General features: G+C 43.3%; 1 long non-coding RNA gene across 1 annotated transcript; it reads right to left on the reverse strand.

Moving 5' to 3' along the window:
* Positions 1 to 28,898: 28,898 nt before the first annotated feature.
* On the reverse strand, positions 28,899 to 32,019 carry LOC128328475 (uncharacterized). Its single transcript, XR_008309237.1, has 3 exons — positions 31,654 to 32,019; positions 31,134 to 31,352; positions 28,899 to 29,179 (listed from the first exon to the last, which is right to left on the reverse strand). It is a non-coding gene; the product is annotated as an uncharacterized LOC128328475 (long non-coding RNA).
* Between the last annotated feature and the right edge of the window lie 40,070 nt (positions 32,020 to 72,089).

Below are 72,089 nucleotides of genomic sequence, written 5' to 3' on the forward strand. Positions count from 1 at the left end.
CTAAAGGGTCAAAATTGTGCAGCCCTGTTCAAGGAAAAACATGAAACAATACTGCTTTTTTCCCCCCCAAATGACCAGTTTTGGGGTCTGCCTAATTCTCCCTTCTGTGTGGATCCATAGTAATACTGTTCCTGCTATGATGATGCAGTTTTAAATTGCAAATGTGATAGGCATTTCTTGAATACATAATATGTGCCCACTGTAATAATGTGTCCTTTTAAAAATGGTAATACATCCTTTGGGCCAAATAGCCATCCTGCTGAAGTCAATGAGAACTGCAATCATCTTCTGTGGAATTAGAATATGTCCCCTAGAGCCAGATTTTTAGATTAGCTCAGCTTCTGTACAAGCACTAAACAAAGTGCTAGATTCTACATGGTTTATTCAGCAATAACTGTGTGCACTACAGTGGCTATAAACTAAGCTGTTGTTTTGGAATGACCTTCTATGAGTTTGATTTTGAGAGCTTGTTGTTTAGTGCTGTAGCAGCTCTGGTGTGAAAGAAGAGCAGACTCTCACAAGGCAAGAATATCTGCCTCAGTTGCTGTAGGAATTTGAGGAGTTGACATTAGAATTCTATTCATGTGGTGGCTCTTACATTGTAAAAAGGCTACTAAAATCCTCATTGGTTTTGTGGGATCCACTGTTTGTTCTAGAAAGTGTTACATTACTTTCACCAGGCAACCACTTTATCTCTATGATGTAATGTATGGAAACATGTTAACTGCTTGTGCAGCATTAAAATCCCAGTGCAACCATGCACAACCTATGCATTTATGGAAACTGTTTATGCAGCCATATAAATACATCTATGATGCCTTACAGTTGCAAGTGAAATAATCACACACACAACCATCTGGGGTGTGTAACTTACTGTAAGTAAGCAATGGCAGGTAGGGGTGTGCATGGACTGTTTGGTGAGGTTCAGTCCAAATTCAATTCAAATTTGGACCAAACTGTGCCAGAGTGAACCAATTAAGTCAAACCAATTGGCTGGGCCGGTCAGTAAGATGAACCAGCGCAACGTGGTTTGAAGTGGTTCACGATCAGACTGCTCAAACTGGCTCGGTTCGCAGAGGTCCGGTTTGCAAGCGAACTGGTTCTGCACATCCCTAATGGCAGGCCTTGGGCAAGTTGCAAGATAAGTCACAGCTGAATGGTCCAATTTTGGACCAGGAAAATGCAGATTAAAAAGTCCAGAGACAGCAGATGTGGTCAGAAGAGCTGGTGGATTCTGACTGGTGGTCAGAAGCAAAGCAAGGCAGTATTTCTATTTAAGACATGTTGCCCAAATCTAAAATAAGCAATTCATTCCAGAAATCAAACTTGGAGCATTAATAATTCCACAGGTCATCTGGGCTGAAGGGTCACAATATCACTTCAAATCTGGTTCCTAAGTTTGAACAACTTATATTACAAGTTATCCTATCTCATAGGATAACTGGAAGAATTGATTAGTAAGGAATTATTGTTAACTGACTTGGAGTCTCAAGGAATCTCATATTGAAAGGGAAAGTCATCTAAAATCACTTCCTAGGCATAGCAGAACTTTTTCTAGTGGTAAGAAACTGCTAATATCATCTCTTGCATTCATAGTATTGCAATAATAAAACTTTTCTACCTTTTACATAGCTTTTAAGCAAATGAAGAAATCTAGTGTTTGCTGGGAGAATTGGATATATTCACAGAAGCCTTGCACCATCACAGTAATACCCATGAAATGTCAAGAACTATTGTTTTCTTGAAATAGTTTTCAAGTTCATGAGAGTAATGATCACAACCACTCTGATTCTTTGTAAAAAGAAAAAAGATATACTGAAATCCATTATCTATATATTTAATTCTCTAAGGCATACCTGTGGCGAATCCCATGTGTGGCAGCTCTCGCGAGAGTTCACGAGCAGCTCCCAGATAGCCATGGGTACACCACTGCTGGCTGTGGGCAGCGAGGGAAAGCACTGCTGCTGGGTGGCAAAGGAAAGCACTGCCGCTGGGCTGCCGGGCAGTGAGGGAAAGCGCCCGCTGGGTCGGCCGAGGAGGGAAAGCACTGGCCAGGCCTGCAGGCGGGGAAGAAAAGTGCCAGGTGCCAGCAGGTGGGGAGGGAAGGAAAGCAGACTAGGAGGGGGAGAATGGACTGGGGCTGAAGGGAGGGAGGAGAGTCAGGGAGGACTAGGGGTGCAGATGCTCTGCACCAGGTCAGCTAGTTTTAGTTAGTTAGTTAGTTATTATATTGTACATCACACCAAACTTTCTTCTCTGGGAGTCATTGGCAAAGGTGACACAAATACAAGACTCAATAATGTCAGGCAGTGATTTGTACTCATCACAATATTTGCACAACACATTCTGGTCAATACGTTTTGAAATTACATTTCCTAGTTTTTGAAGTTACATTTCCTAATTACATTAGCAAGTCTGGGGTGCCAAATTCACAAGCAGTTTTGCTGCATTGCTATGTAAATGAATACCAACTTCGTTCAAAGCTGGAGACAGGAATTGTTTTCATTCTCAATTTCTCCTTTAAGCCCAAGGTATACATATATTATTAAATGCAGCAGAGCCACTGAAAGCTTAATTATATATGGAGGCTGTTCTCACATACAGCCTAACCCAGGCTAGGGAAGCCCAGCCTGGGTTAGGCTGCACGTGAGAACCGCCGGGATCGTGCCCAATTCCGGTGAGGCAGCGCTGCCTAGCACAGCTTTTAAATCTGGTTATTAACCGGGGTTAAGGAAGCAAGTGCATCCTTTACCTGGGCTCCAGGATTGTGTCTCCTTAGGCTGCACACCCGTCTCCTGAGGGAATGCCCCAGTGCACCATGCCCGGCACATGGTGCATAGTGGGATACTCAGAGGCCGGGATGATGAGCTCGATCCAAGGTAGCATTCTCAGAAATGCTACCTGTTCCACGCACAGGTACAGTGAGACAGGCAGAGCTGAGGGGTTTCAATATGTGAATGAGACATTGGTGTTGGAAGGAGGGGTTTAGATTTGTTAGGCACTGGGATACATTTTGGGGAAAGCAAGGCCTGGACAAAAGGGACGGGCTGCACTTCAACCAAGATGGAACCAGACTGCTGGCACTTAAAATCAAAAAGGTTGCAGAGGAGCTTTTAAAATGATGCCTGGGGAACAGCCGATGGGAGCTGGGCAGTATCCCGTTCGGCAAAAGCCATCCTTTAAAGTGTGAGGGTGCAAAGGATTCAGATAAAACAGAAGGTTACAGAGCAGAACCGCATAAAGAGCAGACAGGAGCCTGTGCCAGCTGGTCAAAGAGTCAAAAGAAAGATAGCACACATCAGGTGAGAGATTCGGTGTATAGGTGCTTATATGCCAATGCCAGAAGCCTCCAAGCCAAAATGGGTGAGCTGGAGTGCTTGGTTCCTAACACAGAAATAGATATAGTGGGCATAAAAGAAACATGGTGGAACAGTGAGAACCAGTGGGACACTGTTATCCCTGGGTATAAACTCGACAGAAAGGACAGGGAGGGGTGCATTGGAGGTGGGGAAGCACTGCATGTTAAAGAAGGGATAGAATCCAACAAGCTAGAAAACCTAGGAGGACTGGAGTCCTCCACAGAAACCCTGTGCGTGACAATACAAGGCCTGAAAGGGAACGTGCTACTGGGGCCGTGCTATCGTCCTCATGATCAAAACGCTGACACTGACTGGGAGTTGCAGCAGGAAATCAGGGAGGCATCAAGGAGAGGCAGGGCTGTAATAATGGGTGACTTCAATTATCCACACATAGACTGGGTAAATAGACAGTCAGGTAATGACAAAGAGGTCAGATTACTAGATATGCTAAATGACTGTGCCCTAGAACAGTCGGTCTTGGAACCAACCAGAGAGAAGGTGACCTTGGACTTAATTCTGAGCGGCACCCAGGACCTGGTGCATGATGTCAGTGTCATCGACCCTTTAGGGAACAGTGACCACAGTGCCATCAAATTCAGCATACGTGTGGGAGAGAATCACCAAGGAAGTATAACACAGACATTTTGAATTTCAGAAGAGGAAACTTCTCTGAAATGAGGAGTATAGTGAAAAGAAAGCTGAAAGGGAAAATCAGGAGAGTCACTTCGCTCCAGAGTGCATGGAGTTTAATCAAAACCACAATACTAGAAGCCCAGTTAGATTGTATACCCAAAAAGAGGAAAGGTACCACTAAGTCCAGGAAGATGCCAGCATGGCTAACAGGTACTGTCAAGGAAGCCATAAAAGGGAAGAAGACTTCCTTACAAAATTGGAAGGCCTGTCCAAATGAAGAGAACAGAAAGGAACACAAATTCTGGCAAAAGAAATGCAAGGTGACAATAAGGGAGGCAAAAAGAGAGTTTGAGGAACATTTAGCTAAAAGCATCAAGGGGAATAACAAAAACTTCTTTAAATACATCAGAAGCAGGGAGCCTGCCAGGGAGGCAGTTGAACCATTAAACAATGAGAGAGTGAAAGGGATTATTAAGGCGGATATGGAGGTTGCAGATAAGCTAAATGACTTCTTTGCATCTGTCTTCACAGCAGAGGATACTGAGCACATACCTATTCCCGAACCAGGCTTTTCGGGGATGGAGGCTAAAGAACTGAGTCAGATAGAAGTAACGAGAGATGAGGAAAAACTGAAAACTAACAAATCGCTAGGTTCAGATGGCATCCATCCAAGAGTCCTCAAAGAATTCAAATGTGAAATTGCCAGCCTCCTTGCTAAAATATATAACTTATCCCTGAAATTGGCTCTTTACTGGAGGACTGGAAAGTAGCAAATGTAACACCGATTTTCAAAAAGGGATCATGGGGCAATCCAGGAAATTACAGGCCGGTTAGCTTAATGTCCATTCCAGGCAAATTGATGGAAAATATCCTCAAGGATAAAATTGTAAAGCACATAGAAGAACAGGCCCTCCTAGGAGTGAACCAGGATGGCTTCCGCAAAGGTAAATCTTGCCTCACCAACCTTTTGGAGTTCTTTGAGAGTGTCAACAAGTGTGTGGATCAAGGTGATCCAGTTGACATAGTATGCCTGGACTTCCAAAAAGCTTTTGACAAAGTTCCTCATCAAAGACTCCTGAGGAAACTTAGCAGTCATGGGATAAAGCGACAAGTACATGTGTGGCTTGCTAACTGGTTGAAAGACAGGAAACAGAGGGTAGTTATAAATGGAGAGTTTTTACAATGCAGAGGGGATCCCCCAGGGATCGGTACTGGGACAGGTGCTTTTTAATTTAACCATAAATGATCTAGAAGTTGGGGTAAGCAGCGAGGTGGCCAAATTTGGAGATGATACTAAACTCTTTAGGGTAGTGAAATCCAAAACGGATTGTGAGGAGCTCCAAAAGGATCTCTCCAAACTGGGTGTATAGGTGACAAAGTGGCAAATGCGGTTCAGTGTTGGCAAGTGTAAAGTGATGCACATTGGGATGAAAAACCTCAACTTCAAGTATATGCTGATGGGATCTGAGTTGTCGGTGACTGACCAGGACAGGGATCTTGGGGTTGTGGTGGACAGTTTGTTGAAAGTGTCAACTCAATGTGAGGCAGCTGTGAAAAAGGACAATTCCATGCTAGGGATCATTAGAAAGGGAATTAAAAATAAAACGGCTAATATTATAATGCCCTCATACAAAACTATGGTGCGGCCACACCTGGAGTACTGCGTACAATTCTGGTAAGTACATCTAAAAAAGGACATTGTAGAACTGGAAAAGCTGCAGAAGAGGGCAACCAAGATGATCAGGGGCCTAGAGCACCTTTCTTATGAGGCAAGGCTACAACACCTGGGGCTATTTAGTTTAGAAAAAAGATGACTGTGGGGAGACATGATAGAGGTCTATAAAATCATGCATGGTGTGGAGAAAGTGGATAGAGAGAAATTCTTCTCCCTCACCCATAACACTAGAACCAGGGGTCATTCCATGAAATTGATTGCCAGGAAATCTAGGACCAACAAACGGAAGTACTTTTTCACACAACGCATAATCAACTTGTGGAATTCTCTGCCATGAGATGTGATGACAGCCAACAGCCTGGATTGCTTTAAGAGGGGTTTGGATAACTTCATGGAGGAGAGGTCTATCATCGGCTACTAGTCAGAAGGCTACAGGCCACCTCCAGCCTCAAAGGCAGGATGCCTCTGAGTACCAGTTGCTGGGGAATAACAACAGGAGAGAGGGCATGCTCTTAACTCCTGCCTGTGGCTTCCAGTGGCACCTGGTGGGCCACTGTGAGAAACAGGATGCTGGACTGGATGTGCCTTGTGCCTGATCCAGCAAGGCTGTTCTTATGTTCTTATGTATGTTCTTATGATCATTTGGGAGTGTGGTCCACACTCCCAGCACACCTTTACTGATCATCTGTGGGGGAGGTCGGGTTTGCACAGCCTTCCTCCCACCCACCTGCCTGGTAGGTCGTGTGAATAGCTCCATTATCTTTATAATGTTTTCCTTCACAGGCCATTACGAGGTAACTGGCCACTATTTTCCATACTCAGCTCACCTCTGGATTAGCTTATTGTAATGTGCTTTACAGGAGGCTGCCCTTAATGCTGTTTGGAAGCCACAGCTTCCATTATACTAATTTTGTTCAAGTTGCAATGGCTTCCTGCTTGCTTCTGGGCCCAGATCGAAGTGCTGGTGCCCTAAATAGTTTAACACTTGGGTTTTGTCTTGAATATATTCTGTGGTAATCATCAAGAACCCTGTTCCAGCTGCCCCATTTATCAGAATTATGATGAGTATCCTTTACAAGAAGGGCCTTACTCATTGGTAGTGGTGCCAGTTAAGGCCACACAGCTCCCACCCTATATACATCTCAGTTTCAAGCCAGCTTGTTAAAGAAAGCTTTTGTAATTGGTGTATTGGTGCTGCTTTTAAAGATATTTTTTTAAAAAATTGATGCTGAACATGGTTCATTGGCTTATGTTTTATGATATTTTGGGTTGTGTGTGGCCATGTCTACGCCCGGTTTGCTGCTTTCAGATGAAGACCGAGCCTTCACTTATATCACACTGCCAAGTTCTGCATGGCCATGTGTAGGATCCTCTGGGTCGTGACTGCCAGGCCATTGCCTTGCTTCAGCTCTGCATAGTTTTAAACTGCTATTTTATCTTTTTTAGTGTTCCTAAAAAACTGTCACGCCCCTGGTCTCAGATAGTGAGGAGGAAGGGGATACTGACAGCCCTCCAGCCGACGAAGTGGTACCTGGCGGGCAGAGCCCGGCTGTCAGTTCCCAAGAAATAGCCGAAGTAGGTCCAGCTGCTGTTCTAGAACAAACACAGCAGTCTGAGGCAGCAGAGTCAGGGACTGAGGAATCAGGTGATGAGTTAAACTGGCAACCCCCGATGACTCCACAACAGAAGAGAGTCACAAGATGGCACCAACAGCTGGAAACCATCAGGAGAAGTAGGCGACTCTTTCAGAAAGCTGATAATCCCTGAATCCCTGCCAGCTGAGAGTTATCAGCTCAGACTATCAATCACGTCTGCAGCCTGCAGTCAGGCGCTGGAAGACACACATCTTGCGTGGAGCATTTACCAGCCCCTAACCTGAACCAGAGAGATTCCTAGCTGTGTGTTAGCCTCTGCAACATAGACTGGTTTCTGACTGAACACTGTCTCTTGCCGTGCCCTGCTCTGCTTCTGGCTCTGAAGACTCGACAACTTCTCTGCTTTGTCCCTTTCTGGACAGACTCCCACACCGGTTGGCTTGGTTGCTGGCAAAAACACTGGGGTGGGGTGGGGCAGAACTAACTATCCTCTCCCTTGATATCAGTGCTTAGAGTCCAGGGGGCTGATTCAATGGCAGGCATGCACTATCTTCCTTTTCTGAGTAGCTCCAGCAAAGGCTTGATTGGCACCTCCCCCTGCATTCACCAAGCCTGTATATTATGTTGCCTGGATGGGAGATGAAACGGGATGTGTGTGGGGGCGGGGGGCGGGGTGTCATCATTATTCTGTTTATCGGTAGCTTCACATCTAAATAAACGGCATTTCTGCAGGAGGCACTAATGATCTTCCAGGCAGAAATGGTTGGCTGAGTTGCTTGAACTCTGCTCCAAATGTTTCAGGACCACACAACAATTAGAGCATAACAGTCTGTGTGAGAGAGCTGCATTTTGTCAATGCACCATTGCTGGGGGGAAATCAATACTGTAACCGATGTTGTTTTTCAAGAGTAGAAAGAAGTCATTTGGCTGTTATATCTAGGAGGTCAAATGACCACACAGGGTATCAACAATAAGAAAAAGAGAACAGGAACAACTTTGAAAAGGTTTTTGTTCCACTTTCCATAACTGATTTGCACAATTATAGTCACAGGAAAATCCACATGAGCCTCTGCTTCATGTCCTTTCCATTGTTGATTTAATCAACTGTTAACCACCACCCCCACCACTACTATTTATTCAGATTCTATGTAATGCTACTATTTTTCATTACATCTGATCTCTTGCCCCCATAAAAATAACGTTTCTCAAAATACTTCTGAATTACTGAAGGACTGCCTCTGTCAGTGACCATGATCTAGTAAATCCCTTTACCCGTTGGCTACACTATAGACTGCTTCAGAGACTTAGTGGGTAAAGGTAAGGCAAAGTGTGCCGTCAAGTCAATTTCGACTCCTGGTACCCACAGAGCCCTGTGGTTCTCTTTGGTAGAATACAGGAGGGGTTTATCATTGCCTCATCCTGTGCAGTAAGAGATGATGCCTTTCAGCATCTTCCTATATCACTGCTGCACCATATAGTACCAGCAGCAACCTTCTGCTTGTTAGTCAAGCATTTCCCCACTGCGACAGGGTGGAAATATGTATGAGGGGATGCCTCATTAGCTTCTTGTGACATTTGTATGTTGCGTGAATTCTACAGTGAGGGCTAACCTGGGCAGGGATGTGGGAATGATACAAAGAGGCGGCAATAAGATTCTAATGCAAATTACGAAACATTCATTGAATGACAATCAACATATACATTCTCTTTGGGGGAATCAATAGAATAGGTACCTAAATGTATTGCTAGCAAACCAAATTGTTAATGCAGGGCATTTCCATGAACGGAGTAATTATAGAGTTTTAAAAGACACACCTCCAAGCCAGTGTTAAACTAGCTATTTAATGTGGCAACACTATGTAGGGATGGTTCCTGAGACAGGTGGAGTGTTGGTTGACACAAGGAACAGGCAGGTTAGAGAAGGAGGGAATAATCAAACTACATTAATTAGGGGTGTGCAATTTGGGAATTCGGTGATTCGGTTTGGGACCCGAACCGAATCACCCCTGTTCTGTTTTGTGCCCGAATATGGGCCACCCGAATCACCCTTGATTCGGTTCGGATTCGGATGTAATCTGAATCTGAATCGATTCGGGGGGTAAAAAAGGAGCCCAGGGACAAACTTTTGGGGTGGGGTGGTAGTGCCCAATGGGTGGAGTCTACCACCCCAATTTCAGGGGAATTGGGCAGAGGCCTGATTTTTGGGGAATTTTTGAAATTTTAGTGACTTTGGGGCAGTTCGGGGGCATAGCATGGGATCTGGGCAAAAGGAGTGGTGTGGGATGGTAGTGCCTAATGGGTACAGGCTACCACCCCAATTTAAGGGGGATTGGGCAAAGGGCTGATTTTTGGTGAATTTCTGAAGTTTTCATGTCTTTGGGGCAGATTGGGGCAGAAAGTGGGGACTGGGGCAGAATAGTGGGGTGGGGTGGTAGTGAAAAAAACTTCTGAGGTGTGAATTCTCATTCTATCATAGCAAATGAGATTTTTTTCAATTAGACAACTCTCATGACCCCACTTTCACTTTTTCACACTCTCAATTACTATGAATATGAGGAAGTAATCAATTTAGCACACTTCACCTTATGAAGACAAACCTCAGAATTCACCAAAATTCACCCCTCTGCCCAATCACTCTGAAATTGGGGACGGGTGGTAGCCTCCACCCATTAGGCACTATCTACCAGCCCACCCCACTCCTTTGGGGCAGATCCACTTTCTGCCCCCAATCTGCCCCAAAGACACCAAAACTTCAAATATTCCCCAAAAATCAGGCATCTGCCCAATCCCCCTGAAATTGGGGTGGTAGCCTCCACCCATTAGGTACTACCACCCCACCCACTATTCTGCCCCAGTCCCCACTTTCTGCCCCAATCTGCCCCAAAGACATGAAAACTTCAGAAATTCACCAAAAATCAGCCCTTTGCCCAATCCCCCTTAAATTGGGGTGGTAGCCTGCACCCATTAGGCACTACCACCCCACCCCACTCCTTTTGCCCAGATCCCATGCTATGCCCCCGAACTGCCCCAAAGTCACTAAAACTTCAAAAAATCCCCCCAAATCAACCATGAACCGAATCACTCGAATTTTTTGTGCCCGAAATTCGGGTGATTCGGCTCGGGCCCGAAAAATATCAGGAGACATCGGGGGTGATTCGGTTCGGTCCCAAATCACCCGAAATTGCTTGTTTTGGGCACAGATCGTTCTGTGCCCGAAATCTTTTGCACATCCCTAACATTAATGCACGCAGTGGCATTTCAGGTGAATCAGGTGGCTTAACTCAGCAGAAGCAGGTCCATAGCCAGGGGGTGTCCCCCCACTTTCCCTCCACCCCACCACCCCCAAGCCAGGCCAACCTGTTTTAAATGCTGTGCATGCTGCTCAAGTTCTCCCCCCTCCCAGTCAGATTTGGCAGGTGGCAGCTGCACGCGTGTGCTCCAGCAGCCCGATCAGAGGCTCTCTCACACTCGTGGGGAGCCCTGCTCTTCCCCCACAGGCCCAATCAGCAGGCACTGCAACGACTCCAGTGGTGGCACAAGGTCAGCCAGCCAATCAGCAAGCAGCAAGCAGCTAGCCTCCTGTCACCGCAAGGGCAAACCGGACGATGACAATGGTGGGTGAGTCAGCATCTATTCTGGAGTTTGTTGGAAATGTAATACCCATGTGGGGACATTCTATCATATGTGGTGGACTTGCGGTAAAGCACAACAATTGGCTTTTAGAAAGCTTGTAAAGCCATCATGGCTTTTAGAAAGCTTGTAAAGACTTGGCTTTTTACCCAGGCTTTTACATAATCGTTTTTACTGCTGCTTCTGGGTGTTTTTATTTGTTGTATTGTTTTATGCCTGTTTTTATATGTTTTTATACTCTTAGCATGTTGTTTTTATTGTGTTTTTATTGTATGTTTTTAACTTTTGTAAACCGCCTTGGGGCTATATTTTAACGAAAGGCGGTATAAAAATGCAAAAATAAAATAAATAAATAAATAAACAATTGTGGAAGAAAATCCACTCTAAGATGCAAGACATTTTAAAGATACACTTTCCTTACTTACCTGAACTCTTTCTGTTAAATATGACTAAACCTTCTATACATACTAAACATACAGAGTTGTCGTTATACATAATTACTGCAGCCAGGATTCTTTATTCAGATAATTGGAGATTACAAGTGGTCCCAACCTTGTATGAATGGCTATTAGAGTTAAGGGAATAGGCCTCTATGGCTAAGATTACAGCTTATCTAAGGAACAATTCAGATGAGTTATTTGCTCTAACATGAGAACCTTTTATAAATTTTAATACCGAATCGGGTCAACATCCACACCCAAGATTTGGTTTTTCTTGAGTATGAGTTTGATTAGTCCATTGTTTTTTGTTCTCTGCAATATCTGATGTGAGGGGGAGAGTTGGGGGAGAGTTGGCAAGGGAGCGAAGTTGAATCTTGGATTGTAACTTATAATTTGTGTCTTTAAACTATAAGTTACCCCTGCTAACTTTGCAAAGAGGCACCTTTTAATATAGCAATTATCTTTATTTAGCAGGGGGAGAGTAACTGGCTCTATCCACCCCCAGCACAGGACCTCCAGTGACTGTTGCTGGTGTCTATATTGTGTTTCTTTTTAGATTGTGGGCCCTTTGGGGCCAGGGATCCATCTTATTTGTTTATTATTTCTCTGTGTAAACCGCCCTGAGCCATTTTTGGAAGGGCAGTATAGAAATTGAATAAAATAAATAAAAATATTAAATATATTGTTATTTAATATGAGAAGAAAAGAACATGATTGCATTATCATCTCTTGAACTTCCAAAAGTTACATATAACAGTCTGGGATACCACTGTCATCCTTTGCCAATGCTCCCCCTCACACCAGATATTACAGAAAGATATAAGTAATGTATTAATTAACCCTCAGTACTAAAAAATCCCCAAATCTTGGGTGTAGAAGTTGTCCCTGTGCTAAATCGTAAAAAAGGTTCCCAGTTTAACACAAAATGTTTCATCTGTATTCCATAAATAAGCAGTGATCTTACCCATTGAAGCATATTCCCATAGTTTTAGTAGCCATCATCCAGGGTCAGGATTGCCTGTGATCTCCAATTGGCAGCATAGAGAATCCTGGCAGCAGTAATCATGTATAAAGACAATTAGGTGTGTTTCGTAGGTATATAAGGTTTAGTCATATTTAACAAAAAAAGAATAGGGATACTTTATATTTAAAATTTGTTGCATCTTAGAATGAATTTTCTTCCAAAATTGTTGTACTTTGCCACAAGTCCACCACATATGATAGAATGTCCCCGCATGATTCTTACATTTCCAACAATCCCCAGAATAATTACTGTCCATCTTTCTAAACATCATGGGAGTAATGTACCAACGAAAGTACGTTTTGTACCAATTTTCTCTTAAGGTACTATTTGCTCTAAATGTAATATTAACTTTCCATTGATGTTCCCATTGTTGGATATCTATTGTCCTGTTTAAATTTTGCATCCACTTAATCATGCAGTCTTTTATCTGTTCTGTTTCTGAGTCATATTTCAACAGCAACATTTTATATCAATCCCAATAAATGATCAACATTTTAAGTTATTAGTACTTCAAATTCAATTAAATCTCTAAGTTTACCACCTTGTCTTTGTATTTATTTCTGCACTATAGAACTAATTTGTAAATATTGAAACCATTAAGGTTCCTCAGGCCATTCCAAAGTTAGAGTTCAGGTAAGTAAGGAAAGTGTATATTTAAAATGTCTTGCATCTTATAGTGGATTTTCTTCCAGAATTGTTGTGCTTTACTGCAAGTCCACCACATATGATAGAATGTCCCCACATGGGTCTTACATTTCCAACAAACTCCAGAATAATTACTGTCCATCTTTGCAATCTTCGTGGAAGTAATGTACCAATGGAGATACATTTTGTACCAGTTTTCCCTTAAGGTACTATTTGTTGTAAATTTAGTATTGATTTTCCATTGATATTCCCATTGTTGTATATCAGTTGTCCGGTTTAAATTTTGCATCCATTTTATCCTGAAGTCTTTTGTTTGTTCTGTCTCTGAGTCATATTTCAGGAGTAACTTGTAAATCAGTCCCAGTAGATGACATGCATTTTTAGTTATTAGCACTTCAAATTCTATTAAGTCTCTAAGTTTACCACCTTGTCTTTGTATTTCTTTGTGCACTATAGAACTAATTTGTAAGTATAGGAACTATGAAGGTTCCTCAGACCATTCTTGAATAATAATTTTTTAAAGTTTTTAAAAGCCTTTTAAAAAGTTGTAAGAGATGAAGAGGCTCTTATTTCAGCAGGAAATGTGTTCCAAAGCCTCAAGGCAGCAATGGAGAAGGCCCATCCCTGAGTAGCCACCAGACGAGCTGGTGGCAACTGCAGACAAACCTCTCCAGATGATCTCAATGGGCAGTGTGGCTCATAGAGAAGAAGGCGTTCTCTTATGTCTAGGAGATGCACTGCTTTAGTCTGCTAATCATATAAACTGACTCTCGGAAGTGCCTTTTTCTGGACTGAGGCCAATTTCACTGAAGCAATGCAACCCTATGGTCACATTACATGAGCTATTACGTGAACAAAATGACAGAATGCACACACAACAATGTATTTGTTTACCTAGCTTGTTGGAATCAGATCACAGACATTTTTGGTACCAGTCGTCTTCTTCTCCCCCCTCCCCCAACCCTGAACCCAACCAGGTTTGTTTTATACAAGAAATTAAATTAGTAGGTAATGGGCAAATTCAAATTCAAATAAATTAATTTACTCAAATGAAGCATGTAATTCCCCTCTGGGAGATGTGGCAACACAACATAGAGGTTACAAAACACATCATGGTTTTGACTGAATTTCTGTACACTCCTGTTAAGATGGAGTTAACTATAATATAGGAAAATTGAGTGAACATCAGTGCATCCAACTGTCTAATATGTGAATTGGTCTTCATTTCCTGGACCAAAGCAAATGACGTTCAGAGAGAGCATTAATCGGAAAGCCCACACATATATGTATGGTTCTGCTTCCTATCTAGCTTGCACATATTGGAGGGGGTTTCAATATGAGTGTTAAAAAAACCTTCTAGGGTGTTTTTTATATCAAAGGCCAATATGACTGTTCCTAGAACAGTCTGTGCTAGTTTTGAGCACAGAAAGAAGCATATGCACTGAGGCTGGTGTGAACAGCCTCCAGGGAGGCTGGAGATGTAGGGGCCCTCCTTTATTTTATTTTTTTGCCTTTCATTGTCTTTTATTTATATGTATTTAAATATTGGAGAATGACTGTCAGTAAACACTGATTCGGTTCAGTGGGGTTCTTTGCCTACTGCTTTGGTTAAAGGTGAATGATATATCCATAGGCATGAAAGGAGATGGGTGTTGTATTTTATGTATATGTATTTAAATATTGAAGAATGACTCTCAGTAAACACTGCTTCAGTTCAGTGGGGTTCTAGTAATGTTCCATGGGGTTGGCTTCCCCCATTCATTAGTGTAATCTTTGTCCTGACATGGAAGAGGGAGACTGTAAGTACAGAATGTACAACGGCATGGTTGATGCTTGGGGGGGTGGGGGTGGCCTTGACTCTTTGGCTGTTGCCATATAGCCTGTCCCACCCACCCACACCCACTTTTGTGATTCCGCCCGCCCAAGAATTTTAGGCTAGCTACGGGCCTGGGCAGCAGCTGCATTCAGTGTAAAAAAGCACAGGAGGATGGATGTGAGAGTTTTAGGCTCCTGGTTTCACTACAATTAAATGATTAGAAAAGGAAACCCTGTTCTAAAGTGGGTGATTGAAGGAACGAGCTATATCTACCTGCCTTGCAGCTTTGCCTTGTGTTGAAGTGAAGAGATGGGAGATCTGGACTGGTCAAGGGAAACTCTGAGCAGCTAGATTCTGGGCTTGTGAGGAATGAAGAGGCCCAAAAGTTAGTTATTTCAGCACAGAGATTCTCAAGCTTGGGAATCTAGGACTCTAGGACTCATCCACAGAATGTGTACTATATCTGGGCTTTCAGTGGGGTGGTGTCAAAGAAACAAGAATTAGAGCAATGTCAATTCCCAGGAACAGCAAAATAAATCTAAATGGGGGCTAGTAGGCAAGGCTAACCAATGACTGAAGATGGTGGAATCATGCACACTGAACTGGGGTTTACCACAAATGCTGAATGCTCAACAATTGCTGAACAAACACTAGGTTTGGAGAAGAGGGTTATACCCTAAGGACTACACTCTTGTATAACTGAGCTGCACACCTTCCACCTTCTAGAATCTTAATCTAGCTATCTTATTGTTTCTGATGAAGTCTGGCTGCTAAGTTCAGGATTTGAATAAGCGGAGTTGCCTAAGGGCAGAGCTCACTATGGATGTGAGGCCCAGCCTTTGGGATTGACTTCATCACGGGGCTCTGGTCCGCCCTGTGCATTTTAATCAGTTAGTGGGGAAATGGTCTTTTACATTGGGATGAGGAAATTGCTCTGTGGAGGTATTTTGTTACCTTTAATTTTTCTTGGGAGGCTTCTTAGAGTATGCATACCAAGCTTGTTTGTGGCTGTTCTATCATTTCCCCAAGCCATCTGATTTACTCAGAGACCTGTTCAGCCTGTTTGTTATTGTTATTAAACATGGAGAAAGGGGGCCTGGTGCTGAACCTTCTCACACCTTCCATTGTCAAGTGTCTTTTCCTGTTTGGTCTCTGGTGATGCTAATCTGGACTTGAAAAGTTTTGGTACTGCCTGGAAGCCCATAAGCATATCGTTTGGGCTGAAAAGAGGAGTTACACTTAACAAATTGTTGTAATGTAAAATTGCAGTAGAGAAACATGAAGTGATGTAGCCTACGAAAAGGTTTATCACCAAGTTCTGCAGAAGGCATCTTTTGGGTCTTAAAGATGTTCAGAAGATAAAATGTTATTGTATAATGTATACTAATTTTATTACAGGTAGACCTCATTATCCATGGAGTTCCATTTTCGAGATTACTGTGCGTAACGAAACCACAGATAATGAAGCATTGAAGTCAATGGGATCAGGGGTTTACATCCCCAGACTTCAAAAAAATGCAGCAAAAAACTGAGAAAACAGACCACATAAAGTGCCCTACCATGCTCCACGGGCCTTCCTCTGTCAAGTGATGCCCCCCTCAAGCCCCAAAGCCCTCAAAGATCTGAAAAAAATAAATTGTGGGAGTTCTTTTAAGCAAATGAGCCACAAAATGCCTCTTCTCCACAAAATGGTGGCCGGAAATGACCTCCAAGGTCCTTTCCACCTACCCCTGACCTGCAGATATGTGAGCTTAACCCTTCCCCCCACTTTTCCACATATGCTGAGGTTGGGTGTCTATTACCTGACCACAGATACATGAATCCATGGTTTTCCTGTACTAACAATCAAAATATCTTATACTTCTGATTTGTCAGAATAGCATGAATAGAATATCAAAGCAACTGAAACATCTCACTTGGAGTCCTAATAAGGCAAGGTTGCCTAACGTGGAAACCTCATGGAAACTGTAAGCCCAATTTTGCAAATCTCTACTAGGAAGAAATTCCTCAATTATCATGCTCTAAGCAGTTTGATAGTGAAAACAGCAGGACAAAGTTACACGTTACTTAACTAGGACACAACAATCTTGAGTCAATAAATTCAGGCTTCAGTGATAACATGGAAGAGATCTGGGTCCCATGTGCCGAGAGGCTGGTAGAGGAGCCTGGATTGTGCATACATCAGAATGCAAGCTCATAAGCTCCATGCACCCATGACCACTGAATGTCTGAAGATCAGGAGTGGGGCCTGTGGGTCTCAATTCCTGTCTCCCTCCACAGATCATTTGCACTCAGAGAAGTCCAAATGATCTTTTTAAAAGTGGAGTAACAGTGGAGTAATCTGAGCTAGTGGCAAAGAGAACAACAAAACCAAATCTTGCTGGGAATTTTAAGTATGCTCATGTGAACAGAGGCATTTCCCCCTCTTGGTATAACTGTGGATTCCTTGGAGATAATGGGACAAGCCTTTCTGTCCCTTCCTCACCATCTGAGAGTGGATCCATTCTGGAAGCATACAGAATCCTTTGCCTCAGTTCCTTCCTTCTGGTCTTTGGCTAGGCACGAAGTGTACTAGATGCACTGCAACAAACTGGACATTAGCCAAAAGGATGTTCCTTTCCAGAACCCCATGGCCCTTCCATTATCCCATGCTCTTTGAAAGAGTAACCTGAATGCCAGAGCTCTGAAGAGGAAACAGCATCTGGCTATCTCTATCACAAACAGGGCAACAACAACATTCAGGGCACAACATGTACCTGACTGAGAGTGGAAAGAGAAAAATTCTCAGTGGTTTCCTGAAGCACAGATCCCCTTCCAGACAGGGGAAGGGAGAGAGGGGTTCAAAAGATACCTTTTCATGTATCCAGTGCTGTCAGCTGTGTATATAGGAGGCAATTGCTTATGCAAATAGTCTTTTCCCTTTTTCTTTTGTGTAGACCTTTCCAAACATTTGGCCCTCAAGAGCCCTCGAGGTTAATGGGTAGCAGTATTTCAGAGGTTTCCCATCTCTGTTCCTGAAAGTATAAATAATGCATTACTTGAACCCTGCAATCTCTGTCTGTGCTGATTCTTTAATTACAGTCCGATACCCAACGCAATTCCAAGCCAGACCACTCGTTGGCAAGTGCTTTCAATGGGGCTGTCATAAGTTCAATTTCCAAGCAAGAGAAAATGCTGGGAAACCATTTATTTTGTTCACTGAAAAAAAATCCCCCAGGGTTTAATTAAAGAGTGGTAATTAGATGTACTATATGTTTGTGTCTTGTGTCGTTTGTGTCTTGAATTCTGATCACAGCAATATACTTTTTCCTGGGGTTTTTGATCTCTCCTTTTTTCTCTTCTCAGCAAGATTACCCAATTTACCCAAGGAGAAAAAAGGCCCCTTTGCAGTAATTTAGTGAGCTTAATAGAAGATTTCCAAAGAGACTGTGGAAGTAGGATTGTCTGGTAGTCAAATCAGGAAAAGAGGAATGTGGGACACCTATTGACTAATTTGATGACCTAAGAACATTAAATCGTTACTTTTGATTCAGTTTGATTCTGTGTAAAGATTATGATTCTCAGAAAGCGTAGTCCAGAAACTTGTCATCTAACAGCAGAGACAGAAAGATGAGACAGAACAGTAATCGTACTTGTACTTCCATTCTTTGAAGTGGTTCACATAAAATAGGGCTATTCGTATGACTGCATGGGCAGGTGGGCAGGCAGGAGAGAAGGCTAGGCCAACTCACCTAATCCCTCCCAGACGAGTGACTGAATGTTGCTGGGTGTGCAGAACGTGCTCCCATACGATCTGTGCTCTGCCACACAGTGTGGAGCTCAAGAGGTTAGACCCACACATCTCAGCCTCCAGATATCCCACAATGCACCACACGATGTGTGTGGTGCATTGGGGGACTCCCCCAGGAGACGGACACTCTAGGCACCCGTTAAGGGTGAGCTCATGCCTTTAACCCAGGCTAAAAGCTCGGTTAAAAAGCTGGTCTAGGTGGCACTGCCCCACCAGGATCAGGCCCTATCCCAGCAGTTATCACATGCAGCCTAACCCAGGCTGGGCTTCCCTAGCCTGGGCTAGGCTGCACGTGAGAACAGCCTCATTATCTCAGCATTCCTTCTAACAGCCCTGTAAGATGGATCAATATTATTATCCCCATCTTCCAGATGGGGTAAGGGGCCTAAGAGAATGGTGACTTGCCAGGCTACCTAGAAAGATAATGATAATGGTAAGATTTGACCTAGGGACTTCCTGGCCTGTGTAGCTCAGTTACAGAGCATATATTTTGTATGCAGGATCCCAGGTTCAGTCCATAGCATTTTCAGGTCAGGATGCAATAGACTCCTGTGTGAAACCCTGGTAGCCACAGTCAATAGTAGACCAGTCCATAGTAGACCTGTGGTACTCGAGATGTTGCTGAACTACAACTCCCATCATCCCCAGCTATAATGTATTGTGGCTAAGGATTATGGGAGTTGTAGTTCAGCAGCATCTCAAGTACCACAGGTTGGGAACCCCTGGTGTAGACAATGCTCATAATGAAATAACTTCATATGCTAGCAAAACCAGATTAGCACAAATTGAAATCTAACTATACAGCTAACACTCTGGTGCTGCATATGCCAGACCTGCATCAGTGGTTGAGTTTTTAAGTTGTACAATGTCATCCATGAAGGCAGGCATTAGCCAGAATAGTTCCATTCATTTCAATGAAGCCTGCACACAAAGATCATGCTCAACTCAATAGTCTATTTAATTGTGAACTGCTTAGAAGAGCAGCAGTTGATAAAGTCTGGAAACCAAGTCCTTTGGTTGGTTTCCCTCAAGGGCTGAGGGAGCTGGCTATGCTTAGCCTGGGTGGAGCCAGCTGCCAGTCCAGCCAGATCCATCTTGCCACCCTCCCCAACAGTAGAGATGTGCAAATTGATTTGGATACAAATCGATTTGTACCCAAATCTAGCTGATTCGGGTGATTCGGAGACAAAACAAATCACCCCTGTGGTCCATTGGCTAGGTTCAGGTACAAATCAAATTGCGGCTGATTCCATTTGAATTGATTCGGGTTTCCCATCTGTCCTATTAATTTCTCCAGATTCCCAGCTTTCATTTTTTTTAAAAAAGCTAAGCTCTGGCCCTTATAGAAGTGGAGTTATGGAGCAAAATGTGTGGTCACTATTTTTCAAGTGTTCAGATTCTTTGGTGTATAATAACTTTCACTCAATGAATCCTTATGAGGATTCATTACACACCTTCATTTCTTCTATTCATTTTGACTGTCTTTTCAACAGCGCCAACTGTCAACTGCCATGTGCCAACTACACCCCACTCCCACCTGAAAGGCAGTGGGGTAATACTCAATTTAAGTTAAGTGCCTAATGGGTAGAGGCTACCACCCAAATTGCAGAGGAATTGGGCAAAGGGCTGATTTTTGGTGAATTGTTGAAGGTTTAGTGTCTTTGAGGCATATTTGGGGCATAAAGCAAGATCTGGGGTGGAAGAGTGGGGTGAGCTGGTAGTACCTAACGGGTAGAGACTACCACCCAAATTGCAAAGGGATTGGGCTACGGGCTGATTTTTGGTGAATTGTTGAAGTTTACACATCTTTAAGGTTTTTCCCCATAAGGTATAATGCAGGTGTATTGCTTCACGTCGGGGGGAAAGGGGTGGCCTAGAGCAGTGTGGGGTTGGTGGTAGTGCACAAGGAAGCTACTAGAATTTTTTCAAAGGATTTGGAGAGAGGGCTGATTTTTGGTGCTTTGTTGTAGTTTATGCATCTTTAAAGTTTTTCTCCAGAGGGAATCATGTAGGTTTCAGCAGCCCCATAACTGCACTTGGGGGGCACTGGGGTGGTCCAGAGTGAGTGGTGGTGTAGTGAACACAGGGCAACAACCACCCCCATGGGTTTCTAACCCATGGGGTTCAGGGTTCTGTTGTTTCTGAGGTATTCTGAGTCTAGATTTTCTGGTAACAAATGAGATTTTCAGTACAAATCATGAATCCACTCTCATTTCCTACCATAGAATCTACACTCAGACCACCTCAGAAACAACACAACCCTGTACCCCATGGGTTAGCAACCCATGGGAGTGGCTGGCACCCTATGTTCACTACACCACCACTCGCTCTGGGCCATCCTAGCGCCCCCCAAGTGCACTTATGGGGCTGCTGAAACCTCCATTATACCTTATGGGGGGGAAACCTTAAAGATGCATAAATTTCAACAATTCACCAAAAATCAGCCCTTTGCCCAATCCCTCTGCAATTTGGGTGGTAGCCTCCACCCATTAGGCACTCCCATCCCACCCACTCTTCCACCCCAGATCTTGCTTTATGGCCCTTTAGCAGAGACAGGCTGCTGCATGTACAGGAACAGGAACTTTGCATTCTGTGTAGCACTGCTCTGCTGCTTTTTTGGATATTATGTTTCACATCTACTTCTGTATGTTCTACACACATTTTTCCGCATATGCCCAGCAGCACTCATGCAGCAGAGGCTCTGGTGTCTTCTGCTGGTGTGTGAGAACACTGTCACAGAGAGTTTGGTTTAGTTTTCCTTTAATGTCGAATTGCATGTTTGATTTGTCTTGCAACCATCCATCAGAGTCCTTGGTGTGGTGTGTGGGGGGGGGGCAGGCAGGCAGGCAGGCAGGCAGATTTTTGTTTTTTGTTTTGCTAAGAAGATACATGCTAATATGAGAGAATTGATTTCATTGATTAATTGATTCTGTTATGAAAATGATGAATATGATATAGGATGCGGATGCTGATTATTTGATTTCTTTGTTTGCATGCATTTTGTTTTGTAATGTGCCTTTGCACTTGTTTCTTTAATGTTTGTATGCGACTTTGCTTTCCTCCATGAAGGACTGTGACTGGACATACACACATGCACCTACCCCCAACCCCCCAGCCATGGTCAAGGATGAGCTTGATGCTGGTGCCCTCACAAGTGTCAGCCTGACTGTCATGCAGAGGACATAGAATTCTGAGGCCATGGCAAAAATTAACTCTAACCCTTTTGCAGAGCACTCACACACAGGTATACGTCCCCCCGGCCATAATCACTAGTTCAGCAGTATATGCAATTCAAATGCCTTGGTTCGTTGTTGTGCCTGTGCCTATATTTTGGTAACCTCATGGATGGGCACAGGACAGTTTTGTGTGTGTGGACTTCTTTGCAATGAAGATTGGGTCATATTCTGACTTCTTGTTGCTTGTTGATGAAATCCTTGGGGGAAGAAGGGCATTTGATGTTGGCCATAGTATTTTTATTATTATTATTATTTATATCTTGTTTACACAGTTAGACAGGTGTTATTGACTGGTTTGTTTTATCCAGACATCGAGTCCTTCCCAAGGACCTGGGATGGCTGAATTTTATTGTCAATGTTGTTGCTGTTGTTATAGATATCGTCACAGAATATAGGCTGTTCCCAGTAAAGCTGCTTTTTGTAATTGGCTGATGGTGATTTCTGTGGCCCCTATGGTGTTGAGGTGCTCTTCAAGGTCTTTTGGAACTGTACCCAGGGCGCCAATTACCACTGGGATTATTTTGGTCTTTTTCTGCCACAGCCTTTCAATTTCAATTTGTAGATCTTTGTATTTTGTAATTTTTTTCTATTTCTTTTTCTTCTATTCTGCTATCCCCTGGTATTGCTATGTCGATTATTTTGACTTGTTTTTCTTTCTTCTCAACTACAGTTATATCTGGTGTATTGTGTGGCAGATGTTTGTCTGTTTGTAGTCAGAAGTCCCATATTATTTTTACATCTCATTTTCTTCAACTTTTTCAATTTTATGGTCCCACCAATTTTTGGCTACAGGTAGCTTGCATTTTTTGCAGATGTTCCAGTGTATCATCCCTGCTACCTTGTCATGCCTTTGTTTGTAGTCAGTCTGTGTGATCTTTTTACAACAGCTGATTAGGTGGTCCACGGTTTCATCTGCTTCTTTACAAAGGCGGCACTTGCTGTTTGTTGTTGACTTTTCGACTTTTGCTCTTATTGCATTTGTTCTTAGTGCCTGTTCTTGTGCAGCCAGTATTAAACCCTCTGTTTCTTTCTTCAAGTTGCCATTCTTAAGCCACTGCCAGGTCTTGGTGATGTCTGATTTTCCACTTATATTGTGAAAATATTGACCATGCAGGGGCTTATTTCTCCATTTTTCTGCTCGGTTCTTGACTTGTTCTTTCTTGTAGGCCTGCTTTCTTTCATTGGTGTTGAATAGTTCTGTGTTATTTACCATTTGAAATGCATCTTCTTCACTGTCCTTGATATATTCTTCAAGGCCTCTTTTCTCCTCCTCTACTGTTTGATGGACTTGCAGCATTCCTCTTCCACCTGAGCTGCGAGGGAGGTATAAGCTATCGACATCACTGCGTGGGTGCAGAGCATGATTGATGGTCATGATTTTCCTGGTCTTACGATCTAGTGTCTCTAGCTCTGCCTGGGTCCAGTCTATTATTCCTGCAGTGTATCTGATAACAGGTATAGCCCAGGTGTTTATGGCTTGCATGGTGTTCCCGCCATTGAGTTTGGACTTTAGGATTTTTCTAACTCTCCTAATGTATTCACTTCCAATTTTTCTTTTAACTTCAGTGTGTGCGATGTTATCAGTCTGGAGAATGCCTAAGTATTTGTAATGTTCTTTCTCTTCCAGGTTCTTGATCTTGCTTCCATTGGGCAGTTCTATTCCTTCTGTTTTTCTTATTTTTCCTCTGTTCATTATTAATGCAGCACACTTGTCTAGTCCAAACTCCATTGCTATATCGCTACTGAATATACGGACAGTGTTTAGCAGTGATTCAATTTCTGACTGGGACTTTCCATACAACTTCAGATCGTCCATGTGCAGCAGATGGTTTATTTTACTTGATGTTTTAGATGTTTGGTATCCGAGGCCTGTTTTGTTTAGTATTTGTGAAAGTAGAGTCATGGCGATTACAAACAACAGAGGGGATAGTGAGTCCCCTTGGAAGATTCCTCTTCTAATGTTAACCTGTCCAAGTGTCTCGCCATTGATTGTTAACTGTGTACTCCACATGCTCATTGCTTTTTTATTAAATATCTGAATGTTTTTGCTGACACCAGTTGTTTCTAAACATTTTAGTATCCATGTGTGAGGCAATGAATTGAAGGCTTTCTTGTAGTCAATCCATGCAACACTTAGATTGGTTTTTCTTCTCTTGCAATTTTCTAAAATCATTTTGTCAATCAGCAGCTGGTCTTTTGTGCCTCTGGTGTTCAGTCAATTTCCTTTCTATTCAACTGGAAGCTGTTTGTTAGTTAATAAGTGTTGCATCACTTCATCTGCTATTACTCCAGTTAATAATTTAAACATGGTTGGCAGGCAGTTTATCAGTCTATAATTACTTGGAACTGCACTTTTTGCTGGTCTTTCATGATGAGATGAGTTTTCCCAGTTGTTAGCCATTGTTCAGTATCACCTTCTTGCAAAATGTGATTGAACTGTTTGGATAGTTGTTTATGAAGGCTTGTTAGGTGTTTAAGCCAAAATCCATGCAGTTCATCGTCACCTGGAGCAGTCCAATTTTTAATTTTCTTTGCTCTTCCACTTATTAATTCTGGTGTTATTATTAGATCTTGCATTTGTTGGTTACATTTTTTGGGCTCTTCCATCTGGCCTGCTTTTTTATTATAATCTATTGGATTGTCCCATAATTTCCCCCAGAATTGCACTGTTTCTTCTTTATTTGGTGTTTCTAGGTTTCTTGCAGTTTCTCCTTCTATGCTTTGGTTGAAATGTCTCAGATTTGACTGGAATTGGCGATTCTGCCTGTGTTGTGTAGTTCTGGCTTCATATCTGCTAATCTTCTTTGACACTGCTGTTATTTGCTGCTTTATTATTTCCAGGACTTCTCTAATTTTCCTTGAATCTAGGTGGTGTTTTTGGATCAGATACTGTTTGGTGTTTTCATTCTTCAGCTTCTTGTCTTTCATATCTTTCAATTTACTAGCATCTGATCTAAGCCTGGAGACTTAATTTTCTAATCTAATCTTCCGTTTAGGTGATGTACTCCTTTCTTTTTTTACAGGTCCACTGATCTTGTATCTGAGCTCTTGTGTTATTGTTGCTGCACTGTACATTGGTTGGTTTGTTTCTTGCAAATTATTGGTTGTTATTTCTGCAAGTGCAGCATTGACATCTTTTAATGCCTGAGCAAGTTGTTTTTTGGCAACTGTTTTTAGAGCTGGAAGTTGAACCCTGGTGGTTGTTTGGTTCATGTGTTTAGTTATTAATTATTATTATTATTATTATTTTGCTTTAGTTCTTGTTGCTTTTCTGTTAAATGGCATTTGGGTTTTTGAGGTGAAGGCAAAGGGGAGGTTGCCTGGTTTTGATTTTGAAACAGTTCAGCAACAGTGGCATCCTCGATTTCCAACACCTCCTCCACCTGCGCCTGAGCAACTTCTTCAGTTGGTGGTAATTCTTCCATATCTTGAGCCTGTGTTGCTCTTTGCAGTTCTTCCAGCTCAACTCCTGTGAATACTTTATTTCTTATTATGAATCTTCTCTGGTCTGCTAGCCTTTGTTCTGTTATTTCTGTATCTGGATGCTTCTCTTTCCAAATTTGGTACATTCTTTTTAAATAACCTCTTCTAGTTGGACTAGACTTGTAATAGCAGATCATTATTTCCTTGTTGGCATTTTTCGTATATTTTTTTCGGTTAAGCGACATTTCTTCCAGTAACTTTGCAGTCTCCAGCCCTGGTTGCTCAACTGAAGATCCTGAGTCCTGTTGCCCACTTGCCACCATATGTCCAGGGACTCCAGCACCTGGCGTGGTCCTTGTTGACCCTTGTTGGTCCTTGCGATGACCATTCCGGTATAGATTTATTAAATTTACGTCTCACCATGTTGTTGATGGGTGAGGCACTCTTTGTCTGGCTCCTCTGGTGAGACCTGTCCAGTGTGGTTGGACCTCTGGCATAGCTCTCACCTTCCTCAGAGCAAGCAAGTCCCACAACCATGCCTTACTGGGGGTATTATTATTATTTCGATTTCTATACCACCCTTCCAAAAATAGCTCAGGGCAGTTTACACAGAGAAATAATAAATAATTAAGATGGCTCCCTGTCCCAAAAGGGCTCACATTCTAAAACGAAACATAAGATAGACATCAGCAACAGTCACTCGAAGTACTGTGCTGGGGGTGGATAGGTCCAGTTACTCTCCCCCTGCTAAATAAAGAGAATCACCACGGTAAAAGGTGCCTCTTTGCCCAGTTAGCAGGGGTTAGTCTGTATTTGCGATATCACACTTGCTTGTTGTTGGCTGCTGATGTTATCCTGCAATTGTGGGGTAGGGGCATGAGCAGTGCATTTCACAGTGGATGTGGCAGACACAGTGGATGTGGTGTGTGTGATCTTTGAAAACCTTCTTTGTAAAGCTTTGTTCTTGAAATGTGATGCATCCATCCATAGGGGACAATGCGGACAGATAGTGCCCATATCTGCCTCTGGGTGCCTGCTAGGAATGCCACAGCGGGCTGGGTGGTACTGCCTCAATGGATACAGCTACCATCCAAATTTCAAAGAAATTGGCCAAAGGGGTGATTTTTTTAAAAAAAGTTTGTGTATCTTTGGGGCCCATTCAGGGCAAAAGAGGGATTCTGGGGCAGAATAGTGGGGTGGATGGTAGTGCCCCAATGGGTGGCAGCTATCACGCAAATTTCAAAGTTATTGGCCAAAGGGGTGAGTTTTTACAAATATTTAAAATCTGTGTGTCTTTTAGGGTTTCCCCCCCATAGGGAATAATGGGGATTTCAGTAGCCCCATAACTCCACTTGGGTGGTGCCAAAGTGGCTTGTGGAGTAGTGCAGGTGGGTTGCCAACCCACCCCACAAATCACAAGCCCATGGGTTACTGGGTTTTGCTATTATTTTCAATAGTAGAGAACACTCTGTTCCTTCATTTTGCACCAGGATGATGAATGAAGAGTTCATGAAGAGTTCACGCCTATTGAGGTCATCTGAGGAGGTCCATCTCCAGTTACCGCCAACCCGTTTGGTGGCTACACAGAGATGGGCCTTCTCGGCCGCTGCCCTGAGATTGTGGAATGCGCTCCCTGCTGAGATACAATCCTTCCCATCTCTGGCAATTTTCAAAAAAACACCTAAAAACCCATCTTTTCACCCAAGCTTTCTCAGCTTCCTAAAAAACATTGGGGTTTTAAACTCTGGTATTTTTGAATTTTTAAATTGTTTTTAAGTTGTTTTGTATATGTTTTTAACTTGTTTTATGCTATTGTTAACCACTCAGAGATGAAAGCTTGGGGCAGTGTAGAAATCTGATTAATTAATTACTTAATTAATTTAATTAATTAATTAAGAAGCCTATGAGTTCATGAACTCTTCATTCATGGTACAAAATGAATGACTGAACAGAGTGTCCTCTACTATTTATCTTTATATTTCTCTTAAACATACCCGTCGCTAATCCCATGTGTGGCAACTCTCGTGAGGGTTCACGAGCAGCTGCCAGATGGCAGCGAGGACAGGTGGATGGCAGGTGGGAAAGTGGTGGTCTTGCCATTCAGCAGGTGGTGAGGGGAAGCAGACTGGGAGGGGGAGAATGGACTGGGGCTGAAGGGAGAGGGTAGAATGGACTGGGGCTGAAAAGAAGCGGGGAATGGACTAGGGCTGAAGGGAGGGAGGTCTCATGAGCTCCTCTGTCCGCAATCTGGTCCCTGGTCTCTAACAGGAGAAGCTGGTAGCTCAGGAGTTGCTCTGCGTCTGCAAAGAAGCAAACAAGAACAAATCACTACCTGCTGAATAGTACAAGTCCCAACCGAGTACTCTGCAAACCAGGTCGCTCACCAGATCCCAAATGTTCTGAGCCAAGGGTCCAAGGCGTCACCAGCAGCCCATCCTGGATGAAGTCACCTGGTGCCCAGTTCAGGAATCAGGTTACACACAGGGGAAGCCTGGGACTCAAGAGTTCTACCACAAAGCTGGGAATTCCATGTAACAGGAGGCCTAGTATGCAGCAAGCTCAACCAACACATTGCTTCCAGTGGCTTGTTCATTGCCTGCCGGCTGATTTATAGTCCTTGACTTAATTGCTCTCCTCCTCCAGCCAGCTGTTAGAGATTCAGTGCTTATCTTGCCTGCCGACAAGTTGCTGACTTCTTCTGAGTGCCTGCACCTGCTGTCGGTGTTTTGCACATCTCTGCTCTTGGGGGGTTAATGGTTGATTGTCCTCCGGCTCAGGGTTTGGCCTTCCATCCCTCATTTCCTATGCTCCTGATGGACCTTCTTGTCCTGAACCTTCACCCTGTCCCATCTCAGCTACCTCCTGCGGCCCAACAACTGAGCTCTCCCTTTCAGGTGCCTCTTTGCCCACTGGAGGGTTGCCAGCCTCCCACTCCTCATCGCTATCCATGAGTGAGTGCATGACAGTGGGGAGAACAGACTGGAGCTGAAGGGAGGAGGAGAATGGACTGGAGCTAAAGGGGGGGGGGAGAATGCACTGGGGTTGAAGATGAAATGAAGATATGTGGAGAGACAGGGGGAACTAGGGGTGCAGATGCTCTGCACCAGATCAACTAAGATTGTTAGTTGAAAATAACAATAGTAGGAACTATTATTTTTGCCCCATATCTGCCTCTAGGATGCACAAACTTTAAAAATTTGTTTTAAAAAATCACCCCTTTGGTCAATTTCTTTGAAATTTGTATGTTAGCCGCCACGTATTGGGGCACTACCATCCACCCCAATCTTCTGCCCCAGAACCCCTTTTTTGCCCTAAATCTATTTGAATTTTGATTTGGATTAATTTAGATCTGAATTGAATCTGTGATGATTCAGGGGGCGCAATTCGGACCCAAAACAAATCGGGGGTGATTTGATTCAGGTACAAATTGAATCGAAAAAATCAATTCGTGCACATCCCTAATGTGAACTCAACTGTGTTTGATTCAGATGATTTTATCTCTTTTTAAACAGCTGCTTGTCACTAGAATAAGATTATACATCTGTGCTATTCATATAAAGGTCATAAAGCATGATAGCAGAAAATAGTAATCCATATAGTAAGTAAAATTATATATACAAAACACACGTGAATACAAGTATCAATCAATCTTTTATTATGTTCTCAGACAACATAAGTAAATAATAATTAGCATCACACTAATTATTTAAAATGTAACCTTAAATAGAAAAAATGATAACACTTTGAATCAGCTACAGTATAGAGGTAATTCACCATCGAGTCAGTCTCAGCTCCTGGTGACCACAGAGCCATGAAGTTTTCTTGATGAAATACACATGACAACACTCAAAGCAAATCTCCTTTGTAGACCTTCTTTTTATTTTGTATAAAAGAAAATTAATCTAACAATATTCTGTAAAGAAAGGAATCCAACAAAATTCTGTGATCAAGAAAAAAGCAAAGCAGTCGTAACATCATTATGTTTAACAATGTTTGTACCGGCATTCTCATATAGCAGAAACTGAAATTCTCCCAGCCCTCTAAAGTTAATGAGAAACACAGGGGAGAAGAAGAGATAAGAGTACTTTCCCGATTACCACACCAACAAGGAGGGGGAGGGAAAACAAGGAGCAAGCTAGCAGTACACCCTTTAGAGGCCAATATATCTCAAAGTTTCTTTGAGTTCCTCTTTGATATTAATCCTTAGTTTCAGTATATCAATATACAAGGCTTCTCTGATTTTTCTTTTAAGAGTACAATATTCTATCTCCAAAATACATAATTTGAGTGACATAGTTATACCTTTATGTATGTCTCTCATATGTACAGTCCAAGGTCTTTCTCTATTAATATGTTTTGAGTCTGCCAGATGTTCTTTAAACCTAGCCAGTAGGGGCCTTCCAGTTTCTCCCACATACTGTATCATTCACCACAATCTACACAAGTGATCTTATAAAGAAAGCCTTTCAGTTTGCAAGTGCCTTCCCCATTTTCACACATTAGGCAAGCTTTTGTTTCACATCTTTTATCATATAATCTTGATCTCACCAAATGCTGCCTTAAGGTCTTAGCTGTTCGGCAGACCACATTAGCCTTGACTCCATGCTTCATTAGAATTCTAGGACTGTCTAATGAAATTATCTGAGATGAAGGGGGTCTTCAAAACAGACAATCCTGCCTCATATTGAACCCCACCTTTACCTTTTTAAGGAAATATCCATTGGTCTCTGTTAGATTTCTTGCTCTTTCTACAGCCTGACTTGCGGAGTCCTGAGAGGACATCTCATCTGCCCTCCTTATAATGTTCTCCATCATCTGTGTTTTAATTGTTTGTGGTTGTGCAGATTTACTATTTATAATTAATTCTTTTTGGTTGTCTGTACCATTTGGTCAGTAAATTCCCCTCCCCGAGGCAAGTTTCTGCCTCAAGGAAGGGCAACCAGCCCTGATTATTAGGTACCTCCATGGTGAAACTTATACTCCCCACTTCATTCATTTTCTCAAAAAAAATCTCATCAGCCTGTTGTTTAGTTTTTATAATAATGATCACATAATCAATGAACCTTTTATATCAAATCTCAGCTTGAGTGACACACCTACTTTCCAAATTATTCATATAGCTAATAGCTAAAGGGGGGGGGCAAACAGTTTCCTATGGCCAAAACTCTCTCTTGAGAATAGAATTTCCCATTAAATTTAAACACATTGAGGCTATTCCTGCAAGCAGCAGAAACTGGGCTAAGGGAGCCCAGCCCAGTTTCTGCTGCTCGTGTGCTGCAATGGGAGCCACGCAGCTCCCGGCAGCCAGCCCTCTTAAATCCCCCCCCCATTAAATGAGGTTAGCGGAGTGTGGGCTCCACTAACCCTGCTTTTTTGGTCGTGTGTTGCCGCACCACAGTGTATCACAAGTAGACCCCCAATGGGGAGGCTACAACAAGCCTCCCGGTGTCAGGGGACTCCCCAGAATGCCTCGCACACTTGCACAGGGCATTCTGGGACTTCAGGGGGGTGGGAGGCCCCCAATCCCTGCCACCCCAACCAGCCCCATGACAGAGCTAGTAATCGTGTGCTCATATGTAGGGAGAGTGGGTCAAGCCCACTCTCTCTGCAACCCCTCTTATGGCATTTCACACTGCTCGTGTGAAGCACCTCATTGTATTGTAAACATGTTGTAATCAATTGTTCAGTGTCCCCAACTGATAACCCATAACATTCTATGTCCCTCTTGTTGACACGTAATAATTGTATAAGGCTCTCCCTGGCCGCTGTGTTATCAACATTTGTATATAAATATTTAATAACATCTAAAAAATAATTTAAAATTTTATATTTGATAAAATACTCTTATTTATAATCATACTTATTACTTGATCTAGTTGTATAGCTTAATGCAGATCTCCAGTTCTGACATGTTTTCTCAAAATCTCTTTCCAGTCTCCATCAGGTTGGCAGTTTCACCACTTTAGAGGTCTCCCAACATTTAATCTGCCATTTTGATTTAGTAGGTGGCTTAGAATCCTTCTAATGCTTTGAGAACATCAGTGTTGCTGCAGCCAACAAATGCAAATGACGATCTGATGGGATATCTTTTGTATAATGTAAGAAGCATACTTTTATATAGTAACATATCTGAAATTGCAACATTTCATTCAACACCTGGATAACCATAATCAATATATTTGTCCAATGGCAAACCACCATGGATTCCCCTTTCTAATTATTATTGTGCCATCTTCCCTTCCCACTCTTATAAATTCTACCGGTCTTCCATGGGGACATGTAACTTTGGTATGCCATTTTTAGATGGTTCTCTAGGAGATGTATTGAGGGTGTGAAATTTATTTCTTGATTAAATAAATATAACAGCTGACATACAGGATAAATTACCTGGGGGTTACTCTAAAAGACTACTTAATGTCAATAGGATTTCCATCAATTAATTTAGTCAGTATGTCAGGCATTTTCTTCAGGGATATTTTCAAATTAAGTTTATTATAGTCTGAGACCTGAAAACAAGCAGAAACAGAAAAAAGGAAAAATTCCAGAGTTACAGAAAAACCAATTCAGTTTATAGCTTACACCACATCCATTTACAATATTACAGATACCCTAAATCAATACTTGGAGACCAATATTTCCCCTGGGAATCAAATTGCAGAGATTTAACCATCTGACTCCTAATGGAGCAGGCCCTGGAGCAAAATTTTGCAACATTATAAGAGTAATGTCCGTGTTGGAGTCTGAAAGGAGAAGAGAGGTAGAAAATTTATCTGACCTTCCTGGAAATTTCTTTAAAATTGGGGTTATAAAAAGAAAATGAATATCTCTATAAAACTGGCAATATAGTATCATATGGCCACAGTTTCAGCTTCTCCCATCTGGCAAGAACAAATCTGATCTGCATAAAGAATTTAGAGGTATCTCCCTCCAGGACAGCTGATTGCAGTGCATTAAGTCAGGCTAAGGTGAAAGCTTCTGGTACTTTGATGTTACAAGATTGTGAAGATATTTGGTTGGGGAGAAATCTTTACTAAGGTTTCACCTCAAAACAACAGAAGGCTGGACTCCTCCTGTCCCTTTGCATATCCATGTCCCAAATGTATTGTTTTATGGTCTCCTTTGACTTAGAAAAGCCCAGAGACAGCAGGGCTGGGGGAGAGAGTCTGCAACTCCAGACTTTCTCCACTAAAACTCTCATCCAACCTAAATGGAAGCTGTCAACCAGGGTTAAAGGGGCCAGTCCCATAGTGCAAACTATGAGTCTGAGCCGGAAATTGATCTTTTAAAAACAGGTTCATGCCTCCAATGAGACTGACCCCAACTCCATATGGAGAGCAGCATTGGAGACGTAGCATGATACTCTGAAGATAACTTTCAAAAACGTTGACTGGATCACCTCCATGGGGCAAAAATACTTTTAAATACATGACTATGATCCATGCAACAGCTGAGCAACTACTTTTCTCTGGAACACTCTAACCACAGAAGGAATAAACGACCCTCCATTTTTAAAATAGAATCTGAAGATTGTTACACTTTGAGAAATCTCCATATCATGGCAATTTGAGCCCTCCAAGAGCCAGAGGCCTGGAAGAGAGAAACTCCCAGATATTTATATAGGCCAACCTGTTATGTGTCATGCCACTTATCTGCCAACTGCATTTAGTTAGGCTCTTAGTAAAGATCATGACCTTTCTTTTAGAATAATTGCAGAGGCGTGTCTAGGGAAAATAGTGCCTAGGGCAAGCACTAAAATTGCAGCCCCTGTCCAAACAGATGTTTGGACAGGGGGTGCAATTTCAGTGCTTGCCCTAGGCACTATTTTCCCTAGACACACCTCTGCAATTTTCCCTAGACACTCATCTTTCAGATAACTTTACCATAATATCAGCTGAAAAATACAACTCTGAAGGTCACATACAAGTCACATATCTGAATATGTGTACTGTGATTTATATTAATTTTTTGTAAAAAAAAATTTTTTACCTGTAGTCCCTTCAGGGGGCTTTCTAAAGGCCATGGGGGGGATCTGCAAAGGTTCCCCCCCTGCTGACCTCTAGGGCCTCACAGGGACCATTTGAGCATGTGTGGTGGCCATTTTTTAAAATAATTTTTTTTAAAAAAAATGCCTGCTTAAAAAAAATGGCCACCACGCATGCTCAAATGGCCTCTGTGAGGCCTGGCATGGCCTAGGGCCTCACAGAGGCCATTTGAGCATGCACAGTTGCCTTTTTTCCCCGGCAGCCATTTAAAAAAAATTCTAATTTTAAAAAATGACACCCCCCCTTCAAGTGGTGCCCGGGGCACGTGCCCTGCCTGCCCCACCCTAGATACACCCCTGAATAATTGATGGTCAACGTTTCCTCTTATCAATAGGTGGTAAAAGCCCCGAGGGCTCTCCCAGCCTTACTGCTGAAAAAGAGAGGCCAGCAGTATCATCTGCATATAACAGGACAGGAACTGGCCTGTTGGACAATCTTGGAGGGTGAAAGCTAAGGTGAGTAAGAGCCTGGACCATTGCATTGATATAATAATTAAATAGGAAGGGAGCCAATATGCAGCCCTACTTCATCCCCTGTTTGAAGGATCTAAACATGACAGATGGCTCTGTGGATTACAATGTGCCCTTAGATGGTGTTTTTCATGTAATCTGTGGATGAGCACAAGTAACTGGCCGTCTGTTGTGGAGACTTCCAGCTTCTTTGACTGAATGTCAATGGAATCAAATGGTACAGAATCAAATACTGATTTGAAGTCAACAAATGCGGTCTATAACACTCATCGGGACTTAAAACTATATTTCTCGGCCAAGTGCTATAATATTAGTCATTGGTCTCATGGGAGAGCCTTCACTGTTACAACCCCCTCCTTATGGAACACTCTGCTTCCTGAGATTCATGATGCCCCTCTCTTCTGTCCTTTAAGAAGCTCCTGAAAACCTATCTATTTTGCCAGGCTTTTAGTTTTTAACAGGTGTGGGGGGTGGCCTTTTTTCTTCTTCTTTTTCCTTTCCCCCTTTTCTTCCCCCCCTTTCCCCCCTTCTTCTTTTGTCTTTGTTGTTGTTTTAATTTATGTAAACTGCCTTGAGTCTAAGGAAGTCAGGCAGTCAATAAATTTGCTAAATATAAACAAACAAACAAACAAACAAATAGGTCTGCAGTGGTAAAGTAAAGGTAAAGTGTGCCATTAAGTCGGTGTCGTCGCCCTGTGGTTTTCTTGGTAGACTACAGGAGGGGTTTACCATTGCCTCCTCCCGCGCAGTCTGAGAGGATGCCTTTCAGCATCTTCCCATATCTCTGCAGCCTGATAGAGGTGTTTCCCATAGTTGGGAATCATGCCAGCGGGGATTCAAACCAGCAACCTCTGGCTTGCTGGTCAAGTCATTTCCCACCGTGCCATTAGGTGGCTCGGTGGACCTACCTGTTCCTCAACCAATCCCACAACATCCAACAATGGTGCCTTGGATAAAGCTTGCTAACTATACTTAGCAAGTTAATTGGTCAATAGTTGGCAGGATCTGATTTTATTCTCTTTTTATATATGGGGAAAATAATTTTGAGGCCCCAGTCTTTGGGGATCTGCATAGATTGGTCAATGTAGGCAATTCTCTTGCAAATCTGTCTCATTTTTCCATGTATTCCCCTAGACAAACTTCAGGACATTGCCGTTCAGTTTTGATATCAGTTTCTTTTCTATATATTAATAGCTAACTGCTCAAATTTAGCCTTACTTTTTCTGTATGTGTGTGCACATAAATTTCAAATATTGATAGAACGGTGGTCTCATATAACACATGTGTACTACATACTCATATAACATCATATGGCCCGATTTCCGTAGATTATAATAAACATCCCAATTAGCCCTACGTTGACCTTTAAAATTCCACAAACTTGCTTCCAGATTAATTTATTTCACAATAATTACTAAAGTAATGAGTGAATAATAAGTAGCAATATCTTTGCTATGGCAGTGGGAGAGTAATTGGCCCTATCCACCCCCAGCACAGTACCTCCAGTGACTGTTGGTGTCTGTCTTATATTTCTTTTTAGATTGTGAGCCCTTTGGGGACAGGAATCCATCTTATTTATTTTTTATTTCTCTGTAATGGCCTTGAGCCATTTTTGGAAGGACAGTATAGAAATCAAATAAATAAATAAATAAATAAATAAATAAATTTATTCCAAGTTCTCTTCAGTCTATAATTCACCCATCAAAACCTTTCATTGATTTCTTGTGCAACCACATAAAAACATGTAGGCCGTGTTTCAACAAAAATGGCGTACTTCATTTAAGCAGGATAGATAACAAGGATTGGTTATCTATCCTGGTTACGTGTAGTTTAACCAGGATCACCATGATTGTGAGAACACAGTCTTAATTGCTAAGAATGTCGATATTCCCATATTTAACATCTGAATAATTTTAAAAGAAGTCTAATTACCTACCTTTAAGCTGACATGTCTAAATACGTTTGTAGATCTGAAATATCTCAGCCTCCCTTATCTTTTTGGTTCACTCGCAAGTTCTGATTTACTCTATTCACTCTCCCATTACAAATGAAATGATTTAACATTGCTTGCTTGCAGTTGTTTTACTGCAACATTCAGGTCGGTCTGTTCTGTATTTCACTTATTTATGCCATAATTCAATCAGTGAGGGCATTTCCTTGGGCTTATAACAGGTCTTTTGCAAATGGACCTAAGTATTGCCTTTTTAGGACAATCCCTTGTCAGAACAACTATTTATCTATAAGGCAGCCAACGTTTCTCTTCCAAACAATCATTAATGGGGCCAGAAAATGTCTGAAGCTTGAGTTTAGGAAATACACTGAAATATCCAACAATGGTGAAGTGAGCAGGTCTGGTAACACAAGCAAATATAATACCCTTCTGTGATTTCTCATACTGACACAGATATCATTGAATTTTAAAACAATGTTATCGGTATATAGGCTCAGTTTATATTCATAATAATTGATAGTTACTCCCTGTGCCTTTTTACTTTGCCTATTTATAATGGCTAAAGATTCTAACAAAAGTGCAAACAATAATGCTGATAATATGCATACATGTTATCTCATACCTATACTGATAACACATTTTTGTAAAGTATTAGAGATAAGAAACATCTGAGTGTTGAACAAAACAAACAGATATTCACTGCAGTAAAGGCCAACGTTATAAGCTTGAAGTTAGGGATGTGCAAGCTGGACATTACCATGGTTTGACCCTGGGCAGCTCGGGCTTGATTCCCCATTACAACCATCACATTACTTGGGCTTGATTCCCCTTGAGTGGGCCACCTCGGTGGAGGGGGGGTATACTTGTAAAGTGAAATCCAGCTAGAATTTCCCTTTACAAGTAAAATGGATTTCCTAGCCTTAAAAGGTTTTTATTGCACTTTAGGGGTGGGTGTGGGTAAAATGCTTAATGTTTAGCTTAAAAATGAAGTCCCACCGGCAGCGTGGGTGGCCTCTGTGATGACAGGGACTTGGGAGATGGAAGAGAGGCCTCTTGAACTGGGCTGCAGCTGGCCCAGACTATCATTTGGGAGGGTGGTGGGGTGGTTGAAGAAACACTTCCTGCCACCTCCTGAGTTGCCGGCAGGTCTCCATTTTAAAGATAAGCGTTAAGCATTTCCCCCACTGGAGGGGCTGTTGTAGGAGGAAGCCACCTTTGCCACCTCTCGAGTCCCCGCCACTGCAGTGGCTGTCCCTGCCACCCCCGCTGCCAGCCGGGTTTCATTTTTAAGGTAACATTAAGCATGTCACCCACCACCCCACCCCTTTAAAGTGAAAGAAAAGCCATTGTAGGCTAGGAAATCCCCTGTACTTGTAAAGGGGAATCATAGCCAGAGTCCCCTTTACAAGTAACCCCCTCCTGAGCCGGCCCGCAAGCCAGTTCCACAAGCCAAGGGACAGTCTGGTTCAAACTTGGACTGGTAGCCGCCCTTTGGGCTGGTCCAATTTGACCTCAATCTGAACTGGGCTGGCTCGATGGCGAGCCTGCTTGATGAGAGGTGGCTTGCACATCCCTACTTCATGTAGCCTCTTTAAATATACTCATTCTGACCTGTCAAATGATTTTTGGTGTATCAGGGTGATAACTTTTCAATAACTATTTTACCCGCACATATGCAACAATTTTATAATCACAATTTAATTATATTTTGGGGTAGTATATTTGAATCTGAGTCTTATTTTTCCCTTGTTTGGGCAATAAAATTATTCTCACTTCTATCCAGTTCTGTCATTTACAGTCACTTTGATGAATATCAGTAATAATTTCCATTAATGCAACCAACACAATCTCTAAACTCTTCATAAAATTCAGAAATTAGTCTGTCAGGACTGATTGTCTTATTGCTTTTCAGATTTTATATAAATGATAACATCTACTTTAAATTGCACTTTAATTTCCTTTTCTCAAATAGCCCTATCATCCTTATGTATGTATGTATGTATGTATGTATGTATGTATGTATGTATGTATTTATTATCAAATTTGTATACCGCCCTAAACTTTCATCTCTGGGTGGTTTACAATAACAGAAAACCAGTTAAAAACATATACAAAAGCTTAAAAACAATTAAACTATTTAAAAATAACCAAAAATTAAAACCCAAAAATATTAGGATGCTGAGAATGCTTGGGTGAAAATATGGGTTTTCAGGTGTTTTTTGAAAATTGCCAGAGATGGGGAGGATCGTATCTCAGCAGGGAGTGCATTCCACAATCTCGGGGCAGCGACCGAGAAGGCCTGTCTCTGTGTAGCCACCAAACGGGTTGGCGGTAACTGGAGATGGACCTCCTCAGATGACCTCAATGGGCGGTGGGGCTTGTAATGAAGAAGATGCTCTCTTAAATGCCCAGGGCCTGAGCTGTTTAGGGCTTTATAAGTTATAACTAGCACTTTGTATTTTGTCCAGAAACCTATTGGCAGCCAGTGTAACTCCATCAGTAAAGGAGTAACATGGTCTCTCCGAGATGACCCAGAGACCAACCTGGCTGCCATGTTCTGAACCAACTGAAGTTTCCGGACTACGTACAAAGGCAGCCCCATGTACAGTGCATTACAAAAGTCAAGTCTGGAGGTTACCAACAGATGTACCACTGTTTGGAGGTCATTGATCTCAAGAAACGGGCGCAGCTGACATATCAGCCAGAGCTGATAGAAAGCACCCCTGGCCACCGCCTCAACCTGAGAAACCAGGGAGAGGTGTGAATCCAGAAGTACTCCCAGACTGCAAATCTATTCCTTTTGGGGAAGTGTGATCCCATCTAGAACAAGCAGATCAAAATCGTCTCTATAGTTCTGACCCAGCACAATAAGTAACTCCGTCTTACGTGGATTCAGCTTCAGTTGATTCTCCCTCATCCAGCCCATTACTGCTTCCAGGCAGGCATTTAGGGAGGATATGCCAGCTCCTGAAGAAGTTGACATGGAGAAGTAGATCTGGGTGTCATCAGCATACTGGTAACACCCTGCTCCAAATCCCCTGATGATCTCTCCCAGCGGTTTCATGTAGATGTTAAAAAGCACTGGAGAAAGTACGGAGCCTTGAGGGACACCATACTTAAGCTCATATTTTGAAGAGCAACAGTCTCCAATCGACACCATTTGAAATCTATCCAAGAGGTAGGAGCGGAACCACTGTAAAACAGTGCCTCCCACCCCCAACACCCTCAGACATTCCAGAAGGATACTATGGTGGATAGTATCGAAAGCTGCCGAGAGATCCAAAAGGACCAACAGAGTCACAATTCCTCTGTCAATTGCCAATTGGAGATCATCCATCAGGCTGACCAAGGCAGTCTCCACCCTATAGCCTGCCCGAAAACCAGTTTGAAACGGGTCTAGATAATCAGTTTCCTCCAAGACCGTCTGGATGAAACTGATTATCTAGACCCATTTCAAACTGGTTTTCTGGCAGGCTGATGTAATTGAGGTGATTTTTAACCTACTATCTAGTAGGCTTATGAGATTACCTGACGGTGTGTGTGTGTGTGTGTGTGTGTGTGTGTCCCCCTTGCAACTTCACAATGCATGGAGCAATATGAACCAAATTGGGTACAGCTGTAGGGAAACAAAGGGACATCTCAACAGCATAATTTGTGATGATGTCATCCACCCAATTCAAATAGTTGGATATGTGGATGTTTGTAAACTGTCTTTGGACCAAACTGGGATTTGGACCAAATTTAATCCAGTTGTAGGGACAGTGAAAGGAAAGCAGGCACATTAGTTCTTACTAGAACAACTTGCTGTCTTACTAGAAAAGCATCACTTTTCTCTAAATCCAGTTTCACACACACACACACACACACACACACACACACACACACCTTTATTTAAAAATCTATATATTTTTTTATTTCCTCTAGATCATATATATCATTCTATATCATATACTATTTTCTTATTTTCTTTTCTACTGTTAGAATTTGATCCATTAGATTAATATCCTCCCTCTTTCTTAATGTGCATGCCAATAATCTGCCCATTTTTTCTGCCCGACCAAAAAATGCTGGTTTGTGTATAATGTATTTCTATATGTATGATTTGAAGAATTTGTGCAAAAGGAAGTCTTACTTCCTGAAGACAAACAGATGCCAAATTTTTCATACACAATCCTGCCACTAAAATTAACTGAATGCACTACTTTTTACACTGGAATATCCTCACAGAATGGTTTAAATGACTTTTTAAAGAAGAATAAGAAATTCTGAATATAATCAGCAGATTTTAACTATTTTTGTTCTCAAGAGATTTTGAACACTCATCAGATCAGTAAATCAAAAACATCATGCCCCAAAGAAGCAGAAAATCTTTCTCAGATTCAGATTTGCTAAGATTCAGATTTACCATATATGGTAATAATGTTAAAGTTGAAATTCTACAAATGTCAACTTGTTGTTTAACTTCCCTTTTGCATGCACATTAATAAAAAAATTATATTACATATTTGTAACTTATCAGTGTAATATACACAAAATGACTTTGCCCACTTACTGGTATGGTTCTCACTTACTGGTATGTTATATACTTCCAACATTCCTAATTTCTCTCTTGCTTCCTGAAGCTTTTCCAATATCTGTCATTTTAGGTTATGTTTATGTTTTTGTTCAGGTATTGCTGTGTCTGACTCTATATTTCTGTGCAGCTTTTCCAGTTGTCTATTTAAATAAGCTGCCTCCTTAATATAAATCCCTTCCACGAATACTTGAAAAGCTCCCCAAAAAATTATCTTGGATACTTCTCCATTTGTTATTAAAAATGTTTACAATTCTGCCAGTCCCTATGTATCACTTGTTTTATAACTTAATGCATTAATAATGTCTTATTTAATTTCCAAGACATCTTTTTAATTTATCTCTTGATTACATTATTAAGTCAATTAGCACTTATTGAGATAGTCTTTAATTCTGCCATTTTCACAATGTTCACTGGCTGGCACTCAGACTAAGAACGTGATGATGCAACGAACACCCAGCACATGCTTCAGTGGAGGGGCAATTTTTATTCTGAAGCTCACCGTGGCTCCTGAATATATGTTCCAATTGTAAGGGCAGTCTTAGGTAGCTTGTTAGACTAGATCCCAGACTCTGACCATGAAGTCACTTGTTCAGGCATGGAGTCTGATGCTGAACAGAGACATCTAGTTCTATTGGATTTAAATGGCTTTGGAACAGCTATACATTTTGTTATGCTCAGTGAATTTTTATAATGAACAAGTCATTCATCAGATTTCACTTACTAATTATTGATTTTCTCAGACTTCATGGTCAGAGGTTTTTCTGTAGCATGAAGAATGATTTCATTAATATAAAAACAGGAAGTTCTTTGAGATTCTGTGTTTTAAACTGATTTTAGATCAGCAAGATCAAGGTCTTCTATACCAGTGTTTCTCAACATTTTTGGAGTCATGGACCGGTACATTCTTCGTGTGCAGTTTCCCGGACCAGCAGTTAGTATATAGGGGTCACCCCTCCCATCCCAACCCAACCCCAGGCCCCTAAAAACAATTTTGGGCCGGTAGGGGCCACCACTGGGAACTTTCTGGAGTTCATTTCCAGGCAGCCCTCGATGCTGGATAATGTTCATCTGAAGAAGCTAAATTAACGTTATCCAGCAATGAGGGCTGCCTGCCTAGAAATGAGCTCTGCAGAGCTCGCCCAGGCTCCGTGGATCCCGGGCCCCACCCCTCTACGTGTGAGGGACCAGTATCCAACAGCTCATGGACCGGCACCGGTCCACGGACTGGTAGTTGAGAAAAACTGTTCTATACCACTCATATTTTGACTGTACTCAGCCCAGTTCCCCAGCTAACCCACAACAACTGGAATGACAAGGTGAATATCATGTAATGATCAACTAGTAACTTACCATGTGGTTATGCGACCTAATGGGGAAAAGGTTGTATGTACTATCTGCCTACAAGCTGAATAAAAACTTACACCACTCCTTAATCTCCTGCATGCTGACCTGAAAAAATAAGATTACCAGCTTGCACTTTGGAAATTAACTATCAGGCATGAGCAAAGTTGAATTTCTGATGTCAGAATTAATCTGATATTGGCAATATCGGTTTTTAAAACCCACCCAATCAGATATTGAGTTTCATATATCGGATTAGAAATGTTGAAATTGATGTCAAAATGTTGGGATTCATGTTGGGTGTCATGAAAGAGTGTTCGAAGTAATCTGAAAAATTATATTTTTCTTCATAGAGGTCAAAGGGGAAATGGGGAAAAAATTCACCAATAATCAGTGGCTGTGCCTAGGGCTTTGGCTTTGGGAACACATGTGGGGCAGGATTCTGGTAGTGAATTTCAAGCAGATTGGTCAATACTTTGATTTTGGGGGGTTTAAGGTTAAAAATGGCTAAAACTGGCTTGTTTCAAGGCTAAACTTTACAAAAACTTCTGGTGAAAACTCACCTGGGACCATCATTCCACCCCATGTGGAAGAATCTGCCCTTTTTCTTCATTAAAAGACAAAAATATTTCTTTCCTATGCAGCATCAGGCAGGCAGGCAGCTGAAATGGAAAGTAGTGCATTCAAAAAATCATTTTAAAAATCAAAGTATTGACCATTTTGCTTCAAATTCAGTACAGGGGGTCCTGCCATCCTACTGTAAATGTGCACCCAATTTCAAGGCCCCAGTCCCAACTGTTGATTTTGGGTGATTTTTTAATTTCATCATTGACCTCTATGGGCGGGGGGAACCCAATTTTCAGTCCGATAGCCAACATTCCCAGGGGACCCAAATCTGATTCTGACATTGTTGGAATTGGATCTGATTGGATAAAATATTTTCTGTGCTGCACACTATGTCCCTTTAAAGCCACTATGGAAGTAGGAAAGATTCTGCCACCTCTTCTTTATGCTCTGATCCTTTTTTCTGACCCCTTCCTTACTTGCTTTGTGGCACACTTGGAAGCCAACTTACTAAGGCAGGTGGATTAAAAAAGAAGATGAGAGAGCATGGAACACATTGGGGAGGCTGCAACTGCTCTGCCTCCATCTTTGTCTGGAGTTTTAAAGCTGCAATGCAGGTTTCCAGGTTGCCAGTGTTAGGTGTGGATCTGTTGCAATGGCTCCTAGCCATACAGGAGGATGATACAGACAACCAGGTTGTATAGTTACCAGAATACATGGTTATATAGGCCCTATTCAGAAGCCCCATTCAGAGACATTATGATGCACAATACATGATTTTGTGTGAATGACTGTACCTGTCTACATTTTAAAAATGAACCTGGACACGGGCCCCTCAAATGCATGGTATAGATAGGAAGTGCACTGCTGTACCTGTGCTGAACATGACGTGTGAATAACTGTACCTGCAAATAGATTTCTACCTGTATACACTGTACACATATTGCATAAATGTTGAACATATGAATAGCCTAGACATTATAATCCCTTTTCAGACATTATTACAGAGGCTGTACTCACTGTGAATAAGCTGTGAATATTTGCAGATGTGTACAGAACTGTACCCGTGTACACTGTACATGGGTACAGTTCTGTACACATCTATAGTTATTCACAGCCCATTCACTGTGAATGAATGCTGTACACAGGTATAGATGTTGAGCAGATGCCTCATTCGGATGTTATTAACGGAGGCTGTACTCACCTAAGGCCTCCAAAAGTATACTGGAAGTTCCGCCCGGTGCTGTCACTCACTCAATTCCCCTGGCTCTGTAGCTCACACTTGCAGCATTGGTTTGAAGAGTTCATCTGACTCATGATTGCACACATTTCTGTGAGTGGAATTCCCAATCATGGAAAGGCACACAATCATGCTTACAGTTTTTGTCTCTTTGGATGAACCCTGTAAGCATGAGCTACAGTGCCCGGGGAACTGAATGAGTGATAGCACCAGTCAGGACTTCCAGCATACTTTTGGAGGCTGTACGTGAGTCTCCATTAATAACATCTGAATGAAGCTTCTGCTCAACATCTATACCTGTGTACAGTGTACACAGGTACAGTTCTGTACACATCTACAGTTATTCACACGTTATGTTGAACACAGGTACAGCAGCGCACATCCTCTCTATATGATGCATTTGAGGGGCCTGTACCTAGGTTGACTTTAAACATTAATACAGGTGCAGTCATCCACACAAAAACATGTATAGACATCTGTACACTCATGCAACATAATGTCTGAATAGTTCCTACTGTAAAAGTCATTGAGAGGACTTTTGTGTCAGAGGGTCATTGCAATGCAGCTCCCTCATAGGAACATAGGAAGGAACATAGAAAGCTGCTATATACTGAGTCAGACCATCTATCTAGCTCAGTATTGTCTTCACAGACTAGCAACAGCTTCTCCAAGGTTGCAGGCAGGAATCTCTTTCAGCCCTAACTTGGAGAAGCCAGGGAGGGAACTTGAAACCTTCTGCTCTTCCCAGAGTGGCTCCATCCCCTGAGGGGAAGATTTTACAGTGCTCATACTTCTAGTCTCCCATTCATATGCAACCAGGGCAGACCCTGCTTAGCTAAGGGGCGTCATGCTTGCTACCACAAGACCAGTACTCCGCTCTGTGTCCAATAAGATACTGTCAGAAGTCCCTAGAAACATGATAAGAGGACACACTTCAGAGGAGTGTCGACGCTCTCAGGAACCTAGGCCAGGGCTGGCAAGGGAGGGAAGTGCAGCAACTAGTCCTACTAGGCTGCTCTTTCTGACATTACCTTATGAGTTAGGCACTAAACTGCACTGCAATTGCTTGCCTGCCATAACATTAAGATCAAAAGGGGTCTCAGTTAGAAAACAATCACCTGTATTCTCCCACAGAGTGCTTCCTTAATCTCCTTTTCCCCTCTGCTCCTAGTGATTCATGCACTTAGGCACATCTGCTGCAGATGTGCCTAAGCACATGAATTAAACTCTTTTAATTTCCCCAATTGCCAGAATGCTGCTGTTTACTTAGCAGCATTATAAATGTGGCAAGAATAGCACTCCTCTCCAGAAGCATATGTTCCCATTGCTAATATTTACAGATTTAGGTGGGGATGGAAATGTCAGGGTTTTTTGTTTTGTTTGGGTTTGGATTATTTTATTTTATTTTTGCTGAGTGGATACTTAATTGTTTGAAGAAAATGTCCCTGTGATGCTTTCAAGCAGCACCAGATTAGGCTGACATGGCTGGTTGCCGACTCCCGTGTGCATCATGTTTACTGATAACGATAAGCAAGTCAGATGTTCCTGGCCTCCCTGATTTGTAAACATCTGAATCAAGGGCACAGCTACAACCCTGATTATTCATGCAGCAGCATGCAGCAAAACTGAACAAGAAAGCATCATGAAACTCTCTGACAAGAACCACAAGGCACTAATAAATTAGCCGAGTCTTGTCTGAATTGTAATTGTTTCAGCAGTAAAGTTCCTGAAGTTTTCAGATCGTGTTTATACACAAGCAATGCAGTCTTCTCTTCCCTCAGTTCCCAGCAAATTAAAATACTCCCTGCCTGACCTTGTCAGACAGTAGAGGTCTACCTTTCATTGTCTTTTGAGGCTGTTCTGTTTTAATTTGTCTTGCAGACTACAGGAGAATTCTGCTGTGTCTGGGCTTGATCCAGCAAAAGGAACCACTTTAGTTCCACTGAAAAATCAATGGGATGGAGGGTCTTACCTATGGTAACTTCATGCAATCATTTTGGGGCTCATTCCATTTTGCATTGTTCCTCATAACACAGAGAGGTGCATTTTACCATGGCTTAACTGTATCATTTTGTTGTGCCATGTCTATAGAAGAGATCCCATGATTCCTTAGTGCTGCTATGATATGAGGTCATGGATCTTCCAAGTTTGCCACTCATGGAAGCACCAGCCATCACGGCACTTTCTCCTTTGTTTCTCCTTTGTTTGTTTGAACAGCATCTTAACTTTGAGCATCTTGGAGGAGGGGCTGAGTGACAGCTCCAGGGCAGGACTTCCTCCTCTCTTTCCAAGCTGAAAGCGTTAGCAGGGCTTTGCTTAACAATGCATGAGGAGGGATCTAACCTTTTGGAATCATGAGTGCATCAATCAAGTGATGAGAGATCAAGAGATGTACATACAGTATGTGCATCCATATTTCTCCCCCAAAAAACCCCTATGGAGTAGACAAGAATAGATTCTGAAAAATGCCATGACACCATCTTCCAACGTTTAGTTTGGCCCTCTCTACATGCTTCTATCTTTCTCTCCCAACCCTTTGCATATTTTATCTTAAAGTATTGATTAAGAACACTGTGCAGTATGACATCAAAAACAGATCTGAAGAACTCCTCTTCTGTTGGATATGTGTGTGTGTACGTGTGTACGGAATGTACATACATTGCAGGACTTTCAGTATGTTTTTCTACAACACAAGTGTAAGGGTCACAATCCTACACAGAGTTATGCATGTGAAGCCCATTGGCATAATTATCCCAAACCTCAGAAAACAAACATTTTTTTCATGCTATTATTATTTTAGTGATGGTGAGATATTTCAAAAGAGTGAAATTCAAAGAGAATTCTCAGGTGATAACTTCAGCTTCTGGGCATCTCTAATTTATCTATATAATCAGTACCGATTTTGCTGCTGCTTTGTGTTTTGTGTGCTACTGTTTTATATAGTTTTTTACACTTTGAAATAGATTTTTTATTTTTATATTTAATATCTGTACTTCTTGTATTTTAATTGTGCATTGTTTTAGTTTTATTGTAAACTGCTTTGGGATTATTTTAATGTAAAGCAGTATAGAAATAGAACAATATGACATCAGTGGACACAAAATAAATAATAATTCCTATCCAATAATTTAGTGTGTTGTTTTGCTACATGCAGTGTACCACATCATATATCCTTGGATGAGACACGTAGCTAATCTAGCAAACCTAGGCTAATTCCTAGGAAATAACTGGCACATGAATAATTAAATTAGATGCCACTCTTCCTTTTTTAACATTCCTTTCTTTTTAAGTTTTAATCCCTGATAAGAATGATATCACACAAAAGTATGTGTTAATTCCCCAAGTCACCTACTGGAAGGATGTTGAAATAACAGATCTTATCTTGTAGCTCTTCCTACACTAAATCTTTTCCCCATAGCTGTTTTTCAGTTGGTTGTGCCTTCATGGGGGGGAAATAGTCAAGAAGTTGTTCTTTTGTTTGCAATATAAATTTAATTTAAAACAAACATAAATATACAGTCAACCATGTAATGCTAGTCTCTTTCCACTTGGGAGTGTCTGCATATTGTGAATTACAACTTACATGGCTCTTTAACTGCTGGCTAGAATCTTCAAATTTGCTTCACTTGCATTTTTATGATTGCCTGGCTCAATTTCTTATTTAGATCAGAGGTTTAATATTTCAGAGGTACGGCTGTTCTGTCACTATGCTAGATATGATAATAAGTTAGTAATTGTTATAATATATTACAGGGTTGAACTTCTAGAGACCTTATGGTAATGCTGCATAGTGACACCATAAAGGAGTTTCAACACTGATCTAGAAAAATCTAAAAGAGATGTGAAGGATGGAGTACAAATCATTCCCGATGAATAAAATAGGACTTTGACAATAGACAGACAACATAAAACAGAATTCAGGACCAATTAACGACCTATTTTGATGTGGTGGTAAGTATGTATGGTGATACATACATTAGCTAGGCGTGTGCACAGAACTGGCTGGCCCAGTTCAGTTTGAGTCCAGACTGGGCCAGAACTGGGCCAGTTCGGTTTTGCCCCCCATCATCCCCCCCCAGTTCAGTTCAGTGTGTGTGTGGGGGGGGGTTACCGAGCATTTTAATGTTAAAAAAATTAATACTTACCCCCTCTGGGAGGCTTATCTGAGGCTGCAGGGGAGGGGTGTCCACAGATGTTCCCCACCACCACCCTTCCTTATATCAAAAATCACCTGGTTCGGGCATTCTTCGGTCCATTCCAGGCCTTCTCCCCTCACAGTAGCCATTTTTGGAGGCCACCACACAAGCGCAATGGGCCTCTGTGTGGCCTGGGACATGACCCAGCCATGCAGAGGCCCATTGCACATGTGTGGTGGCCTCCAAAATGGCCACTGCAAGGGGGAAATGCCCCAGTGGTGAAAAGTATCCTCTATTGCCACATTTTTGGTGATGGATATAGACTACTTTCACCATCTGGACCAGGCAACCCTAATAGCTGCTACCATTGTGCCACCATCACATACATATTGTACACTGTTTCTATGTACTATCCCCATTGGTCTAGAGAATCCAAACATGGATGTGATGTAATGACTATGATAACAAAGAAAGGATGAAACATGACCCTCTGTGGTTTGGGAAACAATCAAGTCATTGTTCATGAATGTAATTCAGCAACATCTCTTATGTCCTGCATTTCATTATTATTGTAATTGTAGGATGGAAAATTCTATATTTTTTCCAAGATTTTCCTAAGGATATTTAAAAAAATGGATGGCAGGCCAGAAGAAAAGGGTAAGAAAATATATTATGGATCAATAATCCAAAAATTTTTTTTGCTTTTTGAAAAATTTTCATTGACAGTTTGACTGCAGGCTCAAATAAGTCAAACAAAGAGCCTAGAAAATCAAAAGCATGCTCATGCTTCATTCTTGGCAGTTACCATGTAAACCAAGGAAGATGGAAAGGCTGGAATGGAACTTGCTAAGCATACGTCCCAGGAACTTCTGGTTAGCCCTCATCCCTGTATTCTGTAGTGGGCTGTCCGCCATCATTAAAAGAAAAAGATGGTTAGACTGGTTAGCTTTGGTAATAGAAATTAGCTGTTGGAAGCCAGGAACTTGCTCTCAGATCTCTTCCTCGCATGCATGCATGAGTGTGTGCGTGTGTGTGTGTGCGCGCGTGCACACACACACACGGGCATAGCTAGGGGAGAAGGGGCTCATCCCTTGACCTCCTTGGAGTGAGGGATATAATGAAGAAAATAGTGAGGGCTGGAGCTAGGGGGCCCTCAGCAGCTCGGTAGCCCGGGTTCTTTGAACCCATGAGCTCAATTATAGCTTCACCCCTGCACACACACATCACGACAACTTGTGCAGACATTACCTGATATTGTTACTCACATGGGGGAAAAACACTGATGAGAATACACATTGGCTGCTCATTGTATCAACTTCCTCAACTGGAAAGAATGAGTGGAGCATTTTTGAAAAAATGCATTCACTGAAAGCAAGAACTACTCGTGGCTCTATGAGGGAACATCTGCGTTATATTCAGTAGTATCAGCTCTGGCAGAAGATGTAGAAGTGGCAGAGGTTGCAATGTGTAATGAAGATGGAACGCTCTTTTCATTGCGGAGAATACATTCAGCATTGGTCTAAAGGAAATGAAAGCTGTCTATTTATGAAACCTAAAACACAGATGGAACAGGAAAATATGTCTTGAAATAAAAACTCATCTGCATGATGGCGGCATTACTGGCTGACATAGTGCATAACGCTCTGTCAGGCTTCTAATGAAACATTTGTCCAGATGTTGCAGAAGTCTGCTTTTGTGCACAAGTGCAAAAATTGCACACACAGTTGCACAAAAGAGAGCCATTATTTCCAATAGCCCTTTATTGCATGGCTGTTTTGTGGGTGTTTTGCACTTGCTCAAAGATTGCACTTGTGTGATAGAAAGCCATTGGAAATAATAGCGCTCTAGCATGCAATTGTGTGTATGCAATTTTCCAGGTGTGCAAAAATGCACTTACACAACTGTGCAAATGGTCCTTGCAAGGCTGATGGGATCATTGTGTAATGTGTCAGCCCCTGTCTCATTTCAGATAGGGGTATGCACAAAACCAGTTTGCCCAGTTTGGTTCAAGTCTGAACTGGACTCGAAACGAACCAGGCATGATCATTTTTGTCACACCAACCCTGCCCCCCCCCCACGACCTGGCTCAAATTCAAGCTGACTAAGGGGTTATAAACTTGTTTAAAAAATCAACCCATGTCACTGTCACAGGGCCACAGTTCTTGAGCCTCGGGGGTGCTGGTGTGGCTGGAGGGTGCTCCTTAGTCTCCCTCTCCCCCATCGGCCTCTCCCTGGTCCTGCAAGAGCCATTTTGGCCCATTTGGGGTCTGTTCCAGCCCTTTCTCCAGTGGCAGTGGACATTTCAGAGGCTGCCGCACATGCTCCCTGGCAAAGCGCTCAAATAGCCAGGAGGCATGCATGGTGGCCTCCAAAACGGCCACCACCACCAGGAAAAGGACCAGAATGGCCCTTGCAGAACTGGAGGGAGGCCAGCCGGGGGAGAAAGAGACTACACAAGACCTCCCCCATGGCAGCACCCCATGAAGCCATGGTGGTGAGTATAAATATAGATAGATAGATTAGATTTGAACCCCTGAACTGGCCCTGAGCTGCCCGTGGGGGGGGACGGACAGTTCAGATCAAGGTTGAGCTGAACCAGCTCCAGCCAGTCTCAAGGGCTAGTCCTTGAGCCGGGCCAGTATGATGGTGAACCAGCTCGACCTCGAACCAGTTCACACATCCCTAATTTCAGATTCTTAGCCATTGATAGATCCATGCTTCATTAATTTTCTCTCTATTTGGTTCTCCCTCTCTCCGCCACATGCTTTACCGTCTCTCTCGCTCTCCCACTTTCTGACTCTAAGCAGAACCCTACCCCATCAGCCCCTGCAGCAGAAGTGCTGACCCTGTACATTGTTAGGTTTCTTGACATAAATCACGTAGTGATAACACTCACCTTTTCAAAAGACCTTATTTTTAAGGAAAATATATCTTTAATTAAAGCAATAATTTGTGTGATTTGTTTACAGAGCTATTCTTGTTTTTCATTATGCGTTTTAGCAAAAAATGTTTTCATTATTTGATCTCAATGATGAGCAACCATCTGCACACAAGCATCAGTTAATTGTTATATTACTGAATTAACTTACCAGATAGATTTGAAATATAAATAGACAGAGCTTGAAGTCCATCTTGCTTAACAATATTAAAATAACAAGTGAAAAAGTGTGGCTTTGTTTACTTACATTTATGTGGCTTTCCTAAAATATTGGTTCCTGCATGATCTTTGAGCAACTTGCTGTATCTCAATGTATAACCTACTAATTTCTCCAGAAAGCTCGTCATAATCTTCATCTTAATTAAAGGATGACTAAAGTTAGATTGACAAAAACATAGCCTTCTGGGTCTGAGTTACCCTACTATGTCCTGAAAAACTGTCTTCTGCTTCAAAACTGCATTTTTACTACTACTACTCTCTTGTTGTTGCTACTGGAAAATGTTTCAACATTACATTTAAAAAAATCAATCCTACAAAGAAAATCTGTGCATTAAGAAATGAAAATCTATGCATAAAATTAATTTGCAGTGCTTTGACGATATGTTGCCAATCTAAATGTCTTGAATCTTTTTGAAGACTGGTTCCCCCCTTAGGGAACTTTTGCAGCTCTGTAATAGAACCAGTGATCCTGGTTTGGAGTCAATTCCATTTACTTTGATCCATGTATCTACAAGGTAAAGAACTGCATCAAACGTTGTAGTTGGAGGTAAAGGTACCCACACATCCACCCTCCCCCCATACTGCTATGCTCAAAATCTGCAAAAAAAAAATTGTTACTCTTTAGGGAATTATATAGCTATTGAAAATGTTTTGAGCTTCTCCATTCAAAATGGCATAAGCTAGGAGTCACCCACTTAAATTACACATTGTACTATGTGATAAGTGAAATCAGAATCTACTCTTACAGGCATTTGAGCACTTTTATTGTTATTCAGGATGTGTAGAGGGAAAGTGCAATTTTACACAGTTTATCCTATTAATTTTTTTTAATGCTAGGAAGGTTTATAATTGTGTTGCATTTATGAAAGGAGAGCTTCTGATACAAAGAGAAAATTATGCAATCTCCTTCCATAAAGCTTTTTTTTTCTTATATGTGTAGAATATAATTGCCTTCATCTTTCATGAGCAAATTCTCTAAATAGTTTAAACTAGGACTAAATTTATGATCTTCTTCTAAGTTATTTAATCATAAGATTTAATGGAAGGTTACCAAAGGTAGTCTTGGTCATAATAGTGTCCCCACACCTGCTGTTGTTTTTAACTCTCTAGAAGATATCCAAGTACACAAAACATTGTATAATAATGAGATTGACTCACCCACACTGATGGCAGGCATTTTCTGAGCTGTGAGAAAATTACATTGCCCTATGAGTTACTCTGTGAAAGGCCTAAGTCTTCAAGTTCATTAATGTTACGGCCACAAGCCAAAGTGAAAAATCAACAATTGGGGGGACTGAGCAAAATCCAGCCCTTAAGTTTCTGCTCCCCCAGCTGCCAACCACATGCAAAGGAGAGCTTTTTTGAAAGCTACAAAATGGAACTCATAGGCCATTTTGGGAGGCGGGGTTGGATTCATGCCCAACCAAATTCTTTCTCTAAGTGGTCTTCAGGCAAAACTAGTAGTTGACTAAGTTTGGAAGGTAATGAAGGTTCAAATGTATGTAGTTGCAAATTCATCAAATAGGTTAAGACATTGAAGCTATTCAGATGAGCAGAAAAATAGGGTTACATTCTGAAAGCAGATAGAACCCTGTTTTTCATAGCAAACAGACGGGTACATGCTGCAAACCCGGCAGGGAGTGTGAGCGACACACGATTGACTTTTTAAGGTTCTTTCCAGCCATTGCTAGCATTGTTGGTCCTCCAGCCCCGCCCATGGCAACAGCAGTCAGTGAGTGGACAGAGCAAGCACGTGACCCAAGGAGACCACTCAGAGGGCTCCAAGCTGCAGTCCCTCTTTGCTGCTCCCTGATTGGTAGCCTCAGTTAACCCTTTCCTGGCAATTGCAGCACTGTCAAAGGAACTGAACTCCGTCCTGATGCCCAAAAGGAGAGAGAAGACTAGAGCAGCTGCAGCTGCCAACCAGCCCCAAAGGAAGAGTCACACACACCCCCAACGCACTCCTCAGATCCAGGAGGGACACAGCAGATGCCCCCTGGAGCAATTGCCAGATGCTGATGAGAGCAATTGCAAGATGCCCCCATAAGTAGCCCAGGCACAAGGCACACTCTGTACACTGCAGCATGGCTTGGGAAGGCAGAAGGGGGAACCTTCCCCTCGCCCGCTCACCCTCCCCGCAGCTGTGGCTGTGGCCTCCGTGGCACACACCCCACCCCACTGTATAGTGTGTGTAGAAGGTAAAAGGGAGAACCCCACCCCCACTGCCACTGTAGCCAAGTGGTGACTCTGCCTCCCCATCAATCCGCCACTGCCACCCCTTGCTAGCCTCTGGGTGTAGGAGGATGGGCATGTGGGGAAGGGTGTCCCCATCACCCACCTGCCCTGATGCTGCCACTTACCACTCTTGCAGTGCCAGCAGGGTGGGAGAATGAGTGGCAAAGTGTCGCCCACACCTGCACACCCTCATTGCCACTGCTACTCTCTGCATCTTGATGATGGTGCAGAGGGTGGGTGGGTGGGTGCAGTGTCACACTGAGGCAAATTGGGCACCTGGACTGCCACCCCCGTGAGGCCCTCCACCGCTGCTGTGAGCCCCCTGCTGCCTCCGCGAGCCTCCCCCCACTGCCATTGCCGCCATGAGGCCGAACCAGTGACCCTTGCATGGACAGACATTCCAGCAGTCGCTCCCACTCCACCAGCAGATGGAAGGAGGAACCAGTGGAGCCCAGAGCGGTGTACTACATACTCAAGTTCCTCCTCACAACAACCCTGTGAAGTAGGCTAGGCTGAGAGAGAAGTGACTGGCCCAGAGTCACCCAGCAAGTCTCATGGCTGAATGGGGATTTGAACTCGGGTCTCCCCGGTCCTAGTCCAGCACTTTAACCACTACACCACGCTGCAGGCAAGGGCAGCTGCAGGCAAGGGCAGGGACACTCCTGCTCTTGTCCAGTGACTTGCAGTGGACATGAAGGAGCACAGAAATCCCCATTCAGCCATGATACTTGCTGGGTGACTCTGGGCTAGTCACTTCACTCTCAGCCTGACCTACTTCACAGGGTTGTTGTGAGGAAGAACTTAAGTATGTAGTACACTGCTCTGGGCTCCTTGGAGGAAGAGTGGAATATTCTATATTATTAATTCTTCTAGACGGGCCATGCACCCTGCGGGGCAGCTGGAAAGCAGTTTGACAGTTGGATCGGAGGCGCTGTGAAGCAGCAGGGAGCTCGGAGGCTGGGGGCAGCTTCGGGAGCTGGACAGTTGGCTCTGAGGGCTGCGGGTGGCAGACGGTTGGCTGAGCTGCGCTGTGAAGTGGCAGGGAGCTCGGAGGCTGTCAGGCGAACAGGCGACAGTCCCTGGCAGTGGCAGGGGGAAGCAAGGACTGTGAGACAGAGATAGAAAGATGTAGGACAGAGAGCACAAGCACGAGACTTGTGGGGGGGCGAGCAGGGGGGCGAGAGTGAGCGAGTGCATTGCGGGAGTGGCGAGAGACTTTGCATCCCACTCTGTTATCCAGTCTCTATGGTATCCCCGGGGAGGGAGCCTCAAGCAGCGTTCCACAGCATTGCGTGGCTCCACACGGGCACTGGGAGGGGGTAGGCAACCTCCCCTGCTTGATGAACCTGATTTTAGAGGAGGGGCTGGGAACTGTGTGACCCGCTTTTGACAGAGCCCTGTTTGAGAGCTTGCCGAGGTTCCACACGGTAGTGCTAACCCTGCCTTCAGACCTCAAGCCCAGTTTTTGCTGGTCTTGAGAATAGCTTCAAACACTTTCATGTCTGATCTGAACAGGGTATGGTAGGATTTAAGGAAATCTGTAAGCACCCATCTAATGATTTGCATGTACAGGGTAGGAAAAAGTTATAAAGATACAGTTGCATCTATGAAGCAGTTTACAAAATTATAGAATGATAAATGTTTCCATTGTAGAAATAAGGCCCCTTTGTCATGGTCTCTTTTTCAGAGCAAGACTAAGAATTTTGTCTAAACTTTCTGCTCTCTGAAACAGAGGAAACATGGAAAGACCTCTGATATTAGCATAATATTTCAGAGTAATAATTATAATTAGGTCTCCCTTCTAACGGCCTCTTATAGTTTTAGTACAGCTAACACTAAAATCTATCATGAGCACTGTTGGGAAGCCCTTTGGTGTTTCTAAATAGGATCATTCCATTTTCTTTTTAATATGAAGGAAAAAGCCAAGTGAATTAAAAGTGTTTATGATCTTCTTCTAAGGTATTAGAACTTTGTTACTGTGAGACAACATTAATTAACCTTAATCAAGGTCAAAAGAAAACCACTCGCTGTGACTCTGTATGCTATAGATTTTTGCAAAGGCAAAATGATGCATGTATGGCTGGCATTTCTGCTTTCTGCTGTAATTGGCACAAAGGGAGAGTGCAGCTGCTCCATGCGTGAATTCCTGATTATTTCAATCATGCCTCTTTGGGAGGACAGACATTGTGAGTACATACTTAAAATCATGTAATCATTTCAAACATGGCTGAAGTGGAAGAGCCACATGAAGTTCCCACTATACCCCATAAGAAGTGGAATACTATATGGTATAAGGCACATATAGATCGGAATTTTACAAGAAGCCACCCATTTGGATCACTATATATATGAATCTGGTAACAGAAGCATCATACAAAGAGCTTCCTGCATAGTGGTATTATAAGGGGCTCCCACATAGTTAGTTGCCTCCGTCATGTACTGTATCTCTTGTCAGACCCTGGTTCCCCTGTAGTTAATGGAAATGAGCAAAAGGCAAAGTAAAGAAAGTTGAAGGTAAAGGCAATCTGTATTCAATAACAGCAGTGCTCAGAAGTTGCTCAGCAAGCAAGCCTGACCTGGAAGGGCTGGGAATGTCCCTGACCTGCTCTGGTTTACCACTGCAAAGAGGCTTGCTTAATTTGTGTAGCTGTCTTCCTGCAGTAGGGATGTGTGAACCGGCTCGAGGTCAAGCCAGTTGACCAACAAACTGGGCCTGTTTGATAGCTTGCCCTCTAGCTGAACAGGGCCCTGTTCGGTTCAGTTCAGCTCAACTTCGAGCCGAACCACCTGGGCCAGCTTGGGGGCTCTATACTTTTTTAAAAAATTAACTTGCTGCCAGGTTTGGTGGCCTCCAAGTGGTGCTGCCATGGATGTGGGGGGTCTCCAAAGGTTTCCCTTCCTACTGACCTCCCCTCAGTCTTCTGTGGGCCGGTCCTGACCATTTTGGGGCCTTGTCAGCCCTTTCCCAACTCATGGTAGCCATTTTGAAGGCCGTCACACATGCACAGTGGCTATTTGTGTGCCCTGGTTGTGATTTTTTTAAACTTATAGAACCACCCCCTTTCAACCCAGGCCCGAACCAGTTCACCCTCAAGTCAAACTGGGGCCCAGCTCTAGACGCACAAAACCAAACCGGCCCTGGTTCAGTTCAAGTCCAGTTTGATTTGGACCGAACCGGGCTTCCCAGTTCCATACACACCCTACCCTGCAGTTCTGTTGAATGATGGTGCACAAGTTAAATCCTTTCATTGGCTGATACAAAATTATCTTAAAAACAGTTTCAACAAAATTCAAGATGCTGAAAAAATGTGCAGGGACATGGATGAGCAGAATTATTTTGTTGGGTAGTAGTCTCTGTGGAAGCAGACCATTCCCTTTTATACAGCTGCCATAGTAGAGCTAGAGATGTACATATCCGGTGGTATAGAAATATGATCGATAGATAAATAAAACCCTGCAGGTGGTGGTGACAGCAACAGAGCTGGAAATGCGAGACTTCTTCCCAGTGGCCAGCTCTATTTACTTGCCATTTTTTCCGCAAAGTATCACCGAATCAAGATATAGCATCATCCCTGCATCCTTCTGGGGACAAATGGGAGTTGGACAGAGCCAGCAGTCACTGGAAAAAACTTCAACGCTTCCAATGTTGATGCTGTTGCTACCACCTTTGGTTTTTTAAAGTGAAAAAGGATATCCATCACTTACCAGTGGTGAGCCTCTCCTCCATTTTTACCACCTGTGAATTGGGCTTATTCAGAGCAGCACTACTCATGATATAGTGGCATCCCAAGGGGCTTCTGGGAATAATCACAGCTCCGGATAGATGAGAAATTTCTCTGGGAGAAAATGGGAGTTGCCAATGAGGTGAAAAATTGCTCAAAGTGTCTCAGACTACCTTACAAAAAACAATCTGCTGAAATTGGCCACCATGTATGCCACCTAAAAATTTGGCAAAGAAAAATATGAGGAGCATTTCAGGTTAGCTCTATGCCTGGCTGTAGTGATCAGCCACCCCTCCCCGAAAGAGTTAACCAGAAGTGAACCTTGTCATGACTGACAGGTTGGTGAACTCTAGGGGTCAGCCAATCAGCACAACATGTGGGTGGGACCTAGGGAGCCATTGGGAGAAAGGAGAGGCTCTTTGTTAGAAGAATCTTGGCTAGAGGTGGAGGAGGATGTGTGGTCAAGTAGTATGGCTGCAGAAGGATGGCTGCAGATCTTGGAAGATAGGACTTCAGGGGCTTGAATTCTCAATTCAGGGTTTGGTGATTTCAAGGAATGGAAGCCTGGTTTCGGGAAGTTTAGTCTAGGCAACGTTTGTTTAGTCAGATATTTTATTAGACTTTCTGTTTCTTTGGTGTGTGTTTTGCATATTCCTGCTACTGGTCTAATATTGTTTATCTGTAATGTAACTAAACTAAGAAACACTAGCCTTCAACCATCCAGCCAGGTCATTGTAAAAGATTCTGTAAGCTTTAATTGTGTTTTTGCATTTTCCTACATACCTATTATTTGCAACTGCGTAACCACAATTTTTAAAGTGTGCCACCCCAACATCACTCCTGGTGCTTTCTGAAGTATTCCTGTAACCGACTGAGTATTTTTACCTGTAACTAAAAGCTGACAATGTCCCAGATGGAAGCACTCTGTGGTATTTGAATAAAACTGTTTTTCTTTTTGTTCTTTTCTTTTATAAGCTTCTCTGAGTGGGTTTTTACCTCAGGAGAAGGTGGGGCTGGAAGAAGGTTTTGCTCGGGTGCAAGCAGATCCTCAGATGTTCAGAAACTACCAGTTTTCTTGCCACATGTAGGCTTGCACATGGAAGATTTCCATGTACTTTTCCAATAGCTAAGGAAAGAGAGTTTTCCCTGGGATTCCACCCCAAGCCCAGGTGGGGCGGGGGGCAGGGTTCCAATCTCTGTTGCTAAGTGTGTGATGGTGGCAGCCTTTAGAACCTACCAAAAATTACAGGAAAATTTTAGGAGAAGCCTGAGCCAGAAAGCTCAGCAGGTATGATTCAGCATTTTTCTTCCCCTCACATGAGCTTGCTCTGATACAAAGGCTTTAATCTGCTACACTGGCATACTTTGCTTTAATCATGATTGTGGCTATGAATCTGATCCTTCTAGAGGAAGAGAAGTGCAGAATTTTAGATCTCAGAACTAATCCAGTTGAGCTAATTGCAATATTATTCAATAAAAACACCTTTTTATTATTTTACCTTTATTTATATGTAATATAATTATCTTGTTATATTCCAATGTCACTCTCTCACTTATATTTCTGCATGAGAGGTTCTAAAGTATCCATGTTATTCAGTGACATGCTGATAAGCCAGGCAGAAAGCTCTGTGATATAAATCTGAACTAATTCCATCAATTAATGTGCATTTACACTCTACAGCTCTTGAGATTTAAATAGTGTGCCATGAATCTGATCTGAATTGTTCTGAAAACAGAAGAAGCTACTCGTGGCTAAACTTCAAGTGGGAGCTAACTGGGGAAGCAAAAAGGCTAGGGTTATTTTCAGATTTTGGGGTGACCTCCAAGTACATTCACCTCTTAAGGATATACTTCTTGCTCTGTTCTAGGTAGTGACCTTCACTTATCTGCCTTTCAGAATTTTTCTAGTAAGGTGGCTTAGAAGTAGCTTAACCATTTTAGAGTACACTCTGAACTAGAGGTATGCATGAATAGGGTTTTTTTTTGTGATTTAGAACTCCCTCGATCAAATCACAAACAATTGAATTGATTTGCCAAACTGGCCAGCCATAGCTGGTTGGTCCAACAAATCAAATCGGGAATCCATGGAAAAAAATTGCAATTCACCCATAGGGAACAAAGGGGAACTCAAAACACCCCATTGTTCCCCATGAGTAGGTCCAAGGGTCACCAAAGTAGGTTGGGTGGTAGGGCATGATAGGTAGTACTAAACACCTAACCCAGAAAAGAAACAGGCAAGCAGGAATTTATTTATTTTTTACTTAAACCTCCCCCACCAACCCCCCCCCCACCAAAAACCTAAAGGATCATATGGAAGTTTAATTTTTTAAAAAAAATTCCTGCTTGCCCATTTGTTTTTTGGTTGAGTGGTAGGTAGCACCCATCACACCGCATCACAAAACCACTTTGGTGTCCCTAGGACCTTCTCATGGTGAACAACTGGTGGTTTGAGTTTCCCATTATTCCTCATGGCCACAGATTGAGTCAGAGCACCCGTCAATATCTCATCATCGACCATGGCTGTGGCATGTGTGCATGTCTGAGTTGAATGTGGTGATTTCCCTATGGGCAAAACAATCAGAGTGCACACATTTTGCAACCCTACCTTGCAGCACAACACTGCAGAACATAAGCATACACAGTCCCTCACAACACAGAATACCAACCACAAAGTCCAAGCACACAGTCCAAAGATGGCCAAAAAGAATCAATGACCAAGAATCCACCGCCAGTCTGAATCTGGGTAAGACACCATGGTCTCAGATTGGTGCTGGGCCTTGGCTGAAAGCCTGACACATGGGGCAAGGCATGAGTCCATTGGCCATGTCGGTGGTATGTGTGCATGTCTGCCTGTGTCAGCAGCACAAATGGGCAGACTGTGACACATCTGGGTTTGGCAGTGGCCAAACAGCCAGTGGTGTTGCAGTGGGTGGGGTGACCATGAGTCACTCCCATCCATGGCCACCTCGAGGTAGCCCAGCAGAGGTTGGCCGTCAGGAAGACCAACCGTTCCCCATCTCAGCATCCAAGTGTGAGCAATGGGGTGTCACCATGCCCCCAGTCATGGAGAACACCCTCTTGCTCTGAACTCTAGTTGGCAAGCATGGGAGAAACTGTCCAGCAGCTGCCAGCAAGTCTGGCCAGACTTTGTGAGGCATTGCCCAAATCTGGATTGGCTCCATCTCCCAGCCTCCCACTGGCTCCAGCAGGTACTGCAGCACTGCTCAACGCTGCTGGAGGGTTTGGTGGGCTCCTCCCATTGCCCAGCAAGACAACAAAGAACCCCTCCATGAACCACCAGGTGGAGCTGCTGAGTTCCTTGGTCCTGCCAGGGATACTATGCTGCTGGACTGGGAAGCGGCAGCAATAGTTGCATGACTGCTAGGGGCGGACTGCACACTAGTAGACACTTCAGCTCCTCCTTCCTGGTTGCGCCTCTTCCTCCTATTCTCAGCTTAACTAACCTCTGCAACCAGGAGGTCCCTCCATCTGTGCAGCTGGTCAGATATGATTGCTGTGCTCTTCATCCTTGGGTCACATAGAACAAAACATGCACTGCTGATTTATTCATGGGTGTCCTGAGTCAATTCACTCCTCCAGTCCTCAGCCAACCTGCCAAGGTGATTCTTTCCTCAGTGGTAAGAGTGTTCTGGAGATCAACCATCATCTTCTCAAGAAGGAGAGCAGTGGGCAAAGCGTGGCTCAGTGCTGGTGCCTTGGCACACAAGCTGTTCATGGCCACAAAGAACAGCTTGCATGCCAAGACAATCTCAGAAAGAAGCACCCATTCCTGGTTGGATAGATTGCACACTTCCAAGCCACACCTCCTTGCCAGGGCATAGATGGCTGGCTCTTGCTCCTGCAGGCACCGGACCAAGAGAAAGGTAGAGTGCCACTGGTTCATAGCATCCTGAGGGATCAAGTGTTCAGGTAGGCCCAGCTCAAGCTGCGCCTTCCTGAGCATACACCTAAACCATTTTTGCTCCAGTGGAAGTAAGCTGCTATCTTGCTGCACTTCTCCACAAGAGCAGCCATGGCAGCAGCAGGATGGTGCCCAGAACCAACAGTGGGAATGTTCCACCTGGCTGCAGCCCCAGAAGGGCCAAGCATATTCTTCACAACCTGGTTCAGTGTGTGTGCCACACAATGAATGGATACAAACTGACCCTAATCGGCTGCCCTAGTTTTGTTCACAGCATTGTCAGAGCCCATGAACTGAAGATTCAGATGCCTGGTGAAGATTTGAATGCCTGGACAACCATCCCTCCACCTGGCTCCCGCGGAGGCGAGCCCCTGCCAGAGGCCAGGTGAGTGGCGGAGGCAATTTCCCGCCGCAGGGGCTGCTGGGAAGCACGGAGCACCGGCTCCGTTTACACTTAAAGAAGCCACTTGCTCCCCCCCCCCGAGGCGTGTTCATGGCTGTCCCTCAGATCCACGGTGAAGTGCATGATGGTGTCAGGGGCTGCTGCATGCAGCAGCTCCAACATGACCTCCCTGCATGCCCAGTACAGAGAGGGCACCACCCACATGCCGAAAGTGGCATGTGAGGGGATCTTATAGTTGGGGACAAGCAGTCAGGGCAGCCCATGGAAGCCAGCATTTTCCACCACCTGGAATGGCTGATCATCCAAAGCAATCATTTTGGCATTAGCCTAGGTAAAACGAGGCTCTGGGTGGCCAGACCACTTGCCCACTGATGGCACTCACTGTGCAGGCAATTTCCCCTGCTTGGGAGCAGGAGCTGCTGCTCAAGGACACACCAGGCCCATTGCTGCTAACAGGAGTAGGGACCCGAGGGTCACAGGTGCTTCAGAATCCTTGACATCATCAGATGCTTGGGGTCCTTTCCCCTGCTGACCTGTGTCCTGCAGTGGATACAGGCAGCATGGTATAGGTCACCATGGCAGAGCTCAAAGTGGTCTTGCACCATACTGCTATCAGTCCAGGACCATTTTGGTGGTGGTTCATTCTGGAGGCCGCCGCCACCACCGCTGCCCTCAGTCCAGGGCTGTGAAAGGTCCAGGAAGTGGAAGTATTTCTACTATTACTCCTCAGTCTGAGATGGGGGGGGGTCACCCTGCCAAGGAGGATTGGAGAGGGTGGAGAGAGTAATCTGGCTGGGCTAGCAGCTGAACTCTGTTCCTCCACTGCCACAAGAAGAGCTGCTTCCCTTACAGAGGAGGGAGGGGGAGTTAAAATTGAATCTCTAACTCCGATTTGGGGGGAGAAGTGCCTTTTAATGTGGGTATTTAAAAGGGTGAGTGGGGGATCGGGGTGGTCTGTTTATGCTGTGTGTGATACACACAGTGCTATCTATAGCACTGCATAGTGCTATAAACAGAAGATGTAATGCACACACAGAAGCTAGAAAAATTAAATCCCCCCAGATAAAGAAGCATGCTTTATGGGCGGCGGGTTGGAGGGGAGTGAGCAACAATGAGGTGAGTCTAAGGAAAGGGAAGGGAAAGGGAAAGGGAAACAGTAAGTGCAGGAGATTACTGTGGCCTCTCTAACCCAAAGCCATCCCTCCTGTCCTACATTTCTACTAGTACCTAACTATTCCCTTCCCCAAACTAGGCCCTATAGGTAGTGGTGGTACTACTGCGGCTGCTGGTTCGTTCTGGGGGCCACCACCACCGCCCTCAGTCCAGGACTGAGAAGGTCCAGGAAGCAGAAGTACATCCTTCTGCTCTTCCTCAGTCTCAAGGTAGGGGCAGAGGGCTCACCTTCAGGTGTCTTTGGCTTGGGGCTTCTGGCGACTTCGGTTGGAGTCTGCCAGGTGTTGAGGCACTCTTGGGCAGACACCTGGATTCAACAGCTGGGGGGTGGGCAGGTGGGTACCAGGCAAGCATCCACCCAAAAAATCAAAACAAATTAAAACAAAAACTGAAAAAAGGGAAACAGAGAAAGCCTGACAGGCTGGGCACCAGACAGAAGACACCAACCTATAAAAACAAACAAAATTAATCCGGGCACACAGCAGCAACAACAGTGCAGCTTGGGGCTGCAAAAGAAAGGGGCGGAATCAGCATAGCATCCCATTTATTAAAGCCACTAGGCCTGGATACAAGCAAGAAAAGCATCCAAAGGGGGGGGGGGATTCTAAAAGAAGCACCCAGTTAAAGCAACTGGGGCTGCTGGTACAATTAAAAATAAATTAGCGGTGGGGGCAGGATGAAAGCAGTTGTTAAAACAATATAGAAAGAGAGATAAGCAGGCACTCACTCTCTGTCTCTCACAGGGCCAGAAAGTCCCCAGGCCTCCACTCTCTTACTGTGCTCCTGCAGTCTCTGTCCTTCTTCTTCAAGAGGCCCTGACACACGGTAAGGGCTCTCTGCCTCCCAGGCCCTTAAATACTTTTTAAAACTTCCTCCTTTGGCCTCCTCCTCCCTGCTCCCTACCCCGAACCATTCGGGGCACAGTTGCCCATGCCAACACTTGATTTGAATGATAACAAGCCAAATAAGAAGCAAGGAGATCTCAAGCCCAGGAAGCCAGTGCCAGAAAACCAATCAGCAACTTTTAAAAATAGGACTCAAAATGGTACTGGAATCACTTGAATTGGGGGAATTTTGATTCAACCTTGAATCAGGCTCTTTATTTCAAGGGCATTTCAGTTTGTGTTTGAATCACTCAGAATGGCCCATTTAATGCTCAGATTGATTCTAATTGAATCAGTTTGCACATCTCTTGTCTGGAGGTGGCTCCAATGGTGGGTTCTACCTCTTGACCCACCTTCAGGCCTAGCAGGTCCCACACAGCCCAAGTACACAATTCTTTTTAATTTTAAATGTTGGCAACCCTATGCAAGATATGCCACTCCCTTCCTGCAAGTTAGACATTTAGTGTGCCTTCCTTCCTGCAAGTTTAGAATGTGAAGGAACCTTCAAATATACTTATCACCTACGTGCTTCTGCCAGTCACCAGCCTTGAGAAATTTTGCATGTTACTCAAATTGATTCAGGTTCCTCAAAATAACTCATATTTTATATGAGGTGCATCCAAATTCACTTTAAATTTCATTTTGTGGTGAAGTTACAGTGGCTATTAAATACAGCATCCCTTCCCCAAACAGAGGCCAATTCTAAAACTAATGACATTCAATTCCCAGACTTCCATTTGTGTAATGTTCTACTGTTTAATTGTTTACAACCAACAGCAGTGCTGCCCTGAGGTCACAATAGCTCTACACTTCATTTTTTCCTACTTTGTCTAATATAGATTCCCACCCCACTTTCCCGGAATATTTCAGAGTTCCACAATCAAAGGGCTCTGGGTTCTTAAATGGTAATTTTTAAAGGGCATTTACCTTTTTTTTTTTTTTGTTGTTGTTGTTAAATGAGCCAGTGTCTGGTAACATTTTGGGGAGTAGCTTTATGATATTCCTTTAGGGAGGCATTTTTACACATAGAATATTCAGAATATACAGAATGTGCCTCTGTGCACTGTATATGAACATAAACACTAGGTAAAGTGTAACAAAATTTTATTGGACATCTTCTTTGATGTGAACTTTTTATACTCAAGATGCAGGACAGTCATTCATTCACACTTTAGGATTCTAAACTTGAGAAATCATTTTTATCACTGTCCCTCAAATGTGTCTGGTAGGGGTTGACTTCCAACAGTCTAATCCAGAAGTCAGAGCCACATTTGGAAATATTCATATTTAAGAAGTTACACAGCCAAATCCACAAGCTAGTTTTAGCTGAAGCATCTGGCAAGTAGAGTGGATTGCCCTGAAGTGTGCCAGAATCACATAGATTCTCCAGATGACTATTGAGAGCAAGCCAGAAGATTTTAATGGCTTGATAGTGTTGTTGTTGTTGTTGTTCTTTTAAAAAGAGGGGGGTTGGGGGGGGTGGATCCCCCAGAATAGCTCCAGTCAGAATTGGCAACCCCACTGGCAATCCAAATCAGGCAATACTCAACTACATGGAAAAATTATATCCAAAAGTTCCAGATGGGTGCCATGGAGCAGGGGAAAGGGTAAGAATCAAAAAAGAGAGGAGGAAAGTAGTTGAGAGGTGCGGGAAGAGAGATTGAGATCCTAACCCCTTTCACTTCAGCCACAGTAGCAGTTGTAAATAAAGAAGAATCAGATGAGGGAGGGAGGGAGGGAGGGAGAGGGAAGAAGCAGCAGCAATCTCAGCCATCGTAGCCACCAGCTAAGGGGGCGGGATTAGCCACATGGGGCCAGTAGCTATGCACAAAATTAGAACTCTCAGGAAACGTTTTTACTGAGCATTCTCCAGATTTGCTCACAATTGCCAGAAATCTGAATCACGCCTGTGAGAGCTCACCCATCTCTCACTTTTATACTGTTCTTCACAGCAAAGACTATGGTTAGGTTACATCATGTTGAATGCTCTGTTTCTCGAGCTGCCAGAACTGCTGGTTAGAGGAAGAAACCAGAAGCTCACACTGAAATTTGTACTACAATGCTACACTCAGCCAGAGTATTCCTGGGCCTTGAAGTCCAGTGATGCCAGAGAGCCATTCTTAGGTCACTGCCTCCTATAAAGCTGTCAGATCTGCTGCACTCCCACTATCTGGGTAAATGCATCACTAAGGGAAGGTGTTGGGCTATCCCATCAGTCCATCTGCTTGCTTGCTCACTGCTTATCTGACTTTACTTGATGGTCTGCTCCAGACATTTGTGAAGTGCCAGTCCTTAGACCTGACTGCTTAACAGTTATTCTGGTACCTTGGGGCTTTACAGCAGTGAAATTCTATTATAAGCTGGGCCTGGCTTGTGGCCCAGAGACAGAGCACAGAACAGACACAGACTTCTGCTCCTTTTTTATAATAGCTAACTCAGTCCCACAAGCCCACTAGATCTCCAGCACAGCAGGAGATTAATCTTTAGACTACCACACTCCTCCCCTCAAAGTCCGTTGATAAGAACAACATATGTAAGCAAAGATGAATCAGTGGAACAACTAACTAGATACATGGTGTAGATTACTCAATCTCAGTGGTCAACAGGAGTGGGATTATTCTGCCCGTGCTTCTCTAGCTGCTGCTATCAGAAACAGCCCTGCTAGGTCAGGCCCAAGACCTATCTAATCCAGCATTCTGTTTCACACAGTGGCCCGCCAGATACCTCTGAGAAGCCCACAGGCAGGGGGTAAGGGCTTGCCCTCTCTCCTGCTGTTGCTTCCCTGCAACTGGTATTTAGCAGCATCTTGCCTCTGAGGCTGGAGGTGGCCTCAGAGTAGCCATTTAGTAGCCATCTATCCACAAGTCCAGATTCACAGGATGTCTCCACAGTCAAGTTGACTGACAAGATGAAGGAGTCTTAGTCAGAGGCACTTCAGGAATACTCACAGGCTGAATGGATTCAGGGGCTCTCTCACTCATTGAGAGAGCTTTCTTGAGAAGGCTATGTAATGGCCCCTTAACTGTTGAAAGATTTGGTAAAAACCTCCCATAGAAATTTAGGAGGCTTAATTACACCCACAGTTCCTTTCATCACGAGGCTCTGGAGTGTGAACAATAGCTCAGACTTTCTCCTCCAGTGGTCAAAGGCCCTGTACCATCACTTTATGCCTAAGATAAATAACTTCAGGGACCTGGAAAACATTTTTTTAAAAATGTAACCAATCTTTTCCAAACTCTGAAGGACCTCCTCCAGGTTCCGCGGATGGTCTGTTTCTGTTGGTCCTGTAATTAGGACATCAACTAGCTATACAGCAGCATTGCTCAGCCCTGCTAAAAGGCCTTCCATAACTCTCTGGAAAATGGCACAGGCAGATGAAATTCCAAAAAGCAGGCATGTGTGCGTATATAGTCTCTTGTAGGTGCTGATTGTAACTACTGCCTATGATTCCTCTGTCAATGCTAGTTGTTGATATGCATGAGACAAGTCCATTTCTGTGAAACAGAGGCTTCCCGCCAGCTTGGCATACAAATCTTCCAGTCTAGGAATTGCATAGTGCTTTAGCCTTGTTGCCTGGTTTGCTGTTAGCTTATAGTCCCCACAGATTTTAACTGATCTATTCTGTTTCATCACAGGGACAATGAGTGCTGCCAATTCTGAGTAGGTAATTGGGCAAATGACACCAGCAGCTTCCAATCGTGTCAACTCAGCCTCAGCCTTGGCTTGCAGGGCGAGAGGGGCCCTTCCGGCTTTGCAATGTTTGAGTTACACAGCTGGGTCACTTTGGATGTGGACTTTCAAGTCTTTCAACTCATCCAGCTCTTCGTGAAATCCTATCACTTCAGGATTTCTGGTAGGAATGTGCACAGATCAATTTTTTTGATTCAATTTGTACCCGAATCAAACCAACCCCAATTTGTTTTGGGTCCGAATCTGGCCAGCTATCACAGGGGCAATTTGTTTTGTCAACAAATCTCCCAAAACAGGTAGATTCGGGTACAAATCATTTTGTACCCAAATCGATTCGCACAGACAACATGTGCAGGCAGTGATTCTCTCAGCAGTAGGAAGGGGGTGAAAAAAATTATCTTCTCTTTTCCTCAGTCAGGAAAGCAGGAACAAAAAGCAGAGCATCCACTCTAAGCAGCAGGCACACAAGGCAAGGCAAAGCTCAGCTGCCTCTCTCTCTCTTCTCCCATGAGGCAGAAAGGCAGAGTGGTGGCTGGCAGCCTTTAGTACATTTGAAAATCCCTCCTTCAAACTCCCCCCAAACTTGTCCCTTCTTTGACCCTTCCTCTAGCCAATGTGAGGTCAGTCACCCCTGGCACACAAGATTTGAATGGAAATGAGCCAATCTGGAACCAGGGGGGAATTGCTAGCCAATTGTTGCACACTGTAAGTCACCAATCTGAAACTTGGGAGGGTGGGATTTATTTTTTTTAATTTCCTGACAGAAAATGGAGACAGCAAGAGAGATCGCCACAAAATGGAGGTCTGAATCTACCAATTTGTCATGTCCAAAATCTGGCTGATTTGTTTTGGACTGGAATCTGGCCAGCTAGCACAAGGGCTATTTGTTTTATCCACAAATCGCCCAAAACAGGTAGATTTGGGTACAAATGGTTTTGTACCTGAATCAATTAGCACATCCCTAATTTTGGGTAGGATGCCTCCTGTTATCTTATTAATTGGCTGCAGAATGCTGTTCCAGTCTAATTTTAAGACTTGAAGCTAATCCCTTGTCAGAAGGCTAGGTCCCTGGCCCTGGGCTATCAGGAGAGGTAGTTTGGCTGTTTGAGCTCCATAAGAGACATCTTCTTTCACTGACCCCAAAACTGGAATCCTCCCAAGTTCATTCTAAGGACTGATGCTGTAGGCTCCAACTGAATGCAGGGGTCTTCCTTCACTAACATCTGGAGTGTTCTATGGTCTATAACAGTAGCAGAAGCTCTTGTGTCTACTTCTAACTGCACACAACATTCCATTATTGAATCAGGCTGTGTTCTTCTCATGATGAGCATGGAATATTCCTCAGTCTCTGCAGGATCGATTGCTGTTGAGGGGCCCTCTAGATGGTGCACTCTATAGGAAAATGGTGCACTCTATCTTATATGGCCTGCCACCTGCCCTCCCTCTTTTCTTTTTAACATTACACCTTCTCTAGGTGTCCCTTCTTTTTGCAGTAGTGGCACTGAATACTGACAAACCTGCAAGTCTATGGGCTGCCTCCACAGAGGAAGCAAGGCTTCTTTGTAGGTACTGTAGTGCCAGTTTGTGATGTTCCTTTTCTTCCTGGATTTGGGCTTTCTGGTGAAGCATCCATCCTGAGGGTTGGTTGGTCGTGGGTACTGGGTTGGAGGTCTTTCAGCCCTTGATCTGCAGATTCCATTGCAAAGGCAGTTTCCAAGGCTGTTTTTAGGGTCAAATCTGTCATGGCTACCAAGCAGCATTGAATACCAATCTCCCCCATGTCTCACAGCATGCCATCTAACAGAGTTCCAAATGAACAAGGGGGTGCTAGGTGCTTAAGCACTGCAATGAACATAGCTAATGAGTCGCCTTGTACTCTGGTGCAGGGTTCTAATTTAAACTGCTGTCCAATTATAGAAGGCTTGGGGACATCACAATCTCTACAATTTCTGCATCTGACACTACATCAAGGTCCTTTGGAGCCAACAGTTTCCTAATGAGCCCATAAATGGAGCAACCACATACACTCAATAAGATAAAACTCTTCTGTGCATCCTCAGGCACCGCACTGGTTTTGAAAATGAAATTCAGCCATTTATGATAGGGGTGTGCACAAAACGGGTTTTGGCGGTTCAGCTCAAATCTGAATTGGATTCAAGCCAACTCGGCCTGGTCTGGTGTTGCCCCCAGTCAAACTGTAACAAGTTTGAGTTTGAATCGAACCAGTACAACTGGCTCAGAGCTCTACTGGCAAAGGGGAATCTGGTGAAGATTCTCCTTTACCAATAAAGGGGGCTGTCCTAACTGTAGAGAGGGTGGGAGGGAAGTAAATAGGCACTCACAAGTTTTTCCAGAGGCGGTTATGTTGGCAGCCACAGGAAGGGGCACTGGGGGCAGCTCCCTCCACTCCCACTGGCCTCCCCCAGAGTTTGGGCTTCTGTGCATGCATGGAGGCCATTTTAGTGACCTCCGCACATGTGCAGAGGACATTTGTATGACCATGCTGCTCTGGGGGAGGCCGGCAGGGATGGGGGGAGCCGCAGCCACCAGCAGCAGCACTTGTGGGTGCCTATTTACTTCCCTCCCACCCCCTCTACACTTAGGACATCCCCCTTTACTGGTAAAGGGGATTCTAGTATACCAGTAGAGTTCTGAGCCGGCACGGTTCAAACCGGGCCTGATTCAGTTTAGACTCGGTCCAAGGCCAGTCCACTTTAACTTTGAACCTGTCGAGCCAAGCTGGCTTGCACACCCCTACACCCTGATTCAAAAACATCAACTTCCCCAAAATGTGTCGTGGTGGGTGGCTTATTCTGCCCTCTGTGTTTAATGCAGGTTGTAGTACTAAACTGGGCCTAGCTTGTGATCCAGAGACAGAGAATAAACCAGACACAGACTTCTGCTAGAAACGTCTTTTAAATAATAAACAACTCTGCCCCCAACAGCCCACTAGATCTCCAGTAGAAGATTAACCCTTAGGCTACCACGGAGTCTAATGCTTCTTAGGGTATGTGTCACACTGTGGCAGATTGCAACTGCAAAGAAATCTTCTAAGAGAGAGGCTCCCAGAACAATTACTTCCCTCCATGCTGCGATCAGAGTAAAGTAGAGTAGATCACCAGATAAGAATTTGGGGAGTTTGTTAAGATAAGATCCAAGAACTGATACATTATTTATATGGATAATGTGCTGCAGCACAATGTAAAGGAAAATTAATTCCAAAGCAATTTTCTATTATTCTCCAGACTGCAACCTGCCATCCTTGGAGTGAATCAAATGCCAAATTACAGCTGAAATCCTGTTCTGCTAATGAAATCCTTTAGTCATGCTAATGTCAATGTTAAATCTAATTGTTTCTAATGCTGCTGTTTTTGCTACCAGGCTGGAAGTCAACTGTGTGTGTCTTTGGGGGGGCACCTTCTATACAAGGGGAAAGCAGAACAGAGTGCAAGAAGAACAGGTGTTACCATTCAGACAACTGGACGGACCATTCAGACTTTAAAATCCTATTCTGAATGTGAAATTTTAAATGTGAAGTTTTGAATTTTAAGTTGAAATTCAATTTCTAAAAAAAACCCCACCCCAATCAATATTTCTATGAAATAAGTGAAGGAAAACCACATTTCTGTCAAAATCGGAAAGGTAAAGTAGGAACATCTTGGCCAGAACACTGTGAAAGACTTCCATGTGCCCCCCCCCTTTGAGATCCTTTATGACCAGAAATGGATACCAAGTAGAAATTTTATACAGGGGTGGAGGAACTATAACAAGTATCTGCTGTGCACCATGTTGGGAAGGAAACAAGAAAGCTTCAGAAGCACTGTTCTAAAGTAGTGAACATACTAGGGATGTGTACAAATCAAACACTGGGATTCAATTCAAGTTGAATTGAAACACAAGGGTTCCAATTCAACCTTGAATCTAAACTCCCCCCAAACAGACCTGACTTGATTTGGATTGATTCTGATTCATGTCAATCTGAATCAATTTGACTATATTTTCAGATGGGGGTGGGCAGTAAGGAGATCCTCCTAGTCCTTTCATCATTGTTTTTAAAAACAAAGTGGCACCAAGGCACCCTAAAATTACCTTTTTTTTGCAAAGCCCCAGCAGGAGGGAAGCAGTGACCCACCCTGCCACCCCCCTTGATCCCCCTTTGAAACACTGGCCGCTTATTCCAAAATGAAGAGGCATGGAGATGCCTTTCAGTTGCTCCTGGCAGGAGCAGTAGTGTTACTTTTCTAGAACACCAGTATTTTTGCACAAAACCACCGGTGTTCTAGCAAAGAAACACCAGGCTATCCCTTTAAATGGCATAGACATGCATGCGCAGAGGCCATTTAAAGGATAGCCAGGTCCCAGTCAGAGTTAGTGTGAGCTGAGAGGCTAACTAGGGAGGCCTCAGGGAGGGATGGCGGGTTGGGTCACCATCTCCCCAGTCCCTGCCGCTGCCAGCTCTGCTGCAGCAGAACTACTGCTCCCACCAGGAGTGGTTCAAAGGTGTCTCTGCACCTCTTCTTTTTTGAATAAGTGGGTGGTAATTCAAAGGGGATTAGGGGGGTGGCAGGTGGGATCACCCTCCATCCCGCTGTGGGCTCTGCAAAAAAGGCAATTTTGGAGTACTCCAGCAGCATTTAGCTTTTTAAAACAGTGATGAAAGGAGGCTTTCATTCCCCCTTGCCCCATATCCAAATCAATTTGGATAGATTCAGTCTGAATCTGATTCAATTCAACTTCAAATCTAATCACCCCCTTAGGGTCAAAGCACTCGAAACATTGTCTTGTTTTGAGTCAAACACACTCACAAGTCTCACTAATCCTGATTAAATTTTTAACCAGGATCCTTGTTAATGAGCCACAGATGTGAGGGCAAAGGACTATAGTCTAGCTTAGCCTTCTCCCTGATATGCCAATTTTATATGTGGATTCCCCCCATCCATGGGGTAGCATTCTGTTATGTGAGTCCTCACCTGCAGTCGGAAGTGGTACATCCCAGACACATGTTTAGCAACTCAAAACCCGCAAGACATACAGTTGCCTTGTAATTTGACCCTGAAACATTTTGTTTGACAAAAATTGCCCACATTTGCCCACAGAATCATTTTGCTTGAAGACAAAATGCTGGTTGGGGTGTGATTTTTAGCAGAAAATTAAGTAGTGATTAATATTTGCCTTGCTATGCTTCTGATCGGTGATAAAAATAAATATCCATTCATTCATAGCAGAGAAGTGGAACAAGGAGGGTGGGGTTCAGAACCCTCCGCCTCCTTGCTGAAAGCTGTTTTTTAAAAAAAGGTACTGATAATAACTTTGTGAC

This window comes from Hemicordylus capensis, chromosome 5 (assembly GCF_027244095.1).
Source record: "Hemicordylus capensis ecotype Gifberg chromosome 5, rHemCap1.1.pri, whole genome shotgun sequence".
NCBI classification, from domain to species: Eukaryota; Metazoa; Chordata; class Lepidosauria; order Squamata; family Cordylidae; genus Hemicordylus; species Hemicordylus capensis.